Source organism: Lygodium microphyllum, chromosome 6 (assembly GCF_053477565.2).
Source record: "Lygodium microphyllum isolate KBCC chromosome 6, Lygodium_microphyllum_v1.1.10, whole genome shotgun sequence".
Classification (NCBI taxonomy): domain Eukaryota; kingdom Viridiplantae; phylum Streptophyta; class Polypodiopsida; order Schizaeales; family Lygodiaceae; genus Lygodium; species Lygodium microphyllum.
In genome coordinates, this window is record NC_141140.1 from 50,187,711 (window position 1) to 50,259,799 (window position 72,089).

Here is a 72,089-nt window from a genome sequence, read left to right on the forward strand (position 1 = left end):
GGTTTATAAAGAGAAATGCAAGTCAGATGGTTCGTTGGAAAGGTATAAAGCCCGACTGGTTGCAAAGGGATATGCACAGCAATATGGCCTAGATTATGAGCAGACTTTTGGCTCGGTTGCCAAGATGGAAATGGTGAGAATATTCATTGCATTAGCGGCTTCTAAGGGATCAAAATTATGGCAGATGGATGTCAAAAATGCATTCTTGAATGGTGACTTGATTGAAGAGATATATATGGAGGAGTGTGAGGGTTATGTACACAACCTGAGGTATATATGGATGCTGGCTAGCAACCCCATCTATCATGCTAGATCCAAACACATAGAGGTTCCTTACAATTTCATTAGAGAAATGGTACTTGCAGGGCAGATTGATCTACTTCATGTGAAGACAGAAGACTAGGTAGCAGATATCTTTACCAAATCACTTGGTAAAGAGAAATTTGTTCGTTTCAGGGATCTACTTGGAGTACAACAACTAGTCTGAGCTCAAGAAATGGAGTTTGAGAAGGAGAAGAATGAGCTTGATTATTTTGATCTTAAAACACCTCCATCCATTGAGATTGAGGGTGAAGACAAGAAAGAAGAGATAGAAGATGACTTAGACGTAGGTAAAAACAAGAAGGAAGAAGTAGGGCTTAGAGACACTACCACTCCCTATATAAGTGTTTCTAGCTCCAACACCATGATAAAACTCTTACAAATGTCCAAACGCTCCCCAAAAAGACTTGAACAAGTTTGGAATAAGCTGGAGTGAGCAGAAGATCAATGGGACTTATTCATACCTCAGGGTCCTGACTATAATAAAAGCTTGAAGTGAAGCTCTTCTTCTTGCGCCTAACAAGTGATAAAAAAGCTCCTTGAGTAATATTTTTTTGAATTGATTATATCTAGCTTTTGCAATCACAAGTTCTTTTTCTTCTCGGACCTAAGCAAGTGATGAAAAAGCTCCTTGAGAAATACATTTTTGAATTGATTATATCTAGCTTTTGCAATCAAAGGATTCAGTTTTTTTTTTAAAATTCTGATAGACAATTTTTAGACATTAGGTGTAGGTGACATTGGAAAATGAATTATGCAAGAATATTTAATGTATATAGCTAAAAGGATGGCAGGACTGCATGCCCTGCCACCTAATTTTTTTCCCCTCTGTAACCGTCGCTATTTTGCGTCGGAAATTTACTCTACAACTATCGCTATTAGCATCTCTATTAGCGTCGCTATTTGTGTCGCTATTGGCGTCGGTATTAGCGTTGCTATTGGCATCGCTATTAGCGTCATTATTTGTGTCACTAACCTAATTAACGACGCTAATAGAGACGCTAATAGCGACGAATCGATCACGTCCCTATTAGCGATGACGGGGGTAATTTTTTCCATAAATAATTCCATCGCTTTAAACGTCGCTATCGGGTCTATATATTGTAGTGTTTGTGGTAGTAGAGTGAAAGAAAAAATTGTAACTATGAAACTTAGGTAGAATATTTTGCAAACTTGCATAAGCTTATGCTTAAGTCAATAACTTCCTTGTGTGAGGTGTTTTCCATTAATCAATGATGGATTTTCTAGAATGATGAGGTGTGGCAACATTTCCTAGTGTTCCACACTATGTTCACTTATTCCATGCACTCTCTGGATTTTGATTAAAGAGTTATGTGGATCTTGGAATACATCTACCATCCTTCTCCATTATACTAGGAGCTACGTTGGACACAAGACGGTGTATATTGCTTCATTAATGCTAGTCATCTTGCCTACATCCAGAACAAACTCACATGAATCAAATGGATGGAAAATATCAAGATGATGAAATTTTTCATTTTTAATGAATTCAAACTGAACTCTATTCTCCACATAGGTGGATAGCATATTTGACTAAAACTCTACATCTATGAGCAAGTAACTCAAGTTATTCTAGTTGAGCATGTTGTTATTCGAGGCTTCTATCACCATTACAATTATTCTAAAGAAGACTACATTGACCTTTTGTCTAAATATAAAGAACTAGAAATTTTGTTAAGCCTCTAGTTTATAAAACCATTGATGTATCTATGGCAAAACTACAAAGAAATGAAATTGAAAGGTGGATTTAGCTTAGTGCTAGGATAATTAGATACAAAAAACCATCTACCCAAAGATCAATATTTTTCTTTCTCTCTAACAATATTGGGAAGCAATTGTTGCATCTAGGCTATGCTTGCTATAATGGACTTTACAATAGCATACTCTTCATCTACACGAACATACAAATCCACCTTCCTCTTGCGAATGATTATGTCCCTAAGTTGTTCCATTACGGTAGGAAAGGAAATGGATTAGATTAAGTTTCCATGGTATACTATTAATTTGGATGGGCCAAATAGCAAAAGAGAGCATGAAAAATTCTTAGATACATATATAATATAGTTAGGCACCACTAGAGATGGAAAAGACCATGATTAGAGAAGAGAGGGGAAAAGTCACTTTTTGGGGTCAAAATTAGCCCACCCTACTAATGTAGTAAGCATAAAGTAGGTATGTAACTACCTTTGGAGGGTCCCAAGTATGGGCTCCTTTTCTTATTTGAAACACTAGCTTATTCCTCTTGGACTTTGTTTCCAACTTTCTTTCTTTTTTAACTTTCTTCCTTTAATCCTTTGTCTTCTCCTCTTTCTCTCTTTACGGTGCATCAACTACTAAATTTGACTACATTCTTTCCTTTGTCTTCTAATTTTAATCTAATTGAACTAGCTTCTTTAGTAATCTCCACCACATAATTGTGTCTCATGGTGGTCATGAAATTTTTTGGTATGGAATGGAAAAATTTCCAATCTTCTGAGTTTTTAAATAAATGTGGTATAAAGTAGACATCATTTTGCTAAAAAACTGCAATGTACATTCCTTTTATTGATACTAGCACCGTGCATGTATTTCATAGCAAAATATCACGTAACCATGATTATTGAAAAACTTTATCTTATTCTCACTTTGTCTAAAATTCAGCAATTTATGAGTTTTTTGTGATAAGCTCACTGGAGAGAGAGAGAGAGAGAGAGAGAGAGAGAGAGAGAGAGAGAGAGAGGCAGGGAGGGAGATCTCAAAGGCCACTTGAGAGTTGGTACGATCCTCAAAGTATCAAGGGAAACTATCTTGGAGAAAAAGACAAATCCAAGTTCACCAAAAATCAAAATTATGGCTTCCTATACTTCTTTTGGTGTTTGGAGTTTAGGGTAAAGGGAGGATTTCTCTTCTTACTATTGTTTTGGTGGGAGATGCTACAAGTTAGGTCACATGTATAGGGCATATTAGCTATAGCATGTTTGTTGTAGTTAAATGCACTTGTAGACACCACTATTGTAATATCTCCGCACAATAAAAGTTAGTTGGTTGGTTCCTAAGTTAGTTAGTCAATTAATAAGTTAGTAAGATTACTAACTAAAGACTAACTAAGGTAAAAACTAACTAACATTAATTAATTATTGATAATTTTTATTTAATTTAAAATATTTTATTTAGAAAAATCAAGAGTCGTAAATTCGATGTTTTTCTCGAATTGGCAAAGACCGTAGCTACCCTTCACGTAAATTGCAACGTGAACGAGACTTATGAGTTATATTAATCACTAGGTTGATGTGTATAGTTTAGATGGTCCAAAAATATTAGATTTTGGGCAAAGCTAGTATATTTTAGATATTTTGGATATTATCCTTTAAAAAAAAAGATATGGAGATTTTTAGAACTAGATGTCATTTAAAAGAAAAGATAAGTGATATTTTAGTTAGTTTGAAGATTTTATAAAAAGAAAAATAAAGAAAAGTGAATGGCAAAATCGCGTGCGCCGTGATCGCAGTTTACAGGCAGTAGACAGCACTTCGAACAGAGAAAAGAAGAAGGAGTGAACTAAGACCTTTCTAACAAAGTGTCTTGAGGTTTTACCCACCTTTCGGAGCCAATGGAACCATCAGATTTATGATCTGAGCATCAGATCACTGATCTTTCCAAGATCCCCCTCCACAAAGAGCTCCACTTCTCAACCACAAGCCCTCTTCTCTAATTCACTATAAATACGGGGCATGGGAGAGGCATAGGAAGCATAAGGAGACCCCGAGAGGCTGCGAGAGAGAGGTAGAGAGAAGGATACCCCTCCAAGAGATTGTGAGGAAGAGCTTGAAAGAGAGCTTGAGAGAGAGAATAGTCACCTCAAGAGGCTGCAAGGAAGAGAATTAGCTCAATTCCCTCTATCTCGATCCTCGACTTAACCATCTTCTCTTACGCTCTCCCATCTTGAATCTATTCCACCTTCTTAATCTCTTGAGTCTACCTGCGGATGATGGCCTCCAAGCGAAGAATGTCACGTGCGGATGATAATCCTGCAACTAGCAACAAGGCTTCGAGCAAAGGCATCACCGTCAATCCAACTGCGGTTCCGGTCGTAAGTAATGTATTTTCAAATTGATTGATGCTTGCTTTGATTCTCGTATGAGATACGTTAGGCCCCATACTATTGCATGAGTATAGGTAATGGGAAATGATAAATTTCATCTCACCTATTCGGAAGATGGAGTTTGTGAAGTGCATATATCAAGGGAAGATAATTGCACCTAGTTACATATGACTTATTTGCTAGTAGAGCAATTACAAGGAAGAATTAGTCAAGCGTTATGAATGGCATAGTCGTCAAAAGAACGACATTAAAAGATTGGGCATATAAGTGCTAGATTAAAGTATAGTCAAGGGTTATAGATAGCATAATTACTAAAAGAATATGACAATTAGAATCATGAATGGAGAAGTACTAGTTTAAAGTTTAGATACTTTAAAAGTACTTAGCCTAACAAGCCAAATACTAAGAAAAACTAGATTCTAGGTCAATGCGAGGCCTATTGGAGTCTAATTACTTGAGATCATCTCACACTTATCTTATCAAGTATTTATATGTTATGCTTATAACATGTTTGATATATGAGGATAAATTTCTATTTGCCTCATTGATGCCAGGAGGCATATTCCCCGGTGGATTCCGTGAGGTTTTACGGTGGATTCCGTAAACTTAGATGACCGGGGCTCATACGCAAAGAGGATTCTTTGTGCGAGAAGTTGATGGGGACGCCTGTCCTTTTCGGGCGTTTCATTAATTTAGTGTGTACATGGGTGATTCCATAGCGGGTGATTTCGCAAAATGCATATTAAATTAATAAACGTTTATGAGTTTAGAGTGCGCACTCGTAATAAATTAAGGTTAGGATTTATTTCTAACCAGTTGATTTATTTATGTAGCTGAAGACTGCTAGGTATTCACTTTTGTCGGTTTAATTGTGTTATTTTACTAACGATTGTGAATGCTTCAGTTGATGTGTAGAGATAGCAGCAGTGGCAGAGGAAAGCATTGGAGTCTAGCGGGTTTCCGACCTTTGGACTATATTTTGATAGGCGTCACGCCTATATTTTGATTATGTCTATAGAGACATCGATTATTTATTATTATTATTTTGTATGCGCTTATGCGCCTGGATATGTTATTTTTATTTGGACATTGAGATTGGGCGTGCCAGACTCTTTGGGCACCGTCCATTAGCTTTATTTTCCTATTTTTGGTAGAAAGCAAACTCAAAAGCTAAAAGCTTGTCATATTTTTGTAATTGGGCTATTTTTGAGCAAAAAGATTGAAAATATATATTAAATACATGCTTTGTGAAGCGCTCACACAAGGCATGGGGGAGATTCAACCCAATTTGTCTCTTGTCTCATGTCGTGCTTGTTTTTACATTGGTTTTTGTGCTAAAAAGTAGAGTGCTTTGTTCTTGGGGACCTTTGGGAATTCACTACGTGAGCTACCTGCGTCCGATCTGCGCACCAGTGGTATCAGAGCGGAGCAGAGATCAAGGGCTTCCAATCGCTACCAATCTCGGGCGAAGGCGGAGCTCCAAGAACAAACGGCCTCTACAGTCAATCTCGTCGCGAACCGTCGATACAGGCAGACTTCTGGCGATCAAGAACCCCTGTTTCCACTCTCAGATCGCGAAGGACCAATCTCTGTCGGCGGAGGACCACTCAAACACTTCCTTCATGAAGTCGTGGAGTTACAGATAAGATCTTTGCTAATCAAGTTTAGTTTGAGCTTAAAGCTTAGTCTTAAGCTTAAGAAACTTTAAAAAGTTTCAAATCGTCAATCGACTGGCAAGAAGACACCTCCGAAAAATCGCGCGCTGTCAAAAACGCCCCCCCCCCCCTCACGATCAGAAAAACGGTGGACTTACTGACTTACTTAAGCTTATTAGCTTAAGCTTAACTAATTAAGCTTAAGTCCTACTATACTCTGCAAGTTCTACTGGGCAGACAAGTCTACAAACTCTCGGTCACGCGCTTCAGAAGTCAAGTTTCGCAAGTCGACACTAATCAAGTCCTGCAAGTTCTGCAAGTCGGCTAAGTTCAGCAAGTTCACAACCCTGCAAGTTTGTTAAGTCTGCAACTCTGCAAGTCAGCCTAAATCAGAACTGACTAGTGCTTAAAACTCATAGAAGACTTGTTCGTTTGCAAAAACTCAGAACTGGAAAGTTGTTCGCAGCAAGCTGTTCTACCTATCTACAAGTTCGTTGAAGTACTTTCAGCAAATGGAGACAGAAATATTTCAGAATTTCTGAAAATTGAAGAAGAAAATACCCAAAAATACATAGCCTTGTAACCCCAAATTTGAGCTACGCTCATCCCGCTAACTAATTTTGAGTGAGAAAGGTTTATTGAGTTTTACAGGATGACTACCCCACATATGGATGATCCTATGGCTGAAGACGACCTACCCGAGCCTACCATGGAACAAAAGCTAGATCTTATCATGCTACAATTGGACGAAGAGCGAAGAGCTAGGCAAGCCTTGCAAGCGCAATTGACAAAGCTACAAGGAGCGTCCACTGATAAAGAAGAACCTCAAGCTGAAGATCTGATTCGCCGTACCATCGACGCCACTCTTGAAGCACAAACCATTCGCAAGGAATCCAAGATAAGTAAACGAAGTTTCAAGTTTCGCACTTTCAATGGCATAAGAGAAGGAAAGACTGTTTTATCATTCATTAGCCAGTTTGATGACTATTTCCATGAGGAAACTTATCCTGAGAAAGATAAAATCAAGTGTGTTACTAATCATCTGATAGATAGAGCATCACTTTGGTGGACTGTCGTCCGCAAGAGCATAGAATGTCCTGCTACATGGGAAGATTTCAAGAAGAAGTTCATGCAAAATTTCCTACCACCGCAATTTCATGAGAAGGCTATCAAGCAATGGGATTTACTTCAACAACGCGATCGTGAGCCTATTCCACAGTATACAGAGCGTTTTTGGAATGCACTCTTACAGCTACGCATGCTTGAAGACGTACCAGAGACAACACATAAGCGGAAGTACATGTCTGGACTTCTTGGACATTACTACGCTGAGGTGAATATGTTCAAGCCTGCTACCCTTGAAGATGCCATCTCCTTAGCTCACGACACCGAAGATAAGTTACGCGGAAGAGATCGACGACCACAGTCATTCCAAGCAAACGGTAATTATGGATCTAAACAATTCAATTCAAATTTCAGAAGGTTTAATCCAGGTCGTTTTTCATCACCATCTTTCCGCAAGAATTGGCCTAAACCACCCGCATTACCATCCACTGTCAATCCAAATCCTAAGCCTATCCAACAAGCAAATCCAAATATACCCAGACTCCCAGCCATTGCAAATAATGTGACCAAAGCCAAGCCCATCGTATGCTACAAGTGTCACCAGCCAGGCCATCTCGCAGCAAATTGTCATTCAAAGAAGCAATCAGCACATATCAACTACCTTGGAGCTATGGACGAAGACGAGCATGAGGATATGCCAGATTTCACTGAAGAAGAAGATGATCCTACTACTACTTCCGACACTTTACCAGGTATGCCTACTTTACATTCATTGTTGACTATGAAATGTATGGTGCATGGAAAAGAAAGAACTGTATTGCATGATGACGGTAGTACGCATGACTTTATTTCAGCAAAATTGGTAAAGGAATTGAAATTGCATACAGTACCTACGCACTATCGCATAAAAGCTGCATTTTTAGGCACTAGGTACAATGGCACACAAGAAGTTCAAAATTTAGAAATTCAAATTGGTCCATATATTGAAAGAAGAAATTTCTTAGTTGTCCCATTACAGTCTAGCGACATTATTCTAGGAATGCCATGGAGACACCAACATAATCCCAATATAGATTATTCCACACACACAATGAATATAAAATTTCAAGGAAAATCTATTACATTATTTGGTATGCATGCATCTCATATGTTTCCACTGCTTTCGCATACTCAAGCAAAATGTGCACTTCGCAAGAACACTAAATCATATCTCATTTGGGTGAATGAATTGCACGCAAAAGAAACTCATATGCACCCTAGGCATAAGGAATTTCTTGCATATTTTAAGGACTGTTTTGCAGAAGACCTACCACCAGGTTTACCTCCATCACGTCCAGAAGACCATAAGATTGACCTAATACCTGGCACACAACCACCTTGCAAAGCCCCATATAGGCACAATCAAATAGAGCAAAAAGAAATCCAGACTCAAGTAGAAGAATTACTAAATAGAGGTTTAATTCGACCTAGCAGTTCCCCATTCGGTGCACCTGTGCTCTTAGTCAAGAAAAAGAATAATACTTATCGGATGTGTATTGACTACCGAGCATTAAACAAGATCACTGTAAAGAATAGGTATCCTATACCTAGAGTTGATGACCTTATGGACAAACTGCAAGGATCTTCTATATTTAGTAAAATTGACCTTAAATCTGGATATCATCAGGTGAGGTTAGATAGATCCGACATATTTAAGACTGCATTCAGGACACAGTTTGGCCATTATGAATTCTTAGTTATGCCATTCGGATTAACTAATGCACCTGCCACTTTCAGTAGAATGATGAACCGTATTTTTCTAAAATATCAATATTGTGTGATTGTTTTCTTTGATGATATTTTAGTATTCAGTCAAAGTGAAAAAGAGCATTATGAGCATTTATCATTAGTTTTTCAATTACTGAAAGAAAATCAATTATTTGCAAATCCTGACAAGAGTGAATTCTTTAAGATAGAAATAGAATATCTAGGTCATATTGTATCAAAAGAAGGAATAAAAGTTGATCCTAAGAAAATTGACGCAATATTGCATTGGCCTATTCCTAAAAATGTACATGAATTACGCTCATTCCTTGGTCTTGCTAGTTTCTATAGGAAGTTTGTACGTAATTTCTCATTACTTGCTTTACCACTGACCAAACTTCTTAAGAAAGGCATTGTTTATCAATGGACTGAAAACCAGCAGAAATCCTTTGATTTACTTAAACGTGCATTGACCAATGCCCCTGTCCTACAATTGCCTGACTTTAACAAACCATTCTTTTTAGTTGTGACTGATGCTAGCGGATCAGGAATAGGAGCCGTGTTAATGCAAGATAACCATCCAATAGCATATTCTAGTTCTAAGCTGAAACCCTCTGAGCTCAAATATTCCACTTATGACAAGGAACTCTTAGCAGTTGTACAAGCATTGAAACAATGGAAGCATTATTTAATGGGTTCAGAATTCATGATAAAGACCGACCAGCAAAGCATTAGACATCTACTTAGCCAACCCCAAATTTCTGACCGTCATATCAAATGGGCTTCATTCATTCAAAGTTTCCATCCTATCATTCAATACCAACCTGGAAAAGAAAATGTAGTTGCCGATGCATTGAGTAGAAGACCTGCAATTCATAACATTTCTATCATATCTTTTGATTCTTTGATTGCTATGAAAGACACATATCACCAGGATATTACTTTTCATTCTGATTGGCAAAAATTAGTTCAAAATAATTTCATTCCTGTTGATTCATTGTCATATAATGATGGATTCATGTTCTTTGAAAAGAGACTGTGTGTTACTATTCCATTCCGATCTTTTGTTTTAAATGAAATTCATTGTCCCCCATATCAAGGTCATAGAGGTATCATTTCTACATTACGCATGTTAACTGAAGATTTTTATTGGCCGCATATGGATGCAGATGTGTCTAATTTTGTTTCTGAATGTCTGATTTGTCAAAGAATAAAAAGACATCATGGTAAACAGTATGGGTTATTAATGCCTTTATCTATTCCATCTAAACCTTGGGAACATATATCTATGGATTTCATTACTGGATTACCGAATACTAAATCTAACCATGACATGATTTGGACAATTGTAGATAGATTTAGTAAGCAAGCATATTTTATTGCATGTAAGAAAACTTTAACAGCATCACAAGCAGCACAATTATTTTTGAAAACTGTTTTTACTAACCATGGATTGCCGAAAGTGATTATTTCAGATAGAGATTCTAGATTTTGTAATAATTTCTGGATTACACTGTTTGCAAATCTAGGCACAAAGATTGATTTTTCATCTGCATTTCATCGAGAAACAAATGGACAAACTGAAGCCACAAATAGCACTATTTTAGATCTTTTACGTGCATACACTATCTCTAAACCTCAGATATGGGATACTCATTTGCACTTATTACAGTTTGCTTACAATAATACACCGCACACATCTACAAAGAAAGCACCTTTTGAAGTTATTTATGGACATAGATTATCTACACCTGTTGCATCTTTGTCTAATAGAATACAAAGTGCCGATGATATTGCTGTTATGCATAACACTATTTTTGATGAAGTAAAGGATATGATTGCTAAAGCCCAACAATCATATACCAAACAAGCCAACAAGAAAAGACAAGCCATGAATTTCAAAGTTGATGATTATGTTTGGCTTAGAATAGAAAAGCGTAGACTGCAAAGTGTAGATAGACATCCAGTTGTCAAATTAGCCCCTAGATTCTACGGACCATTTAGAATCATTCATAAGATTAATGACAATGCATTCAAGTTAGAACTGCCATCTCATTGGAAAATTCATAATACCTTTCATATTAGTTTATTGAGACCATTTAGAGGACAATTACCTATCCACCCTGTCTATGAAAACCCACCTTTATTAGAAGAAGAGACTGAAATCCTTGAACCAGAAGCCATTATAGACACTGACTACATGACCACTAGAACTGGCCGAAGGTACTCTAGATATCTCGTGAAATTTAAGAACCATCCTGTAGAAGAAGCACAATGGATGCACGCTAGAGACCTAAATGCTTTCCCCACTCTGTTAGCTCCACATTGAGCTAATAGCAATTGAGGTCAATTGCTATCCCACCCCAGGGGTATGATGCCAGGAGGCATATTCCACGGTGGATTCCGTGAGGTTTTACGGTGGATTCCGTAAACTTAGATGACCGGGGCTCATACGCAAAGAGGATTCTTTGTGCGAGAAGTTGATGGGGACGCCTGTCCTTTTCGGGCGTTTCATTAATTTAGTGTGTACATGGGTGATTCCATAGCGGGTGATTCCGCAAAATGCATATTAAATTAATAAACGTTTATGAGTTTAGAGTGCGCACTCGTAATAAATTAAGGTTAGGATTTATTTCTAACCAGTTGATTTATTTATGTAGCTGAAGACTGCTAGGTATTCACTTTTGTCGGTTTAATTGTGTTATTTTACTAACGATTGTGAATGCTTCAGTTGATGTGTAGAGATAGCAGCAGTGGCGGAGGAAAGCATTGGAGTCTAGCGGGTTTCCGACCTTTGGACTATATTTTGATAGGCGTCACGCCTATATTTTGATTATGTCTATAGAGACATCGATTATTTATTATTATTATTTTGTATGCGCTTATGCGCCTGGATATGTTATTTTTATTTGGACATTGAGATTGGGCGTGCCAGACTCTTTGGGCACCGTCCATTAGCTTTATTTTCCTATTTTTGGTAGAAAGCAAACTCAAAAGCTAAAAGCTTGTCATATTTTTGTAATTGGGCTATTTTTGAGCAAAAAGATTGAAAATATATATTAAATACATGCTTTGTGAAGCGCTCACACAAGGCATGGGGGAGATTCAACCCAATTTGTCTCTTGTCTCATGTCGTGCTTGTTTTTACATTGGTTTTTGTGCTAAAAAGTAGAGTGCTTTGTTCTTGGGGACCTTTGGGAATTCACTACGTGAGCTACCTGCGTCCGATCTGCGCACCACTCATGACTTGACTAAGAGCTAGTACAAGAAATTAATCATAAGGGTTAAAACTAAGATATCTTGAGATCCGTCCGATAACGATGACATTTGCTAATCCAAACTCAGGGTTGGGTTATCAATCAAGGTAAGTGACCTATAGAACTTACATCATGAATAGTGTTTGAACCCTTAACATATACCCTAGCCGAAGGAAGGAAGTGTTAAGAATATTTTTGCATAATATTGCTCTTAGATCCCAAGGGAAAGAGCAATTATGCAATGGAAAATATTATTTCATCTACTCTTGCATTATTTTGGAAAGAATGCAATTGGTTTTGTTGGTTGATCAAACAATTTCCTAAATGCTTTTACATTCAACTGGTTGTTAGTTGTTGTTTGGATGATTATTCCAAGTGCTTATGATTTATGGTAAATGAATGGCAAGGGTCTGTGATGACAAGTCGCCATGGGATTAAAGGAATGTTTTCTTAGAAAATGATATTAGGCTGAATGCCTTATTTGTGCTTGATTCCTAAAGGATTTAATTAAGGAATGATATATTGTACGGGTGGATCACCTCCATGGTCGCACCGCGTATTAACCCGAAAAGGGCACTGCTCGATTCATGGGCCAAAGGTCGAGTGGTGAAAAGGCCAACCACGGGAATGATGTTTCGCTCCTAGACAGCTTGTGGGTCAGTCGGAGCTCTGGACACCCCTTGCTAAGTCAAGAATGGAGTTGAAGACCTTCGTGGCCCCCAACATCTGGGCATGTTGGGAGATCCTATTCTAGATAAAGGATTGAGTTTTGGTGCCATGTGAATTGGACCAGTTACTTCTGCAGGGCAGAAGGGATACTTCTGTTGGACAGAAGCGAAACATAATTTCTCCTGTATGGGTGGGAGACAAAGATTAACTTGAAGATAAGTTAAGGAACTTGTTTGATCTTGTTTGTCAATAGATTGCTTTGCTCTGTTTTCGTGTCTGTGCTATAATTTATGCGAACGAATCTTGTTCCCTAAAAGGCTTAATTAATGAAGCTAATTTTAAGTGTCACACATAAATGTGGTAGGACCTAATTAGAAAACTAAAGCTATCAAGGGAAGCGGGTGGGCGGAACCCCCGACGGGTCCATCCTATGGCAGGGTGGTCTCAGAGAATTGGGAGGCTTCTCACAAGTTTTTATCATCATTCGACCTTTAGATATTGATAGGTTAGAACCCGATTCATGCTGTTTTAGGGGACCGGAATGGGACTATGCCTTATGGGCAGAGAGGTTGAGCAACACATCCCTCTCGTTTCCCATTCTCTTTGAACCAAGTGCAGCATAGATGTGCTTCGGGTTGGGTATCTCTGCGTAAAGTAGGATGTCCAAAACCCGATGCTAGAATGCTAATAGGAGACCTTGACAACTAGGAACCCGAATTCCAGGTCGATCCTAGTGGGTTCGGTCGTGAACGTTCCGTTGCGAGGCGGATTCGGAAAACCCTAGGCGACAAAAGTCGAAACATTCCTTGGGAGTGCCGGGCAGCGATGCTTAGATTTGTTTCTCAATAGACCGCTAAAAGAGTGCCTGGAACGCCGATGGGCGGGCACCTCACAACTATATCAGATATGATTGTTTGAAAAAAAAATATGAATTTACATGTGTTGTTAAATGTGATGTTGATATGTATGGTTTATGGTTTGAGGTAGGATTTTCCTTCTTTGATTCTTGGATGATGATGATGATAATAATAATAATATTTGGCATTGTTTGGTGGTCATTATTGTAGCCCAAGTCACATCTACAAGCACGTTTGTTGTAGCAATTTAATTGTTTGTCATGGTTAATTTGCATTAGAAATGAGAGTATGATAGCACAAGTGAAAGCTTGGTATCATTGTTTTTGTGTGGTACAATGCCAATTGAATATAGATGCACTGTACTAGAAGTTAAAAGATTTTCTACGCACTTTCCCAATTGTGCAATTTGAAACTACTGTTGAAATAAACGATTATTATTCTTATCGATCGATATTGAGAGGGAGGTAGTAAACTGAGAGAAGAGTGACACACATAAGTGAATGTACAAGATAAATAATAATATAGGTGGATTAATAATCAAGCACAAGGTAAGACTAGTTGCTAGGGGATATGCACCAATGTATGGTATACAATATGAGAGACTTGCAAGACTAGCATAAATGGCAATGGCAGAGAATTGATTGACGTGGTTATATCAAGGGGTTGGAATTTAAGAAAATGAATGTAGTGAATGCATTCTTGAATGTTGAGTTTCAAGAGGAGGTGTATATGGACAACTAGAGGGTTATGTACATCCACACAATAGAATATTAAAAAATGTAGTAGCTTCTCACACATGTAAACACACACATGGAGGTACATTTTCATGCATGTTTGCACACATACACATGACCCCACTTCAATGCATTGCCTGAGATTTTGGTATATGCATACATAAATATGCGTGGATCAATGCACAAAGTTGCATATGTGGGAGATGTACTTGCATACAGCAAACATAGACACATTTTCAAGGGAGAGTTCACTATAGGTAAAACCTCAATATTGCTTGCACCCCCCCAAAGCCTATTTCAAACCCCCCTTCCTATAAACTTTTCATGATTAAAATAACATGTATTATCCCTTGAAATAATATTCTTATGTATATAAAAATGGTGTAATAAATAACTTAAACTTCCTAATATATTGAACCCATTTGATACACCTACATATTTTTGAGATAGCCCTCTCCCCACAAACCCCCCTTTCAAAAATATACTAATAGACAAACACAACTTTTCAATATTCTCATTGTTCAATAACAAATTGTTCGTATATAGGGCTAGTTCCCAATAATATGTATGTGTACCATCTCTAAAAATTCATGATGAGAAATTTTTTACTTGATTTATATGTAGGAAGTTCAATAGAAATAAATGGGTACAATGTGAATTTGCATTTAGTCTTTCTCATGGGAATCAATTTCAAAAATAGGGTGTATCTTGAGTCCCTAGGCTAGTATCCTTTTAGTGTAAGGAAGTAGCCATCCCTTTTTTTCACTTACCCTCATGTGTAGTTGCAAAATCTACATGGAGCTTAGACTAAATCACCTAGGTATGGAAGCCACCTCAATAGAAACTCATGTTAAAGGCTTTGTTTGAAAAAATTAAGTATCTATCTTTAGCTTGAACCTTCTTCCTAGTATGGATATTCCCAAAGACAAACACCTATAATTTAAACATGTGTATCACTTGGATTTCAAGATATTAGTCATAGATGGGACTATTTAATATCATCATTTTTTGGTAAACACCTAGATTGGGAGATGCAATAAGGCTATAGTATTAGAATTCTTCTAGTTTGTAGACCCTCACACCCACATTAAATATAGTTATTAACACCCTTAGTGATAGATGGGAGGGACTACATGGACATTTCAATTGCTTGTGCATGATGTGAGAAACCTTTCTATGTAAGTAGGAGCTTGGTATGTTCTTTCATTTAGGGTATCCTCACATTATTACAACTTGGGAGAGTGGTTATATCATTAGTACTTTTGTGGAAATCTCTTGGGGGTTCACTATACATATATCCCCTATATTACATGCATTCAAGGCCTATTTATAGATAGCCATATCTATAAATTTTTCCTAAATAAAGCACAACCATTTTCTATTTGATCTATTAGTAGTCCCTTTATATGGCACCCTTCTCTATGTAAAAAATGTGTAAGAATGGTATTTGAAAAATCATTTGTGTTGAAACCCACATAGCATATATATGTATTCTGTATGTAAGAAGTTGGGAAGAACAGTTTTTTAGTGCAAAAATATTAGTATTACCATGTCACACTAACATGATATAAAAGAAAGGGACATGTCATTTTTCTCATCCTTTGAAACATTAATACATTACTGTCTCTCTCCTCATTACCTTACTCATAGCTTCAATGGCTTCTCACCTCTTTCTATCTTTCTCTCTCCATTTCTAGTATTTCTCTCTCCTCATCACTCTCTTTCTCTCTCTTTTGTACTTCTTCTTCTCTCTCTTCTATAGTCTTCTCTCTCCTCTTTCTCTCTCTTCAATTCACTTCCTTGACAAGTGATATCAAAGCATTGGTTTTTGATCCATTTTCTTCTATTTCAATCCAATTTTTCACTATACAAACGAATTTCGAACAAGTACTACAGATATAAGACATGGACAATGACTAGCATTGGCTTGTAGGACATCTACAGTTAGATGAAGACTATCTATGGAGATCTTTGGGATTGATATGGTGGTGAAAGGCCAAAATAGTAGGGCATCATCAAACTTTCATGCAAATTTTGGAGGCATTTGGTAAAATAGGGACTAATTGGACTAGCAAAAGACTTAAACCTCAGTTACTTTTTTTAGTAGAGCTATTCTCTCTCTCTCTCTCTCTCTCTCTCTCTCTCTCTCAAGCTTTGGCTGAAACTTCCATGGTGGCTGCCAAGAAATGCATCAATCTTGCTCTCCAATGACATCTTCTTCATGTTAAACCATGGGGCAATGATTCTTTAGCCCTTGTACATTAGATAGAGTACCAATGTCTAACAACAGGTGATGTAGTGTTGAGGCCAAGAAGTAGCTCGAAAAGTGCACTGAATTCTTGTAGCAGCATATTATAGTCCATAGCTAGCCACAATCATCTTCCTAATGGATTGCATAATCATTGAACTCCTACTAAGCCTTGACTTCAGCAAGAACAAGCCTTAAAGGTCATTGGTCTTCATCTTTTCTCTCTGAAACCCTAATATATAGCAGAGGGCAGCCATAGCTTCAGATAGGGAAGCTTCAATTTCTTCAATATTTGACCTTTCCCGACCTCCAAAGTCTCTCTACCATCATTTTGAAGTAGAATGGACTTCAAGATTGAAGACATTACAATGATTTCAGCTATTGGATCTTGAAGCTCATATTGAAGGATTATTTTGGGGATTTTCTTCAAAGGCTTGAATCTTTGACATTCAAGTGTTCAAGCTTGAGGCATTGATTCTTTATGAATTCAACCATATTTGAGTTTATATGGGCTGATATTATGGATTCTTCAAGCTTTATGATGGATTCATGGTGGATTATGGAAGGCTCTTCTAATATTTGGATTTCAGTTTACATCAACCATCTTCCTCAAGCTTAGTCAAGGTAATTCACTTGTTTAATCTCTGAAATATCTCAATAATCCACTTTCTTGAGCTTTTTCACTTGTTAATAAGAGATTATTGATGAATTAATTCTCTGAATTGATCAATAGATCATATATTAGTACTCTTACCAACATTAATTAGAGCCTATTACTTTGAATCTTAGCATTCATTTCAATCTATTCCATCATAGATATCATTTATAATGTTTTGATGCATAACCTTGATTTGATTTGCTAAATTATTTTACCTAATGTTGAAATATTGTAAAGGGTAAGTACTAGCAATCAATGAGTCACTAAATTGCATTGATGAAACCCTCTTCTTGTCCATTTTAACAAAATTTCAATTCCATTGCATTTCATGAAAAGAGCTGAATGGACATTTTTGTAATGCATATCATGATGATTGAATAGAGTGGTATGTCACTATCATGTTGATATTCCCACCAAGGAAAAAGGTGGATGCCGAGGGAGATAGTGAGACAAAAGAGAGGTGACCCTCTCTCACTATTAAAGATCCCGAGGGGTGTAACCAACTGACTTGGGGGGAAATTTTCCCACCACTCGGTGATTTTAAGCCCGTATAGGGAGCCTATCCTACCATTTTATCCCTCACACAAATATTGCAAATAGAGAATTGAAGATTGAAGTACTTTCAAAGACTCAAGTACTTTCAAGAGCAAAACAGGGGATTTACAAAACACTACAAGGTATATACAAGTCATTATAGGTACCATATTCATTGCTGAAGTATAGATGCAAGTACTATAGGGTCCCCATAGGTCCTATCCAACTTCTTGCATGGTTTGGTAGCCATTAGGCACTATCGTTTTACTATTATAGGTGGAAACATGGTACTTACAAGTTAAAATAGGGTGCAAGCCTAGACAATTCAGACTCAGAGATTGAATTGCAACATTTTTTGTCCTAAACCTATTATGATGTGTTATAGCTCATCTTGAAGAGGGTATTGTTGGATTTTATTTGAATAAAAAATATTAGGAATCAGAGTTTCTTAGCTCAAGTTATAGCCAATTTTTTAACAAGGCTGCACTATAGGTGAATCATCTTACATTTCGGATACAGAGTTAACCGGTAGGTCATAAAGGCAAGAATAAGGTGCAGAATGAGTATACACAAAAAATCAAAGATTCCATGCTAGAAAGTACACCTCAAGAGGAACTTGAAGAGCCAAAAGTGCAAGGTTAAATCAATGCACTCAATAATACCATGTGTGAATGTAGAGGTGTGCTCAAGCTCAACCGCCAAGACCCACAAACCACTTATTCTTTCAAGCATGTCAAGCCGAGAACTAATGGCTACCTCTCACATAGTTGACATGCTATCTCTCTTTATGAGTGTAGTGAGATTATCTCCATGCCGGAATCAAGTTGCCTCCTCTCCCAAGCACTCCAGTAGCTCCACAATCCAAGTACTAGCTTCAAGCAAGCTTGATCCTCAAGCTCCACACTCCAAGCTCCATTGCCGCGAGCAAGAGAAGAGAAGAGAAGAAAAGAGAAGAGAAGAGAAGAGAAGAGAAGATGAGAGGAGAAGATGAAGAGTTTCTCCATCATGGTCCCTCACCCTCACACACTCACTCCTTCACACTCTCACACTCCCTCTCTCAAGCGCAAGCTCAAGCAAGCAAGCAAGCAAGAAGAAGAAGAAGAAGAAGAAGAGAGCTACTTTTGGCCATACACAAGAATGAGCTTCTCATTCACTTTTCAATGATATATACAAAGCCGTAAATCCCTTTTGGGTAGTCATCCCCCTTATCCCCTTTTTTACATGGCCACTAGGCCCTTTTTCCCATTGTCCTCCTATCTTCCTAGCTTTCTTTCTACTACCCATCTACCTTTACAATTTGCACAAGAGGGAGTCTGAGGCTCTTTTACAAAAAGTTTTAGGAGTGCCTTGCATTTAAAAATGCACTTTTGCCTTTGACTTAGCTTTTGAGGCTACCCTTGCACTTTCGGTCATTTCCCTTCCTACTTCTTCTGTTGTGTCCAATTTCCTTATGGCCGACCTCTTTTAGGTCCCGAATTGTGCTTTTCCACTTTTTTCGATTTCTTCTTGTGCTGAGGTTAACATTAGCCCCCTCTTAGCCTAGTGCCAATTCCATGGCATTGATTGGGTAGTAGTTGGAAGGTGGAATGGGTGTAGCTAGATGGCTTTTTTGAGTTTGTATACAAGCCCTTGCGGGGGATGGTGTTGGATGGGGATCGGCCCTTGAGATTGAAGATGGTGTTGGGCATGATCCTTCACTAACACTGACGGTAGGGGGATCTGTCCTTTGAAATTGACAATGGTGTTGTAGATAGATCCTACATGGAGAATGGGGATGCGTGGATCTATCCTTGAAATTAAAGATTGTGTTGCACGGATCCCTAAATCCCTTGGACACCCATTGCCTTTTGTACATGACCTGGTATCTTGCCAAGGCTCTCTTTCCCTAAGCCCTTCAAGTTGCCTTATCCCTTCACCTGTGGCTATTATACTTGAAGACTTGCTTAGGATGGTACTTGGCACTCTCATAAAATAAATAAGATTGCACCATGCACTTTCCTTGCGAGAGCTCTTGGGGGTTTTCCTTCATCCTTGATAGAGCATCCTTCATTCTTAATAGGACCTCATCGAAATTGTTCGGGCTCTCCCACATTTTTTTATTTTGCCTTCTCCTTCACTATGCTTGCTTGAGTTGAATGAGCTTTTTCATTCACTTTTTGATGGGGGCTTCTTTCTTTTCCTGTGCATTGTGTGTGCTACATAGCGATACATCGTGTGACATGACCCCCCTCCTAGATGGGTGCAAGTTCCATGACACTTGCAATTTTAAGTTGATGAAGATCGAGGATTAAAAGGGTGGTCATGTGACTCGAGGAGGATGGAGCTTGTGTGGGGATTCATTTTAAGGAGAGGTTGATGAACTGGTTGAGGTGGTGGGTGCCAAGAATGTATTGCATGGATGATGCGGCCTCCGATGTGGGTGGGTTGCAGCATTTGTTTTTACTTAAAAAGAAAAGAAGGTGCACTACTTGGGGGTGTGTCTACCTTACCGTGTGGTGCATAGTGCTCTTGCGAGTGGAACTGGGAGTTGGTTCAAGCCTTGGTGGTGTCCCACACTTAAGGACCAAGTTCATGCATCATTGGAGGTGTGGTGCATGGCTTAGGGAGGCAAGCCTAACCATAGGCGAGTGTGACCTCCCTCGGTATGTCCTGCCCTTTATGTGCCCTAAGCGCGATGTGGGGAATCAAAATGGGCTAGGGGGTTAGAGATGGAGTCGGCCGACTGAAGCCATTGGACGTGCCTAACTTGAGAACCCCTAGGTGTAGTGATTGTGACCTTCGTGTGCTTTTTCTTTTTTGCTACGTTGATCAACCATAGAATAGATATTTTGGTCGGCATTGGAGGTCAACAAGAGTGGTGGGAGAATCCTTGTCGTAAAAAACTCCTTCTAAGGAGCTGTTGCTTGCTACCCCCTTTCAAAACTTGATTCCGCATCTTCGGTCAGCATCCCTCACCTCTCTTCTATCCTGTGTTGTAGTGGCTCTGCTTCTATGGGCCCTGCAATTTGTGTTTCAATATGTAGCCCATGCCTTAGAGCACTACGGGTGATTTCCATATTTTTCTTTAAGGACTCAAAGGCCTCCTCTTCCTCAAGCTGTGTGGCATCCAAGAGAGTACAGAGGAAGGCATGTTGTTGGGCTTCTAGGGTCACATGTGTGGCCTCTGCCCTGCTCTCTACTAGCACTTTGTCGCCTTCTGCAATGGCTAGTTGTCGACACGCTAAGGCACTCACTCTTTCTTCGCTTCTATTCACCCAGTCATCTGCTTTTTTCCTCATGTCTTTCGAGCTTTTATTGTGTCTGCAGGCTAACGCCCGTAGCCGTTTCTCTTGTTCTTTGATTTCTCTTTCCAAGCACTATTGTTCTTTAAGCTCCGAGGCTAGTCTTTATTCCAGATTTGCTATATGCTTTAGGTGTTGTCGGCTTCTTTCTTCTTCCACTACTATTAGCTACTTTGCGGCATCTCGGATTTTTTTGTTTTCTTTTTGGAGATCCTTGTACAGCATCACCAACTCATCAAAATTGCATTGTAGGCTCATGAAGATGTGTGTTTCTACTGCGAGTTTTGCTTGCCATCTCTCATCTTCTCCTCCTTTGTCTTTGAGCTTAGCTACTGTGATCTTTTTGTCTTCCTTTTCTTGTTCCAATTGTGATAGGAGTTCCTACACATAATTTTCATAGGCTATGGACAACAACAATGCAGAGGGATGAGTGGTTGTAGATGCCTCTCTCTTTGACCATTTGAGGTCCCATCTACATTTTGCGTTTGTAGAGCTACCTATCTTCTTGCTCCCATCATAGGGGTTCCTACACTTGTGCCTTGAGTCACCTCTTTGCTAGCTAGAAACTATACCCATGCCACCAGATTGCTAGCATCTACCGTGGTAGAGGAGTCTTGGGTGGGTGTAGTGACTGGGGTGGTAAGTAGTAGGATGGTTGGGATAGGGTGGATCAAACCCTTGCCCTTTCCCTCGGTCAGTGGGAGGGGCAGTAGATCTTTGGGTGCCTTGGAGCTAGTGCTTGGACCTTTGTGTCGAGGTGGGTTCATTGCTGTCAACTCCTCTTATCTTGAAGATTTCTACACTGAGAGACTGATATTGCTATGTCTTCTTCCTCCTTCTTCTTCCTAATCTCCGCCTCTTCCTCCTTTTCTAGATTCCACTTTTATTCTCTTTGCCTTGCCCCTTTCTTCTTTCTTCCATCGTACTTTCGTGCTTTTGGACCGCTTTGTGCTTTGTGTAGGTCTATTTTCTCCTTCTTCTCTTTCTCTTCTTTGGCCTTCTTCTGTGAATTCTCTTTCTTTGACTTATTGGTCCTTCCTTGGCCAAATTGTGTGGAGGGGACCTATTCGGCATCTCACCGACTGCCTCACCGTCTTGTGCTTTCCCTAGTGCTTCTCTTATGATGACTGTCAAGATTCCTCTGAAGCCAATAGTGGAGGCCGTTGAGGACGATGATTTGTTGGCTTTGGATGCCGAGGACTCTCCCCCCATGGGTCTTCTGCTAGTGGCTAATGCTTTTGCTGATTTCTCTATTGTCTTCCTCATGAAGCCATTGAGGTTTACTTTGTCGAAGGACCAGTCACCAATACTCTGTAGCATTGGTACGTTGGTTCTATTCATCAATGCATTATACCATTGACTGGAGAATAGAGTGTGCACCATTTTGGCCTGGATTTGAACCTTGAGATTAGGGATGTGGCCTGCCATAGTGGGTACCTGTCATAATGCTCTAGTTCATCATTAGTGTCCTCAAGTTAATTTGTTGCAGAAAGGTGAGCAAGAATTAAGTATGCTTTCTAAGGAAATCTAACATGCTTAATTACAAGAAGAGCATCTTTTCCTTCAAGAAACTTACTTATTCCAAAAAGTTTACAACTTTCTATCGGTCATGAGTTAATTTTTATCCACTATCTTTCGCTCTTGGTCAACTGATGGAGGCTTCATTCATGCATTTCATTTGCCTTATTTATTCCCATGTTTGATTGCACCTTTCCCCAAAATACTTCCTAGCATTAAGGTTTGAGGGGTCAAGGGCATTCAATGCTGGCTTGCAGTATTTCACTTTTGCATCAGCCAATCATAGAAGTTCGGGTTCTATTCGAGATTAGCATAGTAGTCCATGTCAAAAGGACGGATGCCGACTTGAGTGATGTAGGTGAGAATATCTGTGAGGAGGTCACCAAATGTGTAATTCTTCCTCAGTAAGGACTCATTTTAAATAAGGGTGGCTCATGACATGATCTTCCAATGATCGATTTGTGAGTGATGCCCAATATCCTAAAAGAAGTAGGAGCTACGTATAAGTGGGATCATACTTGGAGGTCTTAATGGTGCGTCGCTATGCTCAACATTAGTCATGATTTGGCTGCCTTCTTATTCCCACTGGAGTCTGAGAGCATACCACTTCCTCAAGAAAGATAAGTCATTATCGATTAGCTTGTAGAGTTTCGTTGTCAGGACCTAAAACAGGCCTGACAGTGGCTCTCTAGCACTAGCCAGACCTCTAAGTCACACAAGACACCCCACACAACCTTGCATCCAAGAGCCTGTAAGGCACCTGCTACACTAAACTCTAATATCGATCTTGTGTTTGTAATAGAAAACAGTCCAACATTTGCCCCCCCTACTCCTCAAAGGGAGATCCCATACACATTGGTATAATATACCACGTATCATGTACATAGGAGGCAACCCCTTGGCTAAAATATCATGGCCCCACTGCAGCTCTCCTACATCTCGAGGATTGGCCCCTTAATGCATTGCTTCAACATAAAGAACAAACATACAAGCTCCACTCTTTGATTTATTGAACGATCCAGGAGTTGTCATTTCCTCACTAGACTTACCCCAAGGAACCACTCGTCTATCCTACAATAAGGGCTTCCTCACACTCTCAACATTGGTCATTTATTTAGCAATCAAGTGCTATGCATCCAGGTTTTGTACCATGTGGCATGACAAATGCAAATGTGGATGCCTATTGTGCACAAAAATTTTATTCTAAAACAAAATAGCAAAGTGGAGTGTAAAATTAGCCCTTCAATGATTTTCAATCTATACATTGTTGCCACATTGCTAGAGACTAGCACTGAACTTAATCGTGCTACTAGTCTCTTTGGACTTAGGTTTTTATCGTCCTATATGACGTGCACAAACAAAATATCAAACTTTGCATCAGCTTTAGCACTTAAAGTCTTCCATAACCCCTCTTTTCCCCTTACTGTTTATTTGTTGCATTGTTGCATAGGTGTAGGGTTTTGTTTTTTTGTCATTTTCAATGTAGAAAGCAATAAAAATGCACTATAACATAAAGACAAGGGCTAAACTGAGGCTATACCTCATGCTTCAACCTTGCCACATTAACCATATTTTTTTGCATTTTTTCTATCTCAAAAACCTAATTTTCCCTATTTTTTTCTATTTTTGCTATTTATTTGCTCCAAAAATTATGAAATTTTAGAATTCTCAGTTTCTACTTATCAAAACTACTCACCTCCACTTCCATACCAATTTTTGTTTAATGTGAACTCAAAACACCCAACGAAACTCCAAATCTCATCATTTTTCCATGAAAACCACAAATTGCGGGTTTTGCATGTGTTGCGGGAAATTTATTCTTTAAAATTTTTTATTTTCATTATGATTTCAGAGGGTATGCAGCATAAGAAACCAGGAACAAACATTATCAAGCATTTCACTTAAGCTTTTTTATACAAACAAAGAGAACACATACCTACGCATAAAAACCCCTCGGATTTGGAACGTAAGCCGTGCTAGTGAGGCCGCTGATGCTTCTCTTTTGCCATTGACGCACTCCCTTTCTCTAATCTATGACCTCTATCACTCCATCAGCATCATTGCATCCGATTCATCATCAAACCCCATCCCCTTCCTCTCTTAAATTCATATGCATGAACAAACATTAAGAGGAGAGAGGAGAGAGAAAGACTAGTTTTCATTCTTTTTGCACAGCACATCATTCCTTGATTAGATTTCGGTGATGGAAAGCGAAGATTAGGTGCATCTCACAGCCCTCTCCATATCCCTCATCCCTATTTTGTTGAAAAATGTGACAATCGCCCAAAAAATCAACCGCGCAAAAAAAATGCGCACCTCCCCCCATATCGTTTCATTTTTGAGAGATTAGCCAAGCTAATCAAGCTTTAAAGCTTAAACTTGAAAATACCTAGTTCATGCTTGTGGTTTCATACTGCCAACAAATGGATATTTCAATTTTGAGGGGAAAAATCAACCCTAAATTGAAATCCATCTGGACAGGCGTCTTCGTGAGATTGAAATCCATCATGTTGACCTCTCTGTTGTGCTCATCTTGGCTGTTGGATCTAGTAGCTGCTTTATAATGTCAAAGCTTGCAGGGATTAAATGGAGAGTCAAATGATATCTGATCAACAAACTGAGACTTGCATTGGATTCCTGACGTCGAAATGCATCTAGCAAAACTCCAACTCAGTCATGTGCCACCATTTAAATTTTCATGAAATTTGGCTCTTTGACACATCTTGGCCATGTTTCCACTTCAAAACGGGCTCAAACCGCTTCCAGATCGGCTCAAACTTGGCTCCTAAAATGTAGCTCTCATTGGCGACCACGAGATAGGGCGACTCAACATGTCAAATCCCACAAACAAATTTGCACAAATATAACCACAAAGAGCATCAAGCTAGTACAAACAATACACAATAAAACACAACACAACTCTCACCCTACCCCTTGACAAAACCAAGGCATGAAATCCACAAGGAGTAGGCCTAGCATAATTTGAGCGAAATCCCAAAGCTAGTCACTAAACGACTACTCCAACACCACCAAGATAAAAAGAACTATCAGAGAGGTCATCCTAAGTGGTGGTTTGAACTACCTACCTAACTAAGGACAACTCAACAAGGAGCTCCTACTAGGTGAGGACTCCTATAGCTTGATCACACTGAATATTATATTTTAGCACATTCTTCTTTAGCTTTAATTCTTCCATACTCGAGCACGTAAAAAGGAGGGAGTTGAGCATAGTGACCCAAGGAGAACAGTGCATCGACCTCAGGTCCTTGTCTCGGTACCCAAGAACCTATCAAGCCCTCACAAGGTGACACTCAATCCTTTGGGATGCTCACTTTTATTTTTGCTCCAACCTTCTCTTATTCTTATTTTTTCAGCTAGATGCCACCCCTAGGAAGACAAGGCATTGGCCCCAAGTCTTGTCACGTCCCTAGGAACCTACCAAGCCCTTGCAAGGTGATGCACAACTACTCAAGAGTTTTTCTTTCTCTTTTTTTCCCCTATTTTTAGAGGGGTTAGAACCCCTTTTTACACACCTCTATATATGTTTATTCTTCAACTATTCATGGCTTTACTTCTTTGCATATATGTGTTCGAGCAGGCTTGTTTAACTACCTCACAGCTAATAGAAACTCCTAGAACGGCCGCCTAGCAGGTCAACAGAATAGGGTCACTAGGATTGCCTTCTAAAACAGGTCTTTTAGTGCCTAACAATGCCTTTGCAGGAGGCAACAATTGCTCAGACCTCCTACAAACATACTTAACCTAAACATGGGACTTCATGCCTTGATTGCCTGTCCCCAATAAACAAAAAGAAAGTAAACCTTACATACACATATATCAGTATCTGCTTAAGGGAAAAAAAACTCAGAAAGGGGACAAAATTGTAACGTGTCCACCTGTTTGTCTTCAGGACATGTCTTAGCAGTCCATCGGAAAGGATATCTAGAAAGCTCCACCTGGCACTCCCATGGAATGTTACGGGGCTTGCGATCTAGGACTTTCCGCATCTGCCACGTAGCGGAAGTATTCCGGCCGTTCCCACTTAGGAGCGACCTGAATTAGGGTTTTGCTTATTGGTCATTTCCTAATGGCAACTAGCGTCAGACCCAAGCAAACTACTTTACGTAGAAATGCCAGTTCCGAAGCGGATTCACAGTGCACTTGGTTCAAGGAGAATGGGAAACGAGAGGGATGCAAAGCTCTATCTCTCTGCCATAAGGCATAGTCCCATTCCATTCCCCTAAAACAACGTAAATCGGGATCAATCATAACTCTAGGTCAACGCTTTTGTTGTTCTGTTCCTTGACAATCTTCTTGTTGTCCATCGTGATTTGAGAAAAGTTCCCAACCAACCGGGACCACCTATCCATAGGACGGACCTATGGCCACATCCATCGTAGCCGGCAGGAGGGTCGTCTCCTAGCATCCACATGGACATCTCACCCCAAGTCTAGGTTTTCCTTCCTAATTTTTATTTGGTATTGTTATAATTCAATCGTGCAAGGGTAATTGTTGGAAATAGGATGCATTTTTCGTCTTAAATGCTTTAGAAAAATTAGCTCATGACGGAGGAATTTAGTCATTAATATTTTCAATAAAACAAGCAAAATAAAGGGAGCATAAATGCATTTCTAGCAAATAGCTTTATGCATTGCAATGAATTAAAAATTAGACTAATGTCCATTATTGTAAAAAGAAATTAAAATAAGTATACTTCGTTTAAACATGGAAGTATAAACTGCATACACATTATTAAGCCATATCCTCTTCGCAATGAATCATCATGGGAAGTGCTAGGAATCCTTAGGAAAGTGCAAGGCATGAAATGATTCTTACGATGCATAACTCTAGGCAATTATCATTTGTCAACGGAATAAATTATTAGTAAAAGGTTGCTTGTTTAGCATGAATTTTGTTCACAAGTTATAAGGAAGATTAGTTAGAATTAACCTAACCTATGTCTGACCTTAAATCGATAAGTTAGGGTTGAAAATCAATTTACGCGTAGACAACGAGTCATGTGTTTATGGAAATGATAACTTAATTATCCTCAAGGGTTAAACACATTGGCATAAACCTAAATACCTAAGCCGCGGAGTACTCGTTTAGAAAGAGTTAAATTCCAAGAAATTCACTAGAAATTAATACATGACCTAATCGCACGTATTGCTAAAACTGAAACTCCTATACCCAAAATACTTGCCCACATTCACCGAATGTAGGGACAGCGGAACATACTTGAAAAGTGATATGGGGTTTGTCCCTAAGAATCTTACGCTAAAAAGATGGAACTTGGAACCCTAGGACTGACGACGTCAGCCTAAGGTAATCAGGAACAAATTGTTTCGTGACTCCATTCGATGAGTAGAATAGTCTCATAGTTCGATGCAACACTTGTGCAACAAGTGCGGAGTCGTATGACCTTGTGATTGGATCACAAGGGAATGGCCAATTCTCGCAATGAGGTTGGCAAGTCCTTACGCAAGTTATCTTACAAGAGGATGAATAATCATCCTAATATAGTATCTTTCTTGAGTAAAGATAATCGCTTGGAAGCAAAAGATCAGTCGATAAATTGGAATAATCTATGAACTTAAGGTTTGACCAAGTTGGGTTAATAGGGTACGCCCTAACCCAGGATATAGGGGATCTTGCCAAGTTGCAAGTTATCCCGAATCAAGTGCTGGACGCATTCGAAAGAAAGGATTCATTCCTTAGCAGTTTGCCAACAAAAACAACCAATGGGAAATGTTTGTGCTTGTTACAGATTTCAGAGCACTGTTTGGCTTTGTTTGATCAATGAATTAAAAGATAAATGGATATCTAATACTTCAGGTTGAAGGCCTGAAGGGAGAGGCGGCTTCAGTTACCCCCGACTGCTTGCCTGACCCTAACCAAGGGGGTTGTTAACCGCGTCGGGAAAGTGGACCGAACCTGCCGCGAGAGGTCTCTCCGTTGAGCACTACTTGGAGTAGCAGGACTCTTGGGTGCCAGGGGGGCTTTGGCCGTAATTGTTACATGTCCAACTTAATGTGTTAGGTAATTAGATAACTAAAACAACCAGAGGAAAGTGCGGTGGATGTGGCCATAGGTCAGTCCTACGGATGGGTGGTCCCGGTTGGCCAAGAACTTTTCTCAAATCATGATGGATAGCAGGAAGATCGTCAAGGAACACGAACAACAAAAGTGTTGACCTAGAGTTATGATTGATCCCGATTTACGCTCTTTTAGGGGAACGGAATGGGACTATGCCTTATGGCAGAGAGGTTGAGCTTTGCATCCCTCTCGTTTCCCATTCTCCTTGAACCAAGTGGAACGTGAATCTGCTTCGGACCTGGCGTTTCTGCGTAAAGTAGTTCTCTTGGGTCCGACGCTAGTTGCCATTAGGATATGACCAATAAGCAAAACCTTAATTCAGGTCAGTCCTAAGTGGGAACGGTCGGAATACTTTCGCTACATGGCAGACACGAAAATTCCTACATCGCAAACCCTGTAACATCCCATGGGAGTGCCGAGAGAAGCTTTCTAGATATCCTTTCCGATGGACTACTAAGACGTGTCATGAAGATAACAGGTGGACACATTACAAAAATGGCCACAAGAATCTCCTCCATAGCAAAGGCTCCCTCTAGTGGCTTTGTCAACTTGTATGATGAAATCATTAAAACAAAAAACCATTAAATGTACTTGCACCAAATAGTCATGTGGCCCTCTTGGCCTAAAGAAATAACATAGTTCACTTCTAACAAAACTATCCCTCATGGCCTAAAGAAATCAAACACTTGAACTCAACAAAAATCGGCCCTCTTAGCCTAAGGGTATCAAAAAAAATAGTTCATATACATTTTCCCTTAAAAAATCTTATTAATATACAACAAGATGTTCCATCCCAAGGAGGAAATAGGGCTCATGCCCTAAAATAAATGCATCAAATTGTGACCATTAGCTATTGCATAAATAGCAAGAGATGTATGTATAACATGTCGTCTAACCAACCTATGGGTTCAAGATAATAAAGGCAAATGGGTATCGGCCACCCTTTGCATCACCCATACTAACCATTGCCTACCATATAGGGCATGTTCTGATAAAAGCCCACACAATCCACCATGGGTCCTATCTCATCATCCATAGAGATATCCAAACTAGGACCATAGTTAAAGAAAAGTTTGCTAATGAGTCTGCAAAAACTGATTCCAATAATATGGAACCAGTTAAAGAGACACTCTCTCAAACTCATCCATTAGAGGGTCATAGCAATGTGATAATACATGGAGAGAATAGGATTTTGAACTGTGTATGTCCCATTTAGTTGGTTCAATACCAAATGGGAATCCCCCTTTACTAACAACTGACGGATACTTCCTTTCTTAGCAATATTTAATCCCATGATTAAAGCTTTGTATTCCACCATGTTATTGGTAAATCCAACCCCAAGATAAACATCCAATTTCATTATGACTCTACATCGGGGGTCTTTAATAACTATCCCTATACTCCCTTTCTTGTTGGGACTCCTGGATGCTCCATCAAAGTACATTGTATACATCCACAATGGGTTCACATAGCTAGCCATTGTCAACTCCTCTACTTGTAATTATGATAGTCAAACTTTAGCATGTTCAAAGGATGTATTGAAGGCTCCATACCACCCTCTTCATTGAATATAACAGGGATGCTTGTTAGAATTCATAAGTAGTGATGACAAAAGGCTTTGATTTCCCAAATGAATGATCTGTCCTCTTGCTCAATCACTTTATATCCTTTGCTCCACCAGATAAGCTTCCCCTGATGGTATATTTGCTCCAAGTATGGGTATTACAAATAAGAAATCAACCACCCCATCAACCTCTGTCGACTCTTGCAAGTTCCTTGATCGGCCCAGTATTGACCTACATGCATTTATTTCGTTAGTACATTTAGAGATAATAAGGTTTAATATCATTAAGATTAACCTTATTTTTAAACTCAACTCCCTCAAGCTTAGCAGTAATGCCATAGATTTATTCTTCCCTATTCTTACGATCTTGTAGGAACCGTCCCATTTGGGCTCAAGTTTTCTTGGAAACAATTCTCTATGTGCATCATAATAAAGAACTAATTCCCCCTTCTTAAAGGTGTACTTCTTCAATTTTAAATCATGCAATTGCTTCATCCGATGCTTAGCCACTTCATGTGAAATAGAATCTATAATTTGAGCTCATCCAAGTGGGCCGCCAGAGTCATAAAATGCTCGAAGAGGGTATCCTCATCACCCAAAGAATGATTGATTGCAAATCTTATGGTTGACAACTCAATCTCTAAGGGCAAGACACACTCCTCCCCATAGACTAGCTTCAACGGGGTGTGGCCAGTGGCTTGTTTAAACGTCATGTTATATGCCCACATTGCCACATATAGTTTTTTATCCTAGTCACGTTTCTTCTCAGACACTATTTTTAATAGAATACCCACAAGCTACTTGTTAGTACTTTCAACTTGTCCATTTGCCTGCAGGTTATAAGGAGTCATCTTGTTGTGCTTAATTTGCCATGCCTCAATCCCTTGTTTAGGAAATGGGTTCCACAGTCCAATATTAATTCTTTTGGCGTACCAAATCAGCATATAATCTACTCTAATAAGAAACTAGCAATCTCTTTTGCATCATCCTTTCTTCTCGCTTGTGCTTCTGACCACTTTCTAAAGTAGTCAGTCATAGCCACAATAATATATCGCTTTTCCAGAGTGGACGACGGAGTAATAGGACCTAGAAAGTTAATGCCTCACTTTTCAAATGGAAGTATAGCCATAATGGAGTAAGTGGTCACTTCCTATTCTCCCTACTATCATGCCGTTGATAAGTATGACATCTCTTAACATACTCGAATGCATCTTGGAAAATGGATGGCCACCAAAATCTGGCTCTTAAAGCTTTTTGGGACGTCAATCATCTAGCAAAATGCCCTCCACAAGCAGAGTCATGGCACTCTTCCAAAATGAATGGAACCTCGTCAAGCATCACACATCAGCAATAGATATCATCAACCACCTGCCAATATAGTGTTCTTGCAATCAAAGAAAATTTCAAGGCCTACTGTCTAATTTTTCTCTTTTCTAACTTTGATAAACCAACTCCAGCCTCTCATGTCGAGAGGTGATGCATTATAGCAGTATACCAAGAGAGGGAATAAATGTTGTATCAATTTTAAACATTTCCCTGATATCACTTCCTTCAACTAAAGTGTCTTTTGGCTCCCCGAAATCCACAAGGCATTCCACAATGCCCTACAACCTCGGTGGCTTACTTCTAATCTCATAATCAAATTCTTGCAAAGTGATTAACCACTTTGCTAAATGATCAGGCAGCTATAACTTGTTCATCAACAATCGAAGCCTTTCCGCCTTCATATAAAATACAATCCTCTCATAGAGAATGTAGTGGCCAAATGTTTTAATTACAAATACCATTGCTAGGCACAATTTCTCCATATACGTGTAGTTAATTTTTTATATGCTTAACTTCCAACTAAAAAAAGTGATCGAATGGTACCATTTTTCCTTTCAGATTTGGGATAAGCAGTAGTTGATACTATGCATGGTGGCTGCTAAAAATATATAGAATACTTCACCCCTTTTAGGTACTTTTAAAACTGGTGATTTTACTAGCTCATACTTCACATCATTAAAAGCTACCTTACAAGGGTCACTCCATTCAAATAGACAGTTAAAGGACAATAGATTCATTAATGGTAACATTCTTTTTGCCAGGGCATTTATGAACCTCCAATAATACCCTACCGATGACAGAAAGCTATGCACTTCTTTTTTAGGAGCGCGGGGCAGACTCATGGCAACTAAACACCATATTGGGGAATATGGGAATTTTCCATAAGTTTGGGACATGTGATCAAATCTTTGGATTTGTCATAATTTGAACACTATAACTCTAAATCGAACGCTCTATAGCTCAATAGATTCCAATTTTCCAAGTGCTTTCCAATGATAGGTCACATCATATGGTTTTGAGAAACTTATGGGCATGTTATCCGGGTGCCACCTTTTTAGTATTCAAAAAACGGAAATTGGGAGATTCCCAAACTCACTAATATTGTGTTACTATGACCTTGATCTTTTCAGGATCAGTCGTGATCCCTATTGAACTGACCACATGACCTAACAAGAGCCCATAAGGCATCCCAAAGACGCACTTCCATGGGTTAAGAGCTATGCAAAATTATCTACAATGCTCAAAATACTTCCACAAAATAATCAACTACCTTTCTCTTATGGTGGCTACCCCCATGTCATCAATGAATACTTTCAACTCCTCTGGGGAGATCTCACCAAATGTCTTATCTGATGTTCATTGCCAATGAACCAAGTGCATTACATAAACCAAATGACATCACGTGGTACACAAAGGTACCTAAGTCAATAATAAACATCGTTTTAATCTTGTCTTCTTCTGCAATCACCATCTGGTTATAACCCACAAAACAATCCATAAAAGAATATACTTCCCTACCCACTAGTTGATCCAAAATTTGGTCAATAAAGAGCAACAAATAGTAGTCCTTAACTATTTTCGTATTTAGCTCTCTAAAGTCCACGCAAAGCCGAATTTGATTATTTTTCTTCTTCTTGATCACAACTACTGAACACCATTTAGTATGCTAAACAAGGAAGATCAAACCCACATTCCGCAACTTATGTAGCTTCTCAAACAGCCTGTGCCTTAGTTCAAAAGGCATATGCCTTACTTTCTGACATACAGGGCGGCTTCCTTCCTTTAGAGGAATGGTATGCACATCTAGGTTGGGAGAAATGCCTCTAAATTTTTCATAACTCCAAGCGAAGATATCACGAAACTCCTGAATCTGGCACACATAGTTATCTCGTTCTTCTAAACTGAGCATGGATCCCAATTTAATTGGTGTTGAGATATTTGCAATCAGACCTACTTCAGTCCCTTTGTAAGGAGCAGTGAGGGCTCACGACCAGAATCCCATATGCACAGTAGGAGAAGTGCTACCATTCAGTTTCCTATAAAGCATTGTACTTGCACTCTTTTCTAAGAAATAATAGTACTCTTTTCTTTCCAGTAAAGTGTCTATGTCACTGTGCACACACAAGATTGTGTTTATGAGTCCAAGTCTCAATCTTGGAACCTAATTCACTTGTGTGACAATTTGTCTTGTCATGGTCAATGTCTTCACGAGTTTCTACTTTTTCTTTCAACCTCCATAGCTTTTGTCATAGCCATGTCCTAGATCCAAGTTTCTAACATGGTATAAGAGCCCAGTGGGGCATGGCACTACTCCTCCAGCTCCATTCTACTCTCATCTAACTCAACTTTGTTGAGATCAGTCCATCTTGTCCAGCTCAGGTTAAGTCTTGGACCTCATCTCCCACTCCTTCTTCTCCATTTGACCTTGTGGCAGCCATAGCCACCCTACATCTATCCTGCTTCAAGCTCTTAGATCTCTTCAACCAGACAAGATCTTGACAAGCTTTCTTCTAAAGAAATATAGCCCTTCTTCTGGAGCTCCTCTCTATCACCTCAAAACTTGACATTTCCCTGTCCACTACTCAGCATTGTCATTTTTCTTAGGATCGGTCCTGTGGCCTCCATAGCCAGGCAGTGCCTAGTCATCTTGGAGCTATGGATCTCACACTACAGGCCCATGAAGTAAGCTTCATCCTTATATAAAAAATTTCAAAATGATCAAGTATAGCTCTTGTAATGTCAAAAAAACCAGGATGCCCCCAGAAACCATAACCGTGACTCCATAGCCATTTTCACCTGAAGCTCAAAAATCTCATCATTTTCTCTCTCTTGCCACCTAGAACAACCCATTGCCACTCTGATCTACTATCCAAGCATCAAATCAAGGAGAAGAAGAACCTAGATTCATTGATGAAAGATCAACGACCCCGAACTAAGAAGATTTATAAACCCGGACATAGTCTTTACATAGTGTGTTTTCACACTATCATTACTTGTATCTCTTGACACACTGTAATCTACTCTTCCACTGATAAAGTCTAAGAATTATGGAGTTGTTTGCTGCTGCTCCAGCCATCTAACATGGGCAAAGACTCTCCAACTGCTCACTTCAAAGGAGTCCGATTTCATACCTGGAAGACCTACATCAAACTCATCTTGATGAAGAAGGGCCCTCTAGGGGCCATTACCACTGGAAAAGAAAAAAAGCCTCGTGATGTAGACCTTGCAGTCACTTGGCAAAAGAATGATGATAAGGCTCAAGCCATTATCAAACAGGAGCTAGACGATAGTTATATCCACCATGTGGATAATTGTGAAACTACTCAAGATACATGGAAGAGACTGTTAACCCCAAGTCAAGATGGCGAAAAATGGAGGAAAAGCAAAGGAAGATGGAAAAATAGCAAAGACATGCAAGCGGCCCCTAAAGATGAACTGGGGCAAAAAACGCAACCTTAAAAGAAAAGGCCCCTCAAAAAACTCAGAAAATTCTTGTAAAGAGCGCCAGGCTCCCTCCTGTGCCCATTGTAAAATATTAGATGGGTGTAGGCTAGAGGCACGAGACTAAAAGAGGAAAATGGAAAAAGGACCTTGCCACAATGGCCGGTCATGAAAAAAAGGGATGGGTGTCCATGGGATTTTAGGGTTTGTATATATAAAGTTCAAAAAGTGAATAAGAGATCATTCTTTGGTGTGTGGCAAAAGGAGTCTTCTTCTTCTTCTCTCCTTCTCACCTTCTTGCTTGTGTGTGCTCTTGAGAGAGGGAGTGTGAGAGTGTGAGGGAGTGAGTGTGTGTGAGGGTGAGGGATCAAGAGGGTGAAGCTCTTCACCATCTCCTCTTCTTCTTCTTCCCTTCCCTTCTCTCTTCTTGCGCGCGTGGCTATGGAGGATGGAGCTTGGAGGTGGAGGCTTGAGGATGTTTGAGCTAGCATCTAGGATCGTGGAGCTACCGGTGTGTGGAAGAGAGGAGGCAACTCATGTTGGCACTAAGGTAAGCTCACTACACTCATAGGATCCGACGGTGCGCCAGTTAGGTGAGAGATAGCCATTAGAGCTCGCTTGGAATGCTTGAAACAATAAGCGATCTGTGGGTCTTGGCAGTTGAGCGAAAGCTCCCACATTTTAGTTCTGTTGCCAGGACCAACTGATTCAAGCTTGAGCACTTGCGCGCCTCATATCGAGCATCGAAGTAAGGGATTCATCCCTGAATCGAAGCTTGAGATAGGTAGGAAGTTGGGTGTTTTTAATCTTCAAAACAAGTAAGTATTTTGGGTTATTTTGGTTGTTTGATGATTAGGAAACATGGAGAAATCAGTTCAGTATTTTGCTTTCGATTCATGTTGCATTTAGAGTAGGATAGGATTAGGAAATTGCACCGGAGAAATTTACTGTTGCAAAAAAGGGCACAACAGGGCAAAACAAAATTGTGCAAAAATGGCAAAAAGTTTGCTTGCAATGCTTAAGATTGGTAAGTGAGTGATTGGAGGCGTCAACACTATACCCGGCAAGGGGTATCAGAGCCAAGAGGCCAAGGAAGCACTCATTTGCAACATTTCAGTGTAAAAGAGAGAGAGAGAGAGAGAGAGAGAGAGCTACCAGCCAATTTGATTTGATCGCACCAACGATGAGCCCGTCACTCCATCCACGTATATGAATCCGTTCTCTTACTTCCTTAGGTAGGATCTGGAGGGTTATGCCTGGTATGATTGAGTGAAGTACAAGAAACGATCGAAATCGAGTTTGCGTTGTTTACGTGCGCCACGTTCGGCCCGTCCGAGTGGCCACTCCTGGGCCAAGTCCCAGAATCGGCCCTCGGCCCCTCGCCATTCGGCCCATCTGACCAAAACCCTAATTGGCCCATCCAAGTCTATAATTCGGACCGTGGACAAATTCGGCCCTCGGCCACGTGTCAAATTCGGCCCACTTGCCTCGGCCCCCGTCCGAGTCAACCACTCGGCTTGTCCGAGCAACCTTGTCCGAGTCAACCACTCGGCCCGTCTGAGTGACCCCGTCCGAGTGACTCCATCCAAGCTCACCCTGTCCAAATCCCGAATTCGGCCCTCGGCCCATGTGCCTCGGCCCGTCCGAGTAACCCTCGGACCCTGCAATTTGGACCAGTTGGGCTGAGTGTAGATTTTTACTAGTTTTTCAAAAATTTGACCTGACTCGACTAGGACTTAGCTGCTCAAACTGCCGAAAGCCCATAGGATGCTTAGAACATGATTCTGGCACACGGAACAGGCAAAATTGTAGGGCGCCGCTGCTTAGCAACTAGAAGTGGGCAGTTGTGAGACTCGGAGGCTTAGACATGACCCGCTGAGCTGTAAGGCCTGATCGGACCCAAAAATGAACAAGGCAACACCTTAGGGAAACCCTAAACCCTGACAAGACAGCCAGAAAGTTGACCAACAAGCCTATTCGGCCCAAAACAATGCAAGAGTGTGTAAGAAGACTAGGAAGTGGTTGCTGCACTCATCCTGAATTTTCATACTTGAAGTACACTTAAGGAAACTGAAAGCTTGATTGAGTACAAGTGCACGAGGAAAGACACATTGAGTGGCCATAAATTGAGGATTGTATTAAATAACTGAAGGAACTCACCCAGATAAACCACTCAAGGAACCCACCAATAGGAGAGAACCCAATACATAGACAAACCATCAATGCGCAAGGGTAGGACCAAGCAAGGGACGCTGACAAAGTGGATCTGACAAGCCTATTGAACCTGATCGATAGCTTGGTGGAGCACGACAACTCGACAATGGCAAAAGAAAGTCCAGACCGTAGATATAGTGAGGAATTTGACTTAGGATCCTTTCCAGGTTTAGTTCAGTAGAGCTGGTCAGTAGTTACAACATTCATGCTCAATACGAGCACCGCGGTAGGACGGCGGATGCTATCATTGCAGATCTAGAAGAGGAGAGAAAGCTGGCCCGCAAGGCATTGCAAAGCATGGCGGAGTACAATAGGGATCAACAGGCTAGGAACCAAAGGCAAGGCATGGTGTTGCGGGAGGTGCAGCGGGTACTGAACTTGGCTGGCAGGACGAACCATGAGAGGGCACTAGAAGGAGACTTAATGCTGAGTGAGCTTCTTATGAAGCGACTGCTTGATAACATGGCTGTAGAGCAAAGTGCCACGACTCTAGTGACATCGTCGCTCGTAGGATTAGGAGCAAACCAAGGCTCAAAGAGCCAGGCTAAAATCCCTATTGTTGCCAATCAACTCGATAAGTACCAGCCCCATGACGATCCCTACAACTTTGTTGAGTAGTCCGAGCAAGTCTGCGAAGCCAATGGCCTCAACGACCTGACTCAACGCTCTCAAACATTTGGTCTTTGCTTGGGCGACAAGGGTAGGATGTGGTATACGAGATTAGATAACGCACAACGAGCCAACTTCGATGGCCTCAAGGATCTCTTCATTAAGAGATTTGCCTGCGCAGATACTCCGATAATCTACTAGTACGCTTGATGAATGTCAAGCAGAAAGAGAAGGAGGACATTCCGATTACGTGACCCATGTACGAAGTCTCTTCAAGAGAATCCCTATTGGAGAGTAACCGACTGAAAGAGCAGTGTCAACTATATTCATCAGCAGGATTGAGAATGAGGAACTACACAAGGCTTTGGCAGGCAACTCGAGCTTGCAACGAGACGCGCTAGCCAGGATCTTTGAGGAGGCCATCCAAGTTGATGATCAGCTGAAGGAGCGGAGCTCCAGAAGCACGAACCTAGAGGAGACCAACTCGCGAAGCTCAGAGAGAGCGTCAGCCTCGAGTGAGCGATCAGCCCCCTCATCGCAGGATAAGGGAAAAACCACCAAAACGAATCAAGACTTGGCTCATGTTAGAATGGAACTAGCCAAGTTGCAAGATATGTTGAGACGACCAACGCGCCCACACATCCAATGCGTGTACTGTGGTGGAAACCACTTGCCAACTGAGTGTCAAGACCCTAGGTAGCGACCTTGCACTAATTGCGGTAGGTTCATCGGTCATGACGTTGCGCATTGTAGACTGCCAAGGAGACTTCCATACTCACAACCATATGGCCAGCCTTACCTAGCGAACAGGCCGCAGCCATTTTTCGGAAGGGGATCCCCATTGGCCCTCCTTGCGCCTAACGACATTAAGCCAGCCATTCCTAGGATGGAAATAAATCCTATAGGCATTCCTAGGCTGCTTGGTCCTTACCTAACCCACCCACTGAGTGACGCTCTTGTCCACTATGTGGAAGAACCAAACGAGGAGGAAGCTTACATATGCCCTTACGTTTTGCGCGACGATGAGGGCAACACTGTCCTCATGGAATATCGCCCCGTCCTGGTGATGGCATTAGGAAGAGGATGAGGTAAAGGCCTAGGAGGGCAGACACAGGATTCAATCACCTGTTGGACCTGTGGCCACCCGGGTCATGTCTCATCGCGCTACCCTGAAAGGGAGTAGCAAAACAGAGATAAGGCTGACTAAAGGTGTGCTGAGTGCTGAATCACCCATCTTTTTGTCGACTGCCCAAGGCGAAAACCGTCATCTAGCTCAGCCAACGAACCATCGGTCCCATTGGGGCTGTTCGGTGTTGAGAACCACGACGGGGAGGCCACGCCTATCCCATTGCGGGTCATGACCCGTGCCCAAACAAAGCAGGTCAGCATTTCTCTGCCAGGACCTAGCAATCTCGATGTAGCCTTGATAGGAAAGAAGAGCCGTAGATGGAAAAGGGGGAAGTCGGAAGTTAAAATCGCACTAAAAATTGAGAGCGCTACAACTCTGCCCGGTGGAAAGAAGGTCTCCGACGCAAAAGCAGAGACGTCAGCCCCTAAGATGGCCGAAAAGGGAAGCGCTAAGGTAGGGGAATACCCGCACCCGAAGTGACAATTAGAGGCCGTAGAAAAGGTGAGAGAATGGGTGAGGGAAGCCCAAGAACACCTAAAAGATGTTGAGCCCATCATAGAGGATGGGATCGATGATCTCTCCAACATAAGTATGCCAACCTCGCTCCCACAACCAAAGTCAATAGAAGCAACTGCACCACAAGCGGTGCCGCTAAGGCCAAGCCTCGGCACTACTATTGGGCCACAGTTCAGTCTCACAGCCACTAGCCACGACAATCCAAGTTAGGAGAGAGACGAACACCCAATGATCTCCTAACCACATTGGTTGCTACCCTTATAACACTTAGCCTAGGAGATCTGCTTAGGCAGCACCCCACCCTATGGCAGGATCTTAAGCAGTGGGTTGACAAGTCACAAGAGCAAGTCACGACAGACCCTCATGACCATGAGGCACAAGAGCAGGTCATGATAGACCCTCATGACCATGAGGCAGAAATGCAAATATCGAGTTTGACACTGCACTCTATGCCTAAGTCCTTACATGTCAATGCCTTTTGGGAGGGCTCCGAGATGCATGCAGTCTTACTGGTCTTAGCCTTAGGCAATACAACGAGGAAGGGAATCATAGACATGAGGGCTGGGGTTAGTGTGCTTAGCCACGCAATGCTTCGGACTTGGGAAAACCCACCTGTTGAGACTACTAGGTTTAATGTCACACTAGCAAACAATATGAGAGTTAAGCCATTAGAGGTGCTTAAGAATTGTCCAGTGAAGATCGCAGGTGTCCAGTTCTCCGCTGACTTTATAATCATGCAGGGTAATGCTCAGGTCAAGAAGTCCTACGGGTCCTTGACCAGGTATATCCCATGCCCAGAGGACGAGCAGGATTGGATGCATACCCTTGCTACAATCGATCTGCCATTCTCTGATCACGAGGCATATGAGCAAGCCATCAAAACAATCGGCAAGACTGACAACACACCCTTCGTGCCAGTTTGCACGATGGTAGGAAGCCGTTGAGGGAAGCTGAAGCCCGTCAACTCCCACGTCCCAACCAACAAAAGGGAACTCCAGGAGATACTAGAATGTCTATCGAACAAGCTAGCTGGCAATCCAGTTTTGCAAATCTCAAACCACTCTAGGATCTCTTAGATGAACCCAAGTGGCAATGGACCAGAGTGCATGACTTAACCCTCATGTATAACTGGGCCCTGGTGCCTGACCAACGACCAAGAATAGACCGAGTCCTAGGAGATGACGAGCAGTATGATGAAGAAAATTCGAAATGACGAATACAAAGACTACCAGTCCTTCAGTGTGATGAAAGTGAGGGTGAGGTAGATACCGTGGAATACGACACTGAGGGACAAGAAATAGAGCAAATACGAGCAGACTCCAAGCCACAGAGAAAGAGTGTCTTCCGGATGGAGCAAGGAGTCATGAGCATGGAATGTGACCGCGCATGGCTGGAACACATAGGAGCCATAGACCTCGAGCAAGCGGGACTAGCCCAGCCAGGAATGACATCAGTATTTAGAACTGAATCACCATCTAAACTGCGCCCACCAGGGGAGACCACCACTTCTAGTGAAGGAGGGGGATTCGACTCTGAATCAGAGGTTAGGTCGGATAGTGATCCAAAGATCCCTAGGCCGCCCACAACCAGACGCGCCAAGGGGGACCTGCTTGTCCACCTGAGGCGCAAACGGTTGAGACGGAAAAGGCAAAACAACCCAGGGATACTCGAATGGAAGAACAACGAAAATCATAGGATCTCCCTAAATGATTTACGAAATTCAAAAAGGGGGATAGGGTGGTAGTTCTGTTAGGTGCCAAACATCAAGCAACACAGACAAGCGAACCAATCGAAGGTCAAGGAGGTGGACCTAGCCCAAGAAGGGAAACCATCCCGAGCAGTCTTCATTGCTGATGACTTGACTAATGAAGAAAAAACGGGTCTTATCACTCTCTTGCGAGAGTACATAGACGTGTTTGCCTGGTCCTTAGGAGAGCTTAAGGGGGTAGATCCAAGTGTTGTGACCCACAACATACCCATGATGCCAGATGCAATACCGGTCAAGCAGCGACCGTACCCTATGAATCCAAAACATGCTCATGTTATCAAGGAGGAGATTGATAAGCTAATGAGAGGCGGATTCACTTATGAAATTGAGCACACATACTGGGTATCACCCATAGTCATCGTGATGAAGAAGAATGGAAAAATTCGAGTGTGCGTCAATTACAAGAAGGTAAACGCTGCCACCAGGAGGGACAACTATCCGTTGCTGTACACCAAGCACATGCTTGAGAGAGTGGCAGGCAAGGAAGCCTACAGTTTCCTAGATGGCTTTAGAGAGTGGGGCATCTTTGCTTACATAGTCATGCCCTTTGGGTTGACTAATGCCCCTGCAACTTTCCAACGCCTCATGTGCACCATCTTTAAGGATATGCTTCGCAAGGAGTTAGAAGTCTTTGTTGACGACCTCTATGTCCACTCGACCTGGACCGAACACTTAGACAAACTTCGAGTAGTCTTTAAGAGGTGTCATTTATACTGTCTCTCCTTGAACCCCTTCATTAGGGGAGTTTTGAGGTCTCGAAAATGCCCTGTAAGAGATCCTAGAGAGAGAAAACAATTTACGAAATAAAATCATTTTATAGAATTTTTAAAAGGTTTATATTTTGGTAAGTTAAAATATCAAAATTCGTTAATAAGTCATTGTCGTGATATTCTCGTGGTCACATCAAACCTAGAAATCTAGGTCGCCATAAAGTTGGCAAGGTTGTCATAATGAAGATCTTCCCTCTCCTCATTAAAGTGAAAAGTAATATTCAATTTGAATTTTGGTGGATACTCGATTGCCTCCCTCCATCGTTTCTCCATTGTTTCTCTCTTCTTTTTTTCTCCTCCTTATTAGTCTCTTCTTTGTTTTCGTTCTTGTTTCTAATCATATCCTTAGCTATGGATCAATCACCCAATGATCTCTGTAACTCAGCTATGGATCAATCATCTAATGATCTCTGTAGCTCTCATAAAAGACCTCTCTATCATCTTCATATTGAGTTGGACAGTGAGTATGAACCGATAAGAAAGAGAACAAAATCTATCACGGTTACAAAGTCTATGAAACATATACTGAGGTTTGAAGGAAAGAAGAATATTGATCTTTGGTTAGATGGAAAGCTATATCCCAAAGAACCTAGCAGAAATAGCACTCCTCCTTTCTATAATAGCTCGTCATTAATGAGGTTTATTGGTGATGGCTACAATGGATTTTTAGGTTATACACTTAACCTTGTTGAAGAAAATGATATCCTTGGACTAGAGAATCATCTTTTGATGAAACACAATATAGAGTTGTTGTAGAAGCTAGAGGATTGTCAACAAAAAATTCATTCATTGGAAAAGCGTATCAAAGCTTATCAACAAAAGCAAACTTTATTAGGCCTTCAAAATTGACAAAGAGCTCTTAAAAATATTGAGAATCTCAAACAAGGAGGAGGAGGCTGTGGTAAAAGAATCCAAGCAGCAAGGTATATTTTTTTTCACTTGAAAATTCTTAAATATGACTTTATTTAAACTACTTGCATTGATTTGTGATGTTAATTTTGCTTAGATCTCTTCTACAACCAAATGCAAGTGAAAGAGATTCTTTAAAAGCAGCTCAGTTTTATTATCATATTCTTCCTTCAGTGGTTTCAAAGGATATTTTGGAGAAGAAGAAATTTAAAAAGGCAAAGAAACAATGCTTGGAGTCATTTGTGAAGGATCATTCTTTGGATTCTGAGTTAGTACAAAAGACACTGGATAGTATTGGTATCAGTCGAGATGCTTATATGCAACTTTTCCAACTTTTACAATCAAATATGAAGCAAGGACAGGTACACAATTGCATACTTCCGAAACCATTTGTGGTTAGGACTATCAGACAGAGAGTTAATAACAAAGTGATGGAGATTCTAGGTGAGCCTTTTCATATCAAGGCTAGCTTCAAGGGCAAGAAAAAGGAGGTTACATGCAATGAATTTAACAATATTTTCCTTGACTTTCCCACCCTACAATGCTTAATGATCAAATTTTATGACTTGTCAGTAGCAGAGGCACAGGGAGTGGCTAGATTTGTGATTAAACTTGATGAAAGTGAGATTCTGAAATGTAAAAAATTGGAGAGAATCTCTATCACCTTGATGAATAGAGCACTTTCGTCAAGTCATTACAATCACTCAACATCATTTAGTGTTCAATCTGAATATAACATCTGGTGGCTAGGAGCATTTGAGGTAGATACTGAGAATTTTGATATACTATATTGGGTTTTTCATCAAACATCAATACCTAATGTTATTCAAAGGCAACAAGTAGGAGAAGAGCTATTTGTTGAAGGATTAGGGAACTACAGGATTAAGTGGCACATAGCTGGTGACCTAAAGACACTCAAATGTATGTATAATGTATCAAAGGGAGCTAACTCGAGATCTCCTTGCTTATACTGCATGTCACCAGTTGTAGAGTTAAACTCAAGCAATTGGAATAGAGCTCCCTCTAGGCACAATAAAGATCCACAGTTTAAACCAGACTTGGACATTCCTTTAGCGAATGCCCATATTTGTACACTTCATGCACTTTGCAGGATAATCGAAAAGCTTGTTCATCTGTATATAGGATTTGCATGGAAGCGATTTGTATCATACTAATTTGGAAACAATCACCATCTTGTGGCTTTATTCTTTTGATCATGCCTAAATCTTCCTAAGTTAGTATAGATTCTTTGATTTTGTGAGTTAGCATAGATTATCAAGTTCCTAGCCTTAAGGCATTCTATCCCGAGGAGGTCAATCATAAATATATACATATATCATGTGGGTTCAACATAAGGGATTTTTAAAATACCATTTTTACACATTTTTTACATACAAAAGGGTTACATATAAAACGGTTACTTACAGATTGAATAGAAAAGGGTTATGTCTTATTAAGGAAAAATTCACAGATATGAGGATATTTATAAATAGACCTTGAATGCACATGATATAGAGGCTATACATATAGTGAATTACCCGAGCATTCTATTAGCATGGTGGGCTCCTCTACAATAGATGCACTGCACATTAGGTCTTTAGATTGGTTATTGTAACCCTTCATCATAAAATACCCAAGTATTAACTAAAAAGGAAATACAAATTAGACAAGAGAGAAACATAATTTGAAAGAAGAGAGAAAGTAGAAGAGTGTACTACACAAGGTTGGATACAATTTTCACCATGCATATGTGATCACCTCTACCATGCATGTATTTACGGATTTGTAGTAATCCTTTTTGTACTAAAAATAAAGAATCCATTTTTGGGATATTACTTTCTTTGCATGAATACTTTACTTTTATCCTTATATTTTTTAACTCATATTCTAACAAACCTATTCGTGGTTTTACAAAATAATAATCAAGTCCTTTAGACCATGCACAATAGTTTCATCCAAATAAATAGTTGTGTATATGCACATATCATATCCTTGCACTAAAGAGCACTCCAAAAATTCAATAATTTTATGCTATAAAGTGTTTAACCATAAATAATTCCTACATATTAAAATATACTTCCTTGAAATATTTATTGTGCACAACTTTGTCTAATAATATACTTATCCACAAGAAAAAAACATATTAGTATCTTTTCATCTATCTACCAAGCATAATGTGATTAGTGTCACACATATACACACATGCAATAAGTAATGGATCATGCGACAAATAAAAAATCCCAAAAAATAAACAAAATGGAAATTATCTTATTTCATAGTCAATTCCAACAATTTTCATAACATGCATGGGAATAAAAAGTAACTACTCCTAGTTGCTAAAACAAAGAAAAGTGCAACGATGGCCAACCTACTACCTCATACAGTAATGAAATTGGCCAAGTGAGAATATGAAAGGTGTTTCCAACATTTATATTGTCCAAACGGATAATCCACAAATCAGACCGTAGAGTGGAATTTAAATTTCATAATGATGAAACAATGACCTAGCAAGATGGCTTCTATGTGGGAGTAATGGGCTACTAAGAAAAAAGAACACAGATGGAAAGAAAAAGAAAGTCGTATGTTGAAATATCCATCTTCAATGGATGAAGTAGAGCAAAGAAAGCATATATGTTTAGCTATGGTAAATTTTTGGTGTAAGCAATCACTAGAGCACTTAGAGAGAGTTATTGAAACATCTATTACTTCATATGACTCTTCAATATTTGCAATCATCAATAGGTAATGTTGAGAGCACTCTTCTATCCAACATCCGTAACACGCTTAGCTAGCTCAAGGTGCCCCACTCAACACATAGGTTCTTTTTAAAGAGATCATATTTGATCATGGTTTTGATAATACATATGGCACAACACAAATGAACCATACAACAATAATAAGTATTTGGGTGCTCATTAGAGAAACATTACTGTAGCTAATTATCATCTTGAGATTAAAGATGATGATGAAGTTTTGCCATTGAGTACCTGCCAAAGATAATTGCCTCGACACAACATCATCACAACTAAAGTAAGATATATATTGAGTACCTGCCAAAGATAATTGCCTCGACACAACATCATCACAACTAAAGTAAGATATATATATTTTATGCCTTTTGGAGCAAAGAGATTTGAGTTTCACCCAAAAAAAGAATATATGTCGAAAGAGGATTGGATGAAAAAGTGTTGTGAAGCATCATGTGCATCTCCCACGTTAATTCAAACCAGTCCTATTATCTTTTATTTCTATATTTTGTGCCAAGTGTTTTGTAGTCTACATGTACTACATGTGCCTATTATATTCATTGTACGAAACTTACACTACACCATTTGTTTCTTGTAGAAGGATTTGGTGTAGGAGAGCCTATATTGATATGAAGGTGCTCAAATTGTACCTCCTGTAGTACTCTATGCTTCCATGTTATGTACTCGTAGCATTGTTTATCTAATTGGAGCAAAATCTAATAATCTCTAGAGTCTGTCCAATCTTTACGTTCATATGAGGGACATCCTTATAGCATTCCATTTGGTTTGGCCACTAGCTCATTGCTAGTGCTATACCAATTTGGTACTTTGTAGTACTGTTGTGATACTATACTTTGCCAAATGGGGTGACAAAATGGCTCCATTCTTGTATTGCATCTCATAGTATAGTACCAAAAATATTTATGTAAAGTTCCAAATTTGTGGTGCATAGTACCAAATGGATTTAGTAGTCCGGTACATTCCTTGGTATAGTACCAAAATAATACTTTGAAATACCAAATGCTTCTATGAGGTACCAAATTGCAAATGTATAGCACCAAATGAATATAGTATTCTAGTACATTCCATGATATAGCATCAAAATGATACTATAAATACCAAGTGCTTCTCTGAAGTACCAAATTTTTATTGTACATTATTAAAAAGATCTAGTACTCCAATACATTCCCTAGAATAGTACCAAAAGGATACTACAAAGATTGTAGTTAGTACATCATGGTACCAAATGGGGGTATCAAATTCTCTAGTACTACTATATTTTATATAATAGTGACAAATACTTTTGTGAAGGTCAAAAGTAGTACTTTGTAGTATCAAATGACTCAAATACTCTATTATATGTTATAGCATAGCACCAAAATTCCTTCTATAAAGTATTAAATTAGTTATGTATAGTACCACAGTAGGTTTTTGTGAAGCCAAAAGGGGTAACAACTAGATCTAGTACTCTACTATTTTTTCAACCATGGTACCAAAATATTTGTGCAAACTATCAAATTAGTTCTATATAGTAGCAAACTGGTTTTGTATAGAACTGAAGGGATTATTAGATAGGTCTAGTACTTTGTCATATTTCCTAACACAATATCAAAATTTCGATGTAAAGTCTCAACTTTGTGCTACAAAGTATCAATTTGATATTGTGGATTCCCAACTCTATACTGAATAATACCAATAGGGGTACCAAGATGTTCTAGCATAGGACTAATGATTATTTTAACTAAAAATCTAACCTTGTGAGTTGGAATATTTAATGTCATAGGTTGAGTTTTACCAAATATTTAAAAGGGCCCATCTAGAGGTACAAATATCTCTCAGATGCTTTGAGGCATTAGAGCCTTGCTTTGCTTGGAAATTGAAGGAGCGGTATACATGTTCTTGTGTATATCATGTCCAAATGGTACAATTTAAGAAGGCATTTAATTTGATGAGAAAAAACAAGTTTGGGCACTCTAGAAAGGATCATGTATGCACATGTTTTGTCTATTGTTGTAGAAATTATGATCTAGGTTAGTGTATGGCAAACCAATCAATATATCATAGCATCACTAATATGTGGTAATACTTATATGTCCAAAGCCTCGTGATTTAGAATACCATGCAAAAAATTATTGTTCAAAGATTGTGGTAGATGTGGAGTTAAGAGGTTGACAATGTGTCCTAATGAGACTTTAGTGGATAGCAAGGACATGACTGTGAAGATCTTCATAGATGCCTCAACAAGGAAAGTGGATACATGTGGGGTTGAGAAGAAAAGAAAGGACTTGGTGGTGCAACAATGAGATGCTCTACTTTTATTAACATGTTCTCCTCTCATCTTACATGCTTCATCAAGCGAAAAATCATTTCTCAAGGCCATGCATGATAGTTGAAAGAGTACCTGATGAAGTTTCCATCTAATGTTGTTATTTTAGTTATTGACTTTGCAAAGAATTACTCATTTAAGATGCAAAATGAGATATAATCCATAAACTTGTGGCTTAATCAAGTTAGGATATTTGTTCACATAACTTATGTTAGGAGCATTGGTGATGCTATGAAAAAGACACTCCATTTTTGCATATCTAATGATATGTTATATAATACTCTCTTTGTACAACATTGTTTTCTTCTCCATGACAAGTGGTTGAAATAGAAAGGCCATTCTTTGAACATCATTGGGTATGGTTGGATGGTGTAGCATCTCAATTCAAATCTTGAAGATCTTTCTACTTTGTGGCCAGATATTATTGCTTTATGGGTTTACAAATGATGCATAACTTCTTAGTATTAGGACATGAAAAATGGGAGTATGATGGAGCTGGGATAGTCATAAAGAGAACCCTTAGTCATGAGGAGTTAAAACCAAATGGTTGGCCTATGAAGTGTGCAACCAATGTAGTCAAAAATTTAAATAAGACATTTTAGCTTAGAGATAATAGGCATAGATGAAGTATACATATAGTTTTTTGGATACTTTCCAAGGATAATGTACAACATGATGACCTATGGGACAGTGAGCCTATTTTACGCTCATGCTAATTTCATTGCATTGATGGATATTCAAAGTATAATCCGTGTGCTTTACATTACCAAACACTCATGTTTCTGTGATCCATGTATGTGTGGATAATGGAGAAGATGAAGAATCAATAACACAAAGAAGAATGAAGGTATCTCATCATCCAACATGTCCCATAGTGAGAGAATACTTGCAACAATTAGGAGGATGATGATATTGGAGACATTGAAAATTTTGGTTTTGATTTTCTAGTGCAAAATGACTTCAGTTGCCCATTTATGAAGGGAACACTAATAATTTGTGTGAGATGTTATCTATTGGAGACAACTTTGTAGTTAAGGCAATAGAGAAAGATGAAAATTTTTATTTGATCAAACACATTAGAACTATTTATCAAATAGTGGGGTAGAAAAGGATGCATGGCACAACAAAATTATTAGAGAGAGCAAAGTAGTTGAAGGCTTATACTATGGCCAAGTTGAAGGTAGGATTAACACAAACCTTCTAGATCACACATATTTTATTATGATCTATTACACCTTGTTGAGCAATCAGGTTTTCCATGGAGCCTAACTCTGGATGCCAAAACTAATTTAGGTTATCTACTAAGGTTTATGAAAGCATATACAATAGCATGCCATATGATAACGACGATGATTAAGATGCAACAATCTTGCAAAAGATAAGACTAAATAGTGGTAGAAAGTACCAATAATTTCTATGATAGATTCTTTCCAAAAATCCAACCATGTAGTTTTTGTAATTAAAGAGGATAAATTTTTGTCCCTCTCTTGAGTTTCTTGTATTCTAATAGTAGCTTGATATATCAGAATACTAAATTTGCAACTAAACACATACATACTATCCAACAGTACTAAAAAGTACCCAATGTCTAATAGTACCAATTTTGAATCTCTAGAGTATCAAATTTGATACTATCCATAGTACCCAATCTAGGACTCTACAATACTAGAAGTGTAAAGACCTTTGTTGGTTCTTTAGTACATGGTCCAATTTGGTCTATACTATACCAAATGGTCGAATTCTTTTGGTGTTGGTACTTTAACATAGTACCAAACTTGGAACTACACACTACCAAATGCTTGAATTCTATTAGCCTTCCCACTTTCATTCAACTTTGAGTTTGGTTTTGTGGAATACCAAATATGGTACTATGTAGTACCAAAAGTCTCAAGTCCTTTGTTGAAGCTTCTTTACACTACTTGACCAAATTAGGTATAATAGCACCAAAGCTTGAAGTTTATTGTTCTTGATACTTAAACATAGTACCAAACTTCAAGTTGTATAGCATGAAATGATTAAACTCTTTTGTTCTTGCCACTTTAATATAGTGCATAGTTTAAATAATAGTACAAAATTTTGATACTTTAAAGTATCAAGCTTGCTACTAATATCAACACCAAAGGTACCAAAATCACCATCAATTATTTTAAAAGCCATAAGATGACCACATAGTACCACCTACAATATCACAATCAACTAGACCCTAGTGACTCAAATAGTACTTTAGAGTACCAAAACACACAAAATATCATAAGACATAAAAAATTATAGATTAGAAAATGTTGGAAGTACCAAGAAGTACCCAAAAAAGTCTTTGATATTGACAATTTGATACAAAAAATCAACACACAATGTGGTAGGTATGAGTGGCTATGAATATTAATGCTATTATAAAGCTTCTAAACATTGGGGTTGAATTACAAACTACATAGAATGTCACATGCCTATTGGGACAAATTACACCTTTGGGGGTTCATACCAATATGAATAGTCTTCCATTTGAATAAAGTAATTAGCCATTAGTGGGGACAAGGGGGTCAAGTCATCTTCAACACCAAACATTGGAGGTCTCCTATGCTAGACTAGTGGGCAAGCATCATCAATTTGTCCTTGAAGCCAAGGATCAACTATATCCATCAGATATAAGGGACCATCATAGGGCTTAATTTCTAGCACATAGGAAAAGAAGTTTTCATATTCGTTCTTTAAAGACTTGTAGTGGGTGTCTTCCAAAAATATCATGTTACTAGCATTGAATAGAGGATATTTCTTCCACACTTTTTGCAATTTTTTGAAAGCACAATCTTTGGGAAATATTCAACACCAATATAAGGCATGTGGCACTTTTCATGTTCATTCTTTAAATAATTATAGTGGGTATCATCCAAAAATATAATATTAGTAGCATTGAATTGAGGGTTTTTTTTTCACGCTTTTTGCAGTTTTTTGAAAGCACAAGCTTTGACCAATATTTGAAACCAACATAAGGAATGTAGCAAAAACTCTCCCACCATACTTGAAACTCTTCTTGAGAAAATATATCTATTCATACAAAGATGGTAATATACAGCTTAATTAATGAGACTATAGAGCACATAAATACCAAAGACCTTAAAGTAGCCTTACCTATAATAACATTTTCATTTTTTAGAGTGTATAAGAAGCACGTAGATAAATTTTGCATCAAAATTTGCCTCCTACAATATCTCCATATCATGACATTTTCTTGAGATCCCATTTCTAGCATAAAATTTTTGGGTTTTGGCATCATCATACAATTATAGTTTCTATTAACTTAGATTGGTTTGGATCCATGGTTTGGACCCGTCCAACAGCCAATTCTATTTTTGAGGATCTTTTGAGTCCTTCAAGAGCACCCAATTGTTGTCAACAATTATCAATATATCTTTTGTTGCAGGAATATCATTTTGAAGATTACTTTCTAGGCATTATGCTCGTTGAACCACTAAGGTCTTGTGGCTAAAAAGAAATTAGCAAATAAAGATATGTACAAGAGACACAACAAATAGTTGAACTTAGAAGTGGCTCAAATAAGACATATACAAGAGATAAAACAAATAGTTAAACTTAAAAAACACCAAAAATTAAGTGTCATAGAATAATAAAAGGTTGAGTTACAAGGCCATGTAATACTTGTAGATACACCACATCTTATATGCATGCATCTTAGGCCTATAGATGAGAGTGCTATATCCCTTTTACATAAAAAAGCTCTATTAGAAGAGCATCATCTTTATCTACTATTTCTCATTTTCTATAGGTCCTATAGTAGGTTCCTTCTCTCCTTCCATCTCCCCCTTCTGCTCTTTAAAGACAAGAACTTCGGTGGGCTCTTCCTCTCCCTCTAGCTCCCCCTTTCTTCCCTTCACAAACATAGGCTTAGTGGGCTTCCCCCCTCTCTCTAGGTCCTTCTTTTGCACTTCATTGATAGTAGTCTCAATGAGCTCCTTCTCTCTCTCTCTCTCTCTCTCTCTCTCTCTCTCTCTCTCTCCAGATTCCCCTTTTGCACTTTACAACATTGAATAGGTTCTCCCTTGTAGTCCTTGACTCCATCCATCTTAAACTCTAGCTCCACATCTTGCATACCTTGTTGCCTTTTATATAGTTGTATCGATCAACCATCACCTCATCATAAGAATTAGTAACCAAGGGGTTATTTACGCCCAAAACCTCTTCATGTATATCAAAAATCACTTGGCAGTGGGAGTTGCTACTACAAGATTGATATGGATCTTCATCAAGTTTCATAGCGGGACCCTTGTCTCCCTCATAAATGTCCTTTTGCTGATCATCTAGAATATCTTGATTTTATTTTGTAATGGTGTTGGTGCATTTCCATGTCATCTAAGTTTTTATTCGGGTCATTAACCCCTTGTAGCTTTTCCATGTTCTCATCAAAGTCATGTCTACCATTCGAGTCATTTTTTGTAGCATGGTTTTTTGCATACTCATATTTGAGTTACAAACTAAAAAGCTCAACAAGATGACCCATTACATATACATAAAAGAAAAATAAGGTAGAAAGTATAAAAAAGAAGCAGATAGTTACTTATTATTCTAAAGATGTCCCTTGTGAGCTTAAGTCTTGGCTACTTTGGGGCTCAAAGGTTGCATCTATAAGAAATCATCCATATAATGTGTATGCAAAGGATATCAAGAAATACCCTTCATTTACATGTTATAAGGCCATAAAATGACCCCTTTTACTTCACTAAATTGATAGATTTTTTTCAAATTGTAATTAAAAACCCCTTTTGTAAATATAATCATGCAAATTTTACTAAAATATAAATAAAATATACTTTCTTTGAAAATCATGCGGTATCCTATATATTCTATAAAAGGTACACCCCTCGGGCTTTGGGGATTCACTAATTACGTCCACCTTTCACACAAGTGTAATTTGTCATGAGAGTGGTAGTCAAACAAAGGAGATAATATTTGTGCATATAGGCTAGCATAAAAGAAATAACCACATAGGTAGAGTCTAAGCATTCCCCACAAATAACACAAGACCCCAAAATATAGATTGACTTGCCTTCATCCAAAATGTGGGGTTTGGAAAATAATGTGAATCTTTTGCCTCCTTTTAATTCTGCAAGCAACATTTTATCAAGTTACTTTGGAATGAGCCTCTTGAAACTTAACATTGAGAAAATCACATTCCATTTGTAGGACAAACATGATAATGTGATGTCAGTAATAAATAATACTAAGGTAATGTTATATAAGAATATAAGTGATAATAAATAGTAAACAATGGAGCTGACATTGAAGCAATCAAATAGTACCAACAAAAAAGTGCCTAAGTTTGAGTTTGGCACTAGAAAGAATCCAAACTTGGTACTTAAGTTATATAATAAATTCATGAGAATCACATCAAAACACAACAATCCAGATTCTCAAAGATGATGTTTAGAGACTCGCCACAATATAATTTGGTATTAAAAAACTAGCAAGGGTTTTAAAATGAGTAGCAAGGGTTTTAAAACAAAATTGAGCTACAAAAAGGTACTAAACACTACAAAAAGGTACAAACAAATTCCAGACACTATGAAAAGTACCAAATAGCACAATTCCCCAAAATTTTCCTACAAGAAGTACAAATAAAAAATAATATATAATATACCAATAGATAGCAAGATATAAAGTACCAAAATGCATCAAAATGCATCAAAATGGTGTTCATACTAAGATATACAATGCGACTCCACGATCTATGTGGTGGTCTTCAATTTTCCTCCTTTACTCCATAGCTCCTAATCCAATCCACAAGTGCTCAATCTACAAAAGGAAATGCAAAATCTTGGTAGGAAACAAATCCTTTTTCTTGATAAGAAATATTGCAATTTGTATGGGTACTACATCTGACTCTCAAATTAATATTTGAAATAGTTACATGGTCACGAAATTAACCAAAATATATTGTGTGCATGTGCCCCAACTTATTAAATTTCCCAAATATTTGTGATGCCTTGTACCTTAGCTAGTTTTCTACTTTTTACCTTTATTCATATTTTGCTATTGTTGGTCACTTGTTGCTCATTACCCATTCCATTAATTACTATTACATGGGTTTTGCAGGTAATGTTACCCCTCTCCTAACCTAGTGACAGTCTCATGGAACTCTTTGTTGGAGGTAGCATGTGTCAAATTGTACCGAAGAGAAGGAATGGTAGGGAAAATGATGTGGTTAGCTAGAGGACAATAAAGCCTAGTGCGGATGTGGATGTTACTTTGGATTTTGGGTATCAAGTGGGATGATAAGATGGGGTTCTTGAAATTGGGGATTTTTTGTTGTCAGAATGATTAGATTTGACTAGAATGACTAAAGCTAGTTAGTATGGAGAGTGTTTGCTAGATTGCAACTTGCCATATTTACCTATATCTACAATGAAAAACCTCTCATGCTTCCTCCCTAGGGAGTGCTAGTTTGTTTTGCATGAAGTAGACACATTGATGGATTGGGAGATGAGTAAAAATCTAGGCAAGCCAATGTGTTGTCCCATACTTGAGCATTCGATACATGTATAGGTTATGGTGCAATTGCTATGTGAGTACATGTGCTTATGTAGGCTATTATGTGTGTACATGTGTTTGCATAGGCTATTATATATTGTGAAGAGACATTTGGCATTTGTTTATTGACTATCGATAAAGTAGAGCACTAATTGTGATGGATAGGTGATGGGAAGTATTATCATTTTTCTTACGGATAGGGGAGTTAATGGTGAATTATGAGGAGAATCTTGAGCTATTGTGAGGAGTGTGGAGCTCAAAACCATGGATACGATGGTGGAGGTCTTGCTGTAATTTATCGCAATGAGTAGAGACTTTAGTGCTAAATGACATTGTAGTACTAGGAGATTCTTGATGAACATAGTGGTTGTCATGCTTCTTGTACTGTCATCATGGCAATGAGAGATTAGAAAAAATTGAAAGAAATTGTGCTAGTGATCCAAGTAGATAGATCTAACCATAGGTTTTGGGGGTGACTCGCACAACATGAGGGGGACTTGGAGATTTTTGCATCACCCCCCCTCGCATCATGTAGGACCCCCCCATATTCTACTAGTCCACCTTCAAACCTAATACACATTGAAGTTTCTTATGCAATTATGTGTTTGTAGATGGATGCTCCCGATTTGTAGCATGTGGAGGAGGCTCAAGAGCATGTGAGGAGTGAAGGCACTTCTTATTCTCCTCTAGAAGAGCCCATGTGGAGGAGGCTTAAGAGCATGCGAGGAGTGAAGGCACTTCTAATTCTCCTCTAGAAGAGCCCATGAGGAGTGAAGGAACCCCTAGAAACATGCTTTTAGATCTAAGAACATATGCTACCAAGGTATCCCATGCATTTTTTATTATTGTCTTCATGGAGGAATGGATCAAGGCCTTATGAGTGTACCTAGAAGAGCAAGAGGCCACTTTTTTGGAGTAGACATTTGTTGGAGAAGTAAATATTGAGGACCTTCAATAGATTCATATGAATGATGCCTTTTTCGAATAGCCCTTGAGGAAAAGGTTTAAGAGGATTGTTTTGACAGTTTGTAAGGGCATGCTAAAGGAAGATTTACAATGCCCTACACACAATCAAAAGTATCGTATCATGGAATACTTTCATAGGTTTGTTTTCTTTCTACATGCGTCACTAGGGGATGAAGAGAAAGAGCCTATCCAAGACCTAGAAGATACATCACAACGTGTTGAAGTAGAGATTGACGAGGCACAATATGTTTTGCATCCAGTAGATGTGGTAAAGTGAGGAGTAAAGTGGTCAACTGGATGTTGAAACTTTGAGAAGGGAGAACACAGAAGTGGGTTCAATTAATGAGAAAGAAGAGGTTGAGGGGATGATGGTGATGTTTCTACAACTCTACTACCCACCTTCCCTATTGGCGAAAGGCAATGTATGCTCTTGTCTAATATCCAACCCCTTCTTAACATTAGGGAGGCTTATTTTCTAGCTATCATTGCATAGAATCTTGAAACAAATTCTAACTGTATTGTTCCAAACTAGGATAAGTATCTGCTTGTGGATTCAAATGTCAAGGATACATAATACTACTCTACAGTAAAGACTTTGACCATGATCTACAAGGATGGACTCAACCCTTTCTTCAAAGGAAGAGTTCAAAGCAACACTAGAAAAATTGAATATATCTCACTTGGGTAGATCAATTGACTCCCAAGTCCTTGTAGATTGGCCAATCAAGCATCCAAATATAGTGAGGACTTATTAGTTTCAAATGAAAATCAAAAGGTTTGTTTCACAAGCTATATTCATTCGGGTACCATATTGATTTTCATATGAACTTTACTATAATAAGTGTCCTTACCATTTATCATCTTTTTGTTTATGAGGATGGTCAACCAACAAAGAGAAGGGAGGTTTAAGCAAGGACATTGCCTTGGGCCACTATATTAAAGACCTCACCTTTCCAATGTTCGTTGTTTTCCATCATAAGTTCTTAAGCGACGATGTAGAATTCCCTCTTCGTACATTGAACACCCTAACAAGATATCTTAGAGAGTATTCTATTAGGTGGAACATAGAGAAGACAAATTTCTTTAGAGAAATAAAAAGATCTATGAATTTTTGAGGCCTTGGTTACCACGTATAATGTAGTAAATACTACTTAGCATATGCAACATTGGCTTGATAAATGATATCAAGGATCCAAATATGCTTGTAGAATATGAAAAAATGTATCTACTTAGAAGTAGATTAGTTTCAAAAATTGATGAGCAAGCTTTAAAATAATTATAACAATAATTAAATGATGAAGCTAGACTATCTTCAAAGAGGCCACGAGTATAGTAATGAAATTGAGCATTGCATTGTTACTTTGCAAAGAAATAGTGTTTTTCAAAAAATAGGATGTATGTTATTATGTAGAAGATCATTACAAAGTTTGATAAGTGTTTCTTTGTGTCAATATTTCTCCAAAATACCTCAAGTATTTATTCCATTGTATATGGGCTTATGAAGGATTTTTGTTTATGGATATCCATGCCTTTCCTTGCCTTATAGTATGCTTTTCTATTGCAATAGAATTCTTTGACGTTTCCTTTCTTTTTTGTCTCTCCAAATGTTGCATTGCTTTGTTGATTTTAGATGTTCTTTTCTTTTCTATTTGGTCAATGGAAAAGATTTCTATAGGATCATTGGTGTAATTCTTCCAAATTATTGGTCTTGTCCACTCCTCCACCATGTCTTGTATGGTTGAAATACCCGATACAAGATTTATAGCAGGTTTTCTTTTTATCTTGAGTTGACCGCACTGATAAACAACCATATTCCTTGGCAAACCAAGGGTGAGATTATATAATATATTGTCGATGAATAAAAAAGGATTCCAAATTAGTAGTATTATCTCAGTTAAGTGATTATACTTTATCAAACAACCTAGTGTGTAATGTGTTGATCTTTACATGCACTAACCATGGACTTTTTAAACTCCAAATACTATTTTCAAGGCCTAATAGTCATGTGAATTCCATACCTCCATATCATAAAACTTAAATATTTCCAAGGCCTAATAGTCGTGTGAATTCCATACCTCAATATCATAAAACTTAAATATTATATCTAAAGAGTTCCAAACTTCACCTTTCATGATTGTGCTCCACCACTATTAGCATGGTCAACAACCACATTATGGATGAACTTCCACATGAATTGAATTCTGTGACTAAGTTGCCTTACTTGACAAGGATTATCAGAGCATGGTCTAGATAAAAACATTCTTGCTTTCACACCTCTAATGGAAAACTTATTTGGCATGTCTCGACCATATCTAGACCTTTTCTTGTCCTTTTCAATCTTCACATTTCCACCATGCAAACTAATGCCTGAAAAAAATCCCTACTAAAAAAAGAGAAGCATGGTAGGGGAAGCTAGGAATTTCTTGAGCTACTAAAAATGCACAAAAAAAAAAAGAGAATCAATTAGTAGGACTAGTCTCTAAACAAATAATCTAGGGAGTAGTGACAAGGGAATGGGTTGGACTTACAAACCTTGTAGAAATCCATAGGAAAAGCCTAAAAATTATAGGCAAAGATGTCAGTGGGAGATCTAGAATATAGTGATGGGTACCAAAATCCCTCATACTAGTTCAATGGTATTATGTAGGAAATCATTGTTAATTATCCAAACTACCTATAAGACCACCTCTATCATATCTCACACCAATGCCTTTGCAAAGAAAGAGAAATGAACCTAAATGCAAAATGAAAACTAAAATGAGGAAATGGAGGGAGGTTACATTAATTGACATGCCCAAGGATAAGCAAACTACAATTGACTAGGATAAAATCTTAGAGCCAGCACCTAAGTAAGAGCAATCACCAACACTCATGGACAATAGGCTTAACGAATGACAAATAGTTGAAAACCTAGACTCTCCTAAACAAGAGGTAGTTGCATTATCACAACTTAGCATTGTTGCTCAACAACATGACTTACAAAAGTTCCATAAGGAAATTAAGAAAACAAAGAGCAATGAAAATTAACCAAGCACCTCAACTACTAATCTAGTTGAGAGTACCAAATCCTCAAAGCCTACACCTTCATTGTCCAAATGCAAGAAAAGAAAACTACAAAAATAAAAATAGCAAATGCAAGTAGTAGCAAAATCCACAAAAACAGAGCCCAAGGATAACAAGGGACCAAAAAATGTGTTATAAAGTCAAACTACAAACAAATATATGCCCTTTTCTTCCAAGAGCAATAAGCCTTCAGATACTTCCAAAGGTTCTAAAGATTCTACTTAATAGTTTTTTTCAACTGTTGTTAACAAAACTTGGACCACCAATAATGAAGCTCACAAGGGTCAATCTGGAATGGGCACAATATAGTCATAACCCTATGTATCATAACCAATGAGAAGCACGATGCGATAGCTTCTAGATTCTTTCCTTTAGTCTAGATTCAAAGCTTCAACTCAAGGTTTCATGGCAGCCATAGTTTCTTTCTCTCGAGGTATGCATTGAGTCTTTCCTTCTTCTTTCCAAACTTGCTCCATAGTTGTTGAGGAGTGTCCCAAGGCTTAGTTGAGCCTTCTTGAGTGCTTATTGAGCTGAGGAGTAGCCATTTTATTCATTTTGAGTGGATATAGACCATGTTGTAGAAGTTGTGGATAGCTATGGTAGCTTGATAATACTGTTGTATTATTTTGGCCATAAATTTTGCATACAGCATCAGATTTAGGTGTTCTATAGCTAGAAATGAAGCACGTGACGAGATGGATAGCAAGCAGTTGTTTGATAAAGATTATACTCATTATGCTTTAAAGCTACTTGGGTACCATGTATTGGATGTACCGACACTTTGCTTGCCATGTATGCTTATGGATATGTTTATGACATGCTTCTAAGTTGAGATTGGAGCTTGGATACCTTGATATTAGCTATCATTCTTTTCCTTGGATGCTACTTGGATGCTACAGTCAAAATCTTGTAGATTACTTGGGTTCAATGCTTCTGGATGTATGCTCTATGGATCTTGGATATTCAAATGTTATTCATATGATGTTTGGATCTTTACCTGCTCATTTGGCATTCAACTTTTGTTTTAGTGGGAGCTAGTCAAGTTTATGTATTGAGCCACATTGGCCCTTGGATGTACTATAGAGCATTTGGTTTATGTAGTTGAGCTTGAGATTATCATAGTGAGACAATGGAACTCATTGTGACATGCATATGCTCTCTTAATATTTATTGGATGTAGTTACCCTACTGTGGAATGATTTGATTTATTAGATTGGACTTAGTACTTATGTTTGTTAGGGCGTTTTCATTGGTATTTATATGCTTATGGATTATGTATTGAACTTTTTCTCTATGGGTTATGCATTTGTATTTATATGCTTATGGATTAGGGTGTTGTCAATGGTATTTATATGCTTATGGATTATGTATTGAGTTTTTTCTCTGTGGGTTATGCATTTGGCAGTTCTCTTCATTTACCCTTGAGACCTATCCTATGCATGACATTTATGCCTATTGTATATATGGTTTCTAACACACTGCAGTTGTGATAGTCTTTAGTGCCAGTTGTTCATGGCTTCTTCCTTCTTGGTTGCTCACAGTTGATTGTTGGCATATTGCTATAATTTACTATAGTAGGCCAACATTTCAATTTTATGCATTCTATTTGAGGGCAGTTACCTAGACTTGATAGTCTTTTGCTTATAGGCTGTGGATAGCTCATTACTTTGACAATATCTCCTATCTCTCACTTGATTTAGCAATGGTTTTGGGGCTGATTTTCAGGGTATTATAGCAGCCCATCTTTCCCTTCTGTGCACTTTCTTGGTTTCATTATGGCTTGTGATTCTTGCAATAGTGCTATCTTCAATAATGAGAAACTAGATGGGACCGATTATAGCTATTGGAAGACCCAAATATGGTAGGTTTTAGTACAAAATTTGCAAATTAGACCACTCAAAAAGGGGGTGGCCAAACCCAAAAACATTGTAGCCAAGGATTGGGATGAACTAGATGAGCTATGCAAGTCTACAACCATTTTATCACTCTCTAAGTAGGTTTACTGCAATGTTGTAATTGGAAATCATATTGCATATGAGCTTTGGACACATATTAAGAATCTTTATGACTAGCAAAGTCATGTATCTTAAATGTATTGGTTGAAACAGTTGATGGACCTTTTCATAAAGGAAGGGACTTTTACATTTGCACACTTAAATGAGTTCGACTCCATCATTAGCCATTTAGCTTTGTAGGAGATTGAGTTCAAGGATACTTTGCATCCTTTATTTCTATTTGGTACTCTACCTAAATCATGCGACACTTTTTGTATAGCTCTCTATGCTAAGGATGGGTTGAATTTATAGGATATTGAGGGTGCCCTCTTGACAGAAGAGGTGAACAGAAAGAATGTGGATGCCTCCCATACGTCCCATGCATTGACTATGAGAGGCCAATAGGATGGAAATGGCCATGGTAGAGACTCTAATAGATCTTAGTATAGGACACGCGGATAGTCTCGTAGTAAGTCCCATGGCCATAAGTTTGATGCTACTTGTCATTATTGTGGAAAAGTAAGTCATATTTGGACACATTGCCATAAAATATGCAAAGACAAGCACAAGAAAAAGGGAAAGGTTAAAGTGTAGGACAAGAACGATGATTGCAGCATTGTGCCTAGCAATTATAGTGTCAAGATTGAGGAGATTAATATGGTGCAGTAGCCTGATGTATATGGTGTTCTTATCTTGGAAACTTCTTCTTTGAATGCTTCACAAATGACTAGTGCTTTGTTAGGATATTATCAATATTAGTTGATAGATTTAGGGGCTTCGTTTCATGTGACCCCTCATAGAGAGTGGTTTCACTCCTATTGTAGTATGATTGGATCTGTCCATTTGGGTAATGACCTAGTATTGGAGATCGTTGGTATTGGTGATGCCCAACTACGTTTTGGTTCAGGTAACATGTTCACTCTACATGATGTATGTCAGGTAGCAACTCTTTGGAGCCCCAAGAGGAACACCAAGGAAAGGAGAATTCTCTTGCAAGAAAATCTATCTTGGAACATCAACAAGCTTGTTTATCATGTTTCATATGACCACAATGAAGAAAAGAACACCAGGCACAACAAATCTTCATACAACATCATGTAGATCTCCCACGGATTTGATAGAATCAACCATATTCTTCAATATCTTCACAAAATCCATCAATATAACAAAGAAAGCAAAGAAATACACCATCTTTGAATGGAAATACATCACATAGTATTCATCTTCAATATCTTCATAGTCTTCTCTCTCAATCTCTCATATACAATCACTCTGTTTCAGTAGAATTGACTATCTCTGACTCTCTCTCTCTCTCTCTCTCTCTCAATCAATAATACATCATATCCTCACTACAATCTCTCAAAAATCACTCTCAATAATCCTTCTTAGGTCATGGATACCCCTCCCAAGAGGTATGTTTGATATGAAGAGTCACCAGAGCCACTATAGTGTCCTTTCATAGCTCACTACTGTTACTTCACTCCAGTCTTCACTTTAGTCTTCAGCAGCTACTTCTTTCACTTCTTTCAGCTCTTTTGCACTTGTATTCACCTCTTTCCAAGGCTAGAAAACTTTTCCAAGCTACACTCTCATCTATCAGAACACATACAGAAGCATACAGAACAGTCACAGAATAGTACCAGAACAGCTACAGTACAGAACATAACATAACAGAAATAGAGGCTCTATAGAAGACCTACAGAAGGTTACAAAAGGTCATCAAAACCAACCACATAACTCATACTCAAACCATTCCATACTCTCACAAACCATTCAATAAACTTTCACAAGATCTCAATCTTCATCAATCAATAATCCATCCCTCCTTACAGAAGACAATCAGAACAAAACAGAACAAAACAGAAGGTATACAGAACCAATCAGAACCTATCAGAACATCACAGAACCACTAATAAACATCATGAACTTCCAAAACACAATCAATATCATCCAAAACACTCTCAAACCACTTCTAAACCAATCAATCATCTCATAAAATCAACCATTCAGCTCTCAAAAACAACAAAAAATAGCCAAAAAAAAGTCATTTCAACACTCATTATATCCCCACACTTAATAAGGAAGCGTCCTCGCGACCCAGGAAAAAGGGAATACAAGTTCATTTAAAATCGCAACTTTGATCTTCAATATCTTTTCAAAAAGAATTCAGCCACCACGACCTCAACTTATAACCTGTTTCTGATATAAAAATACAAAGAAAGGAAAACCCTTTATACATTAATACTTCTTATCAAACTGAAAATCACAACAAATTTATAAAGGATATAAGAGTTTTCTTCTTCTTCATCAGCATCAGCTTCAAATTTCCAATCCACGACCCCATCACCACAATTCTCCAAAATGTAGCTCGCACACGAAAGCCAATCCAATAGGAAACCACCACGTTCGTTTTACATAAATGAACTCACAACACAAACACTACACACAACACAACCATCTGAATGACTCCTCCAAAAAGAGAGATTTTCATTAAAAAGCATCCACCATACATTGGAAAGGTATCAATGAAGATGATCCCTCTTGAAAGATTGATGTTGTCGGAAACAATTCATAGACAAGGATTCATCTACAAAGGTTTTGGGAGGATTTTGAAAAAACTGAAGACAGCACATCCTTTCCAACAGGACCAGGTATCTGCTAGGCAAACAAAGGGCATGAAAATACAATATATCCAGCTGCTGGGAATCAATGCTCACATTGACATTCATGCACAACTTTGGAATAGGCTTGGAATCATTATGAGAGTGCCTATGCATATACGCCAAGTACCAAGCAAAGTGAGCAGTTAATCTCACTGAAGGATCTGCAGACTGTGAATACTGCTGAGCAAAATGAACATAGTTCTGATAAGCTTGACTGGCAGCTGTCCATTCCCCTGGAATTACTGGCCAATTGATTTGAGGTCCTGTAAGGGAATCATTCGAACTCCATCCCCTTCTTCTAGAAATCTGATTATCAAACCCGTCACAATCACTAACCAACTGAGGTGGTTGAGATATAGAAGTGTTAGGAGAGGGTAATGGAATAAGAAAAAGTGGATGAAGTGAGGGATAGGCAAAATCATAAAAGGAAGAATGATTTAAAGAAGGAGTAGCATAAATTTGGAGGGAATCACTAAGAAAGAGTGTTAACTGATAAATAGGAAATGTGGAGGGTACATGAATGGATGGAGAAGGACATGGTAGAGAAGGGGAAAATACTCGATCCTCAATAAAGGAATAGTATGTGAAAATGGGAATTTGAGGGAAAGATGAAGGTTGGAAAAGAAGGGGTAAAATAGTGGTGGAATTAGATTGACAAAGGGAAAGATATAGATCATATCGGTGAGCCATTTGTTAGTAATAGAGAAGGGTAGGAATAGAAGGTCTTAAGAGAGATTATCTATGATAGGCATCAAAGAAGGTAGCATCAAACGGATTATGTTTTGAAAGATAGGCTAAGAGATCCATCCTCAGTTGATTAGTACTATGGGAAGAGGTAGGAGCTGTGTTTTGTCTTTGATTCAAGACCACAGAATCAATCATGGGATGCCACGAATTATCATGACAATCAGCCACTTTGGAGGAATAACTCTGGAACATGTCAGCTATGCGCAACTCCAAATGGTTGACATACAAAACAGCCTGTAGGACCACATCCCCTACATACCATGCCATATCCACCTCATCTGGAATTAACAAGTCTCCTCATAGATACATGTATGACATCAACATGGTATCTGGCATGATAGAATCTTCAAACACCATCCTTACTACCTCTGTCAACAACTCAGCAGACCAAGCCCCACTCCATCCATCCTCAGGAAGAGGTAAATCCATTGTGGAAAGCTTCATGTAGAAGACCAACTTCTGTAAGTGGTAGTGGACAAAGAAAGAATGGTTTGGTGGAACATATTCCTGAAACTGCTCAAATGTAGACCATAACAAGTCCATTCTGGATTGCAATCTTTCCACTTTATCTTGGAATAGAGGACACAAAGTAGCCTGTCTCTGAAGAGCAGCCAAGTCCTACTGTGAAAGAGAAGGAATCAAGGGAACATTAGGGCTTGGAGGAACAGAGTGTGGCTTTGCCAGTTGATCTTGCAACTGCTGAATTTGGGAGGCTTGGGAGGCCACTGTGGCATTAGCAGTCTGTAAAGCTGAAAGTTTGCCATCTAAGAGAGCTTGGAACTCCTACGCTTCTCTGGACATCCTCTCCTTCTCCTCTGAAAGACTAGTAACCTGTGATTGAGCCTCTAGTAACTGGAGCTTCAAAGAAGAGATCTCATCGCTTTGGGTGGCAACCAATTGGGTTTGTTGTTCCATTTGCTTAAACAAATCTGCTAGGGTATCCTTAGCAGAAGCTAACTCGGATGTTGCCTTATGCAACTGGTCCTTAGACTGCATGAGTTCTTCATAAAAGGACGCGTAGAGCTGTTAAACACAGGCTGTCACTGACAATTCAATGGAACTCTGAATATCTTTACAGAGGAAAGGAATTGCATCTCCTGAGACGAGACTGTTCAGTGAGGGAAATGATATGTCCAATGATCCTTCTCGATATGATCTGAACAGGTTATTACAAGTGAGATACCCAGGGAGTTCACTACCAGAGGTAGCAGGAATGGGCACTGAAGGAAGTACTGAAGGAGCTTTATCCGCTACCTGCTTCAAGCGTTTGCGCTGGATGACCAGGGGAGGTGGAGAATCATCATCCTCTATGTCAATAGGTTCTGACTCATCTGAAGGTGGAGAAGGAGGTACTGGATCTGATGGAGGAGGTGGAGGCACAGTCTTCTGTAAACCTGAATAGGTCAAGAAGGTAGACAAATATGATCCATATGTGACATTGGTAACATTACCCCTGGTGACTTTGACGAAATGTTGATCCATTTTAGTGAGGAGGTAAGTGCTCCAATCAATAGCAACTCCTTTCAACACCATCCTGGAAGCTGTGAAAATCTCTTTGGACAAGTACTGGGATGGCATTTTGGCAGGCATAAACCTATCCTGGAGAAACTGACAGACCATCTTCCATACGGGATCAGTGATCATGGAAAAGGAAACTCCTGAAGAGTTGATCATCTTCTTAACATCCAGCATTTCCCTTGTCTGCTTTTGCAACAGCTTCAGAATCTCTTCATTAGAGAAAAGTTGACGAGTGGTAACAAAAGGTTCACCTTTGGAGGGAAAAGACAGAGCCTTCCCTAGCCCTCGAGGTGTCAAAGTCATAGAAATTCCCTGGACTAGTCCTGTCTTCTTGTTGTAGGAGGCCAGAAACTCATCACATAACAACGGATCCTCGGGAAGCAATGGAAAGGAAGTAGCCACAAAAGCAGCAAGTCTCGCCTTCGTGAGAGGCTCAAAAGTGAGTAGGGAAGAGTAATCCCTACTAACTAATGGGACGTACTAGATAGGGGGAGGAGCGTGAGAAGGCGCCATTCAGATGGTTACACACACACCACAAACACAGACAATCAAGGAGAATGCCTGCAAAGCAACAGACAAAAATCCAAGTATAAGAGAACAACCAAAACAATAAAAGGTGACTCGACCAACTAAACCCAAGCAAACCACAACCTAGAAAAAATTCGACATGACCTTGAGACATATGCGACCGAAAGCTTCATGCTATGCATCAGACAAACACCCAGAACCCCGAATCAGGCAATAAAAGAAAAAACTACACACCGTACCCTTAACCGTATCAAAGACAGGAAACCAAAACATCACCACATCCGACACATATCAAGACTACATCGTTGATAAACCAGTGTTTGACTATGGAAATAACTCCAATGACTGCGCATACCCATCCCACGAAACCGGTTCGTTAAAAAGGGGAATTAAGTGCAGCGAGGGGAAATTAATTTAATGAAGGGTTTATTTTAAGAAATTATTAAGAATGGGTGAATTTTTATTAAGTGATAAACCTTAGCAAGAAAACGGCGGTTCTTTCTTATAAATTAAATTACCAATTATTAGGTGAAAACGGTGCTTTAAGTCGAATCCCGGACTGCGACACCTAGACTGGGTCTCTAAATGCAAGTTCATTGATTACAAATTAAGGTGATGTGGAGCGCTTTTTTGCCAGCGCGTGCTCTTGTGACGGCTGGTTCATTTTAATTAAAAAATTAAAGTGCCTCTGTAGCGCACGTAGCACGTGCTAAGTGAACGACGGGTTTATTTTAATTAAAAAATATGTGTGTGTAGCGCGAATGCACGTGGAAACTGTGGGTGAATAAATAGGTCATTTTAACAATTAAGTCGTGATTAAGGGGGAAATGAAAATAAATAAAGCACATAAAATAAATACCTGAAAGGGGTGTGTATATAATGCCTAAATGCGCACGGAAGAGTCCCCCAAAAGGAATGAATCCAGTAAAAGAAAACACCTTAGGGGGTTTGGTGATTTTGAATGTATTTTTAATTTGTTATTGCGGATGGGAGTGGGGTTATATTTTAGGTGTGGTTGTGGTGGTTTTATAGTGTGGTTTCGTTTATTTGTTTTTTTAAAAAATGTGTGATTATTTATGGTTGGTTTTTGTTTTTGTGGTTGTTTTTTGTTTTAATAATAATAATAATAATAATGAAATCAAGATATATAGCACATGAATATGTGATTAAGGGAAAAAATGAAAATTCATCCATGGAGGAAATATCCACAATTTAGGTTAATAAAATTAGGGTGTTATTTTTTTATTTTTTTATTTTTTTACTTTTAAAAAAAGAATATTTTGCCAGTGTATGACAATATTTTAAAGTGAGAAATTAATGGAAAAAGTTCAGGGGTGGGCGAAATTTTGTAGAATTTTTTGGAATTTTTTTGGGTATTTTTATTAATTTTAAATGAATTGTATGCATTTTGTAGGTCATTGTGAATGACTTGTGAATTGTCTTTTTAAAAAAAAGCAAATTTTCACCTGAAAAATATTCCAAAATAGGGCAGAAAGATGGGGAAATTTTTAGAAAATTTTTTGTAATTTTTTTGGAATTTAAATGAATGTTTTTTTTAAATTAACTAAGTCAAGTTAGTCTAGATAAGTCAGGTAAGTCAGGGTAAGTCAAGTCTGGTCTAGTCAGGTTAGTCAGGGTTGATTAGGGTAGTTTGAGTTAGTCTAGGTTAGTTAGGTCAATTAAGTTAGTCTAGGGGTAGTCAGTCAAGTTAAGTTAGGCTAGGGGTAGGTCTAAGTAACCAGGGTTAGACTAACTAACCTAGGGTTAGTTAGTGGGGGTGGAATTAACCTGAGTTAGGTTAGTCAGACTGACTACAGGTAGATTAGTGGAAACCTAACCCTAGTTAGGTTAGTGGAAACCTAACCCTAGTTAGGTTAGTGGAATCCTAACCCTAGGTAGGTTAGTGGAAACCTAACCCTAGTTAGGTTAGTGGAATCCTAACCCTAGGTAGGTTAGTGGAAACCTAACCCTAGGTAGGTTAGTGGAAACCTAACCCTAGGTAGGTTAGTCTTTAACTTAAGGTAGGTTAGAGGTTGACTTAGGTTAGTTTTTAACCTAACCTAGGTTAGTTGTAATTGAACTGAGGTTAGGGTCTAACCTAGCTGTGGTTAGATGGAGGAGGAGGAGGAGAAGGTGCAGGTGGAGGTGGAGGTGGTGGGGGAGGAGGAGGAGGAGGAGGAGGAGGAGGAGGAGGAAAAGAAGGAAATGGCGGCGGCGGCGGCGGAAATGGCGGCGTCTGCTTCCATGACGTGGCGGCTGCGGGCGACGGCGAACGTGGCGACTACGGGCGACGGCGAACGTGGCGGTTGCGGGCGACCAGGTGGCGAGGGGGCTTCGGCGGAACCAGCTGGCCAATTGCGAAGAACCAGGCGACCGGGGCGACTGCTGCGAAGATCCAGGCGGTCGGGGCGCTGCTGCGACGAATCGTGGCGGCGTTGGCGAATCGTGGCGGCTGCTGCGGACGTGGCGGCGTGGGAGCCAGCGACGAGCGGCTGCTACGGAGCAGGCGGCCGGGGGAGCCAGCGACGGCGGAAGGACGGGGACTGCGGGCTGGAGACGAGGGGCTGGAGGCGGCTGCGGGCGGCGTCGAAGGGCTGGAGGCGAGGGCTGGAGGGAGAGGAAGGAGGAGAAGGAGAGGGGAGGAAGGAGGAGAGAGGGAGAAGAAGAGGAGGAGGGAAGGAAGAGGGGAAGGAGAGAGGAGGAAGGAGGAGAGAGGGAGAAGAAGAGGAGGAGGGAACGAAGAGGGGAAGGAGGGAGGAGAGAGGGAGAAGAAGAGAGGGAGCAGGAAAGAGAAGAGGGAGGAAGAAGGTGGAGGTAGGAGGAAGGAGGCAATGGAGAGGGAGGAAGAGAAGGCGAAGGGAGACGGCGAAGGCGGAGGGAGGAAGAAAGAGGGCTAGCAGGTGGGGGAGATGGGGGGGAGGGTCGGGGAGAGAGAAAGAAGGGTAGGAGAGAGAAAGAGGCGTAGGGTGGTTGAGATTCGGGGGGCGGGGGGGGGGGGTGGAGAGGGTGTCCGTTGGGGGGAGGGGTGGGTTAAAAGAAATTAAAAATAAATAAATTAATTAATTAATTAATTAATTAAGTTAAAAAAATGAAAAAAAAGGAGAGGTGAGACGCCCCTGTCCCGCGCGCATGTGCGGGGCGGGGGTAAAAAAATTTGCGGTGACGGGAGGGAAAGGGCACCTAGATGCGGGGACGGAGTACGCGGACATGACTGGGGCGCGTTAAAACGCGTAAAATTGAAAAAGGGCGCGTTCACGCGCAGGATGGAGCGCGTAAAAACTCATAAAAATAAAGAAAAATTAATAACTCCCAATTCGGACGTCAAAACGAAATGACGGAAAAACAAAAAGTGGGCAAGACGACAGGAGGAAGATAGGAAAAATATGCGACGGAGGTTCCGGGAGGGGTAAAGGGCGGTCACGTGCAAAAAACACAAAAAACTTATCAAAAAACGCAATTAAAAATTAATATCAGAAAATCCGTGCATTGGAATGAGGTGCAGAAAAAAGGAAAACAATGCAGAAAGACGTGCCTGAAAATCCTATCACATCAAAGCATAATTCCGACGGAGATAAGATGCATTTACGTGGAAAAAACCCAAAAAACAAACCCGAAAATGGGATCGGAAATTAATATTGGACGAACCGGTCACCGGAAGAACATGCAGTAAGAAGGAAAAATGTCCGCAAGAAGGAGTGGCACAAGGATGTCATGTTAAACCGCAGTTCCGCTGGAAGTAGGAGGGGTTCACATGCGAAAGACACAAAAAATACACCCGAAAACTCATTGAAAAATTAATAATAATAAATCCAAAAGGTGAAAGAGGGTGGAGGAAAAAGGAAAAAGGTGGGGGAAGACACGAGGGACACGACTGTCAAATCAAATTGGAATTCCGATGCAAACAAGGCAGGTTCACATGGAAAAATGTCAAAAAGACGCACGAAAAAGTCTTAAAAAACCGAAAAATTAATATTGGACAAACCGTGTATCGGAATGACTCGGAGTAAAAAGGAAAATTATCAAGGGAAAAGTGATTGTCAGGGCTATGATGTCAGATCACGGTTCCGAAAGCAAGAAAAGCACGTTCATATGAAAAACCGGCTAATTTGCGCAAAATACTTAAAAAATTAATAACTCAAAAACCATGTACCGGAACAGGGGTAGGTAAAAAGGAAAAATGGTCAGTTCAAAGAGAGGAATAGGGCTATAAGGTTGGATTTGGACTTCAGTGAACGTAGGGTGCATTCACATGGCAGGACCTCAAAAGCATGGAATGAAGGAAAACTGCAAGGGAACAGCCCCAAGGGTGGGTGGAACATGAAATGTTGGGTGGGAAGGGACCCCATTAGGGTAATAGCAAGTCATGGCATACACGCATGAGCAGGTTGAGGCATATGCAGAAGGGTATGCAATGTAGACGCGCAGGGACGCGTCCCCACACTTAAGACCTTAACAGATAGGGTTAACCGAGCAACAGGGACCTAGGACCATGCCACAGACCATCCACTAACGTCCCCACACTTAAAACAGGAACGTCACGGAGAAACATAAGGTGTAGGGTTAGAAAAACTTGGCCCATGCTGTCGGGAATCAAGGTTAATTGTCGATGGCACTTCCGATGTTGTTGTCTGCTGCTGGAGGTACCAAGGCATCTTCTTGGCACACGTTCGTCATGGCAGGGACCCTGTGGCAGCATCCAGGGAGGTAGCTGATTGAAGGAATTGCAGGAAATTTGTCGATGATGAGGGATGTTGCACTCAACTCACAATCACTCAAATGGAATGAAAGAACTGTCACTCGCCCCACGACTAATATCACTTGAGGAAGAATGATTGAAACCCATATCTCGTACCCGGTTAGGAATCAACAGGGGAATGGTGCAGAGAAAGTATGCCAGGGTGCACAGTTGATAGTGCATTAATGTGTGCAACCCGTCTGGCATAAGTGCAAGGAGGAAGGCAAGGGAGCCTTACATTACAGTGTACAGAACAGGGTGACGTGTCCTATGATGACTGTAGAGACCCATCCCGTGGGTGCATAGGGAAATGGAAACATACCTGACTCCAAGTGTCGCAACGTCCCTCAATCTCACCTCTTGGTAATTGATTGAAGAAACTCCAGTCACACTCAGCCCACCCTCTGTCTCACACTCTATTGATAGATACAGGAGGGCAACCATATCCTGAAACCCGTTGATGTAATCCTCACGGTCACTTGTGTAAGGGTTGTATGCCTTGTGCACATTGGATGGTGCAACTCTGCATCCCGCCCTATGCCAGCATACGGTGCGAGAAGGAAGGCCAGGGAGCCTTATGGTGCAGTGCACAGAAACAAATTGTGCTTTGTGCATTGAAAGGCCCATCCCGTGCGTGCAACACTTCATTCACACTACTCACCTCTCATTTGATTTGAAGGGAAAAGACTGGTCTCTCGCCCCACCCTCTGTCTCACTCGTTGTTGATAGTTACAGAGGGCAATCCATACTCACGTCCCCCATCCGGTTAGGATGAAAGCTCACATCACTCAATTGTTTGTCGATGAAGATCACGACATTAGTTGTGGAAGAGGCAGACCCAGGGAGGTAGCCATCAAATCGAACATTGTGTTGGATAGGACATGTCATCTGCTAGAGGATAGTTAGACACTCTACAGAAAGACCCAGGACACAGCGTACCAAGGGAGGCAGCTTCGGAATTGGATCCTGGGGATATCAATTAATGAATCTACTTTCTGGACTGCTGGGTGTTACCACCTTTTCCACAGCCAGCTTCTCGCCCAAGGGTGGGTGCCACCTTTTCTTGGAACGAGGCCTGCTATGACAGGGAAGTTCTTCCTTTTCTCTCATAACAGTTTTGTTTTTCTTTTTTTTTTCTCTTTTTTTTTTGTTTTCCCCTATTCCCGAGGGTGTTTCCACCTTTTCTCAAAGAATAGGTCGGCATGACAGGGACCTAATTCCTTTTCTCCCATGACCGATATGTATATTTTTTCTTTTTCTTTTTTTTTTCTTTTCGAA

The 72,089-nt window shown here is 39.5% G+C and overlaps 1 pseudogene; it reads left to right on the forward strand.

Moving 5' to 3' along the window:
- The first annotated feature begins 22,247 nt into the window (after positions 1-22,247).
- On the forward strand, positions 22,248-48,000 carry LOC148034543 (uncharacterized; annotated as a pseudogene).
- The last annotated feature ends 24,089 nt before the right edge of the window (positions 48,001-72,089 follow it).